The 72,089-nt window shown below is 37.4% G+C and overlaps 1 protein-coding gene and 1 long non-coding RNA gene across 3 annotated transcripts; both read left to right on the forward strand.

The window, feature by feature from the left end:
* The first annotated feature begins 34,299 nt into the window (after window positions 1-34,299).
* Window positions 34,300-41,563, forward strand: LOC109061429 (protocadherin-18-like). 2 transcript variants are annotated; one of them, XM_042716787.1, is made up of 4 exons: window positions 34,300-37,273; window positions 37,521-37,609; window positions 38,463-38,632; window positions 40,272-41,563. In XM_042716787.1, the coding sequence occupies exons 1-4, from the start codon at window positions 34,784-34,786 to the stop codon at window positions 40,925-40,927; spliced, it is 3,405 nt and encodes a 1,134-aa protein (XP_042572721.1). In that variant the 5' UTR covers window positions 34,300-34,783; the 3' UTR covers window positions 40,928-41,563. The 2 variants fall into 2 exon arrangements, with proteins under 2 accessions (XP_042572721.1, XP_042572722.1); XM_042716788.1 differs by having other exon boundaries at window positions 37,554-37,609.
* Window positions 41,564-47,211: 5,648 nt separating this feature from the next.
* LOC109061428 lies at window positions 47,212-52,769 on the forward strand. Its single transcript, XR_006153742.1, has 4 exons — window positions 47,212-47,586; window positions 49,373-49,440; window positions 49,525-49,626; window positions 52,022-52,769. It is a non-coding gene; the product is annotated as an uncharacterized LOC109061428 (long non-coding RNA).
* The last annotated feature ends 19,320 nt before the right edge of the window (window positions 52,770-72,089 follow it).

Genomic DNA, 72,089 nt, shown 5'->3' on the forward strand with positions numbered 1-72,089 from the left:
AGCATATGCTCATCTCTGCCTTTGTGGCATCAGATCTCCTAAAGCCAGCCTGCTTTGTAGTTTCTTATGGTCTTACATAAAGTTGGAAGTGATTCTGGATATTCACCTGCACGCTGAAATCATTTACGATGCTGCATCTTTATCCCATGACCCTGCAGTAAGTTGAGCACACTGATGTGATGTCTAGTGTGCATAAATCTGGCTCAGATCTCAACAAGAGTCATTGCGTCATCTACTGCAGATTTAATGAACATGTTAATATTTAATATTCAGTGTTTTATTGAATATTTCACAGTAAATTAACTTTGTATTCTGTAACAAGTTTGTACCAACACTGTCCTATTAAGATGTGGTATGAAACAATTCCAGTGAAAACAATCTGTCTGTCCACACCAGACACAAATCATCACAATCAGATCAGCCAATCAGATGAGCATGTGGGCGGGCTCTCTCTACATAATCAAATTAATAAATATTGAATGATTATAACATTGTTTCCTTTGAAACTGAAACAGAATGCACTTCAACAACAGAGTTGAGGCAGTTATCGATAATTACATTTATTCAACATTTAAAAGTATTGTGTGCATATACAGTATACCTCATATTTGTGAGAGCTATGTATTTTTGTGCTTGGACTATCAAGCTGTTAGCTTAGCATCATGGTAATTTTAGATTTTTGGAATCAAATCTTAGTATTAGTCAAGTCTTTTGTGTGCAAAATGAGATTAATTTAGTTGTTCTGCAAGAAGAGCATTTCAAATCTGTTTTTTATGAGGTTGCATTTGGGTTAGGATGCTGCTTTAGAAAAGGCCTGCCTATAAATTATCACCCTCATTACACAAGCCACACTTTATCTCTTCTTTGAAGCACAAAAGGTGAACTTTTGAATAATATCCTGGCTGCTCTTTTCAATAATGATCAAGAATGAGTGTTGCCGAGCTTTAAAATAACAAAACAGCACCATGCAAGTAGTATGTAAAGCTTTGTGCTGTATCACAAGGCTTCAGAAGCCATATGATAGCTTTTTGAAAGAAACAGGCAGAAGTATTTTAGTATTTTAAACACAAGAGTTGATTACAGTAAAATATTGATGGCTGTGTGAGTAAGACAGTGATCACCCAAATTGGAAAACAAGTTAGAAAGTGGTTGGGGCAAGATGAAGATATCGTATGGAGTAATGCTTCAGGCCAGTTCCTCTTTTAGTGTTTGTGTGATTGTGTGTGTGTGTGTGTGTGTGTGTGTGTGTGTGTGTGTGTGTGTGTGTGTGTAGTGTGTGTGTGTGTGTGTGTGTGTGTGTGTGTGTGTGTGTGTGTGTGTGTGTGTGTGTGTGTGTGTGTGTGCCTGCATGACAGATGGATTCCTCAGGCTCTCTGCCCCTGTGGTCTGGTACAATCCAATGCCCCAGGTCCTACTTTGAAGCTCTGTTTCGTATAGTTGTCCTTGTGCAATAATACACACACAAACAGCCACACAGATGGAGGAAACATTGTAATCAAGACACACAAAAGCAAAAAAGTGTGATACAGCTCAGAGTTGTTGTTTTTCTGTGTTTGTGTGTGTGTGTGTGTGTGTGTGTGTGTGTGTGTGTGTGTGTGTGTGTGTGTGTGTGTGTGTGTGTGTGTGTGTGTGTGTGTGTGTGTGTGTGGGTATATATCCAATGGAATCTTTGTGAATGATTCCAAAGAATTTTAGAAAATAGATGTGTGACACATAACTATGGAAAAATAAAAAAATAAAAATAAAAATCTTGAAAAAAATAAAAATAACAACAATAAATGGAAAGAGGCAGTATAGTCTGTAGGGTACTAAGGGTTACAGGAATGTCAATTCATGTCTGCTCTTCTCACACTCTGACTTCCTGTCACAGGGGTCTTCATTCTCCATAAGAGGGGAAAATATACATTGGTTGGGAAATGTTATTGGCCTTTGGTTTGTTTGTGTGAGAAAGTGTACTATTACATGCTGTTAAGAGTAAAGCTATTTATAAATTTAGAGGATGAGGGGCTGACCTGTGGAGTGTCACTGGGGACGAAAAGTTCATGGGAATCATGGGAAACCCTGTAAAGTCACTTCTTCCATTTACACATAAACTCTCTACCCCTTCAGATCTATCTCTGTCTGTGTCTTTTACTCCATAAATCTCATTTATTTTGTCTCAACCCCTCCCCCCCCCCCCCTCCTCACAATGTGTTCATCTTAAGTAAACATTTGGTCGAAATTGTGTTCATTTGGAAGTATGTAGGCCATTAGTTGTTTGTCTTTTATTTATTTAGCCTCAAGCCATACTAAGTGCATAAACTGGACCTCACATGTCAGAGAATCTTGTGTGCTTATTAGAAACTGCCTCCAAAAACATTTCAGCTTATCTTGCTGCAATAATCAATCTTTGACAAGAACAAGCTAACGATCAAAGAAACTAATAAATTATTGCACAGGAATTTAAAAATACTTATTATGATCACAATCTAGAAGATTTCTTATCTTTAAATGATCTTAGCAATTTTGTGGACACATTGCTTTGGTAGCAGCTGCATCCAGTATTTTGCTGAAAATGAAGACAATAAGTGATTGTATCTGGTACGAGACAAATATGCAGTTACATTGAATTTTTAACATTTTTCTAAAAGAGACTAAAATCGTATAGCATCAGCTATGTTGTACTTTTAAAATGAGCTAATTCTTGAACATTTTGGTGCAATTTCATTGCGTGCAATCCATTGGTAAAACCAGCACTATCTCACGACCAATTTATATGTATTTTATGAGCTAGCTAATTCATACGACCTCACTCATACGATTTTGTACGAATTAGCCACCTAGTGAAATATGTATGAATTGCCGTGAAATTGGGTTGGTAAAACAGCAAATTTTGTAATCATTTGCTTGGGAATGACATGAATCATTTTTAGTGGCGTGAATGTTGCCGAAACAGGGCTGGAAATACCCATATTTAGGGGACATTTTGCAATTAATTGTTATTTTGAGGAAAGGGGGATACTTGTTACTGTTATTGAGTTATGTTTTGGAGATTTTGCTGAAAAAAATTAGTTTATTCTTGGGTTGAGTTATGTGATACATATTTACCCTGTAAAAAGTATCTTGTTAAATCATGGTCAAAACCCCTTAATCCCATCCCTGCTAAAAACCTCCTTAAAACAAAAGCCTTGAACATTTTAGGAAAGGATCAAAAGCTGGATTCTCTTTAGGAGTGTGGTTCCCAGAAATATATCCAAAATTACTGTGACAATGTTCCGGTAATACTGGATGGCATATTGGTGCCTGTATATTTTACAGTGTATAACCTTATAATTAATTATTAATAATCTTATTAAACCAAAATCTGCTTTTACTTTAAAATGTACTAGTAATTGCCATAAAAATACAGGAGGCACAATAGAAAGTCACATGATGAGTAACAGTTCAATGTAATCGGCCTGTCTGTGAAGCATGGCAAATACACTTTGCACTTTGCATTGCACTAAAATAATGCAACAAATATGAACTTAATAACATAAAATGTAACAAGAACACCTTAATATACACTACTGCAAATGTAATTGAGAAGAAACTGACTATTTAATGGTATTTAAAGGGAAATTACATGTAATTCAATGGGTATGTTTTATTGTATGTAATAACAAATCAACAGGTTTTTATTGCAGTGTTTTTTACTTTTTCTGTAAAAACTACAGTCATTTGTAAACACTTACAAACACTTCCTGTTCATCCGATATGCTGTACAGAACACCGGTTGAGACTAGGCATTCCTAGTAATAGTTATCAACATTGATATCTCTAAGATGTCGTTCCATGTCATTCACATTGGTATTGAATCCAGTTTTATACCACTAAAAAATTGCATTCTGGTGGGAAACTGCAAAAGATTCTGCTGAGTTATTTTGACACATTCAACATGTTTACTCATTTCAGTTGGGTTCCATATTTGAATGGAGTTAACGTTTATCATTTATCTTATCTTATTTGTCATCATTTTAGACGGTAAGAGTCTGATCCACATCTTAACAACACCCCTTACTGTGGTAAAATTACTATTGCACAGCTTCCTGTGGTTTATTGCTTTAATATCAGATAGTTGTGAATGACAAATATTTATTTCTGTAAGCAGCTATTTTTCGCTTAGTTTGAGAAGCACATCATGATGCACTTCTGCTTTATCAAGTATCATTCCGAACAGCCGTTTTGTGTGACAGTTGCTCTAATGCACCAAAATGTTCTTTTACTAAATGACCTCTCTCTTCTCTCTCTCTCTTTCTGTCTCATTTCATGCATGATTACACTTGTGATGGAGCTTTTGTTTAATTATACACGGTCAGCCACATCTCATTGAAAAATTGAAAGTCATTTTGTCTAAAAGCTCCTTAAAAAGCTTGATGCTTCTGTTGGTTCCCTACATAAAAACCCTTAATCCCATCACTGCTAAAAACCTCCTTAAACCCAGTCTTTAACAAGAGCCTTGAACATTTTAAGAAAGGAACAAAAGCTGGATTCTCTTTATAAGTGCGTGTGAGTGTGTGTTTGTGTATGCAAGGCTGAGTTTGAGATTGCCAGCTGTTGCAGTATTTCTCTGATCAAATGCGAGACTGAGGGTTCATTGTGTTAGAAGCCAATGTCTTGCCAGTGGTGCTTTTCCTTTCCCAGCCCTGTGTGTGTGTCTGAAGTCTTCAACATTGCCAGTACAACTGGACCTTTAGTTGTGAGTGCTGCCAGGGGTGGAGATGATAGAGTCAGTCGCATTAAAGTATGGCAAGAGAGCGGTACAGTAATGTTTGCACACATGTTGAACATTTAATGTCACTCTCCAATTCACAATCCCACTCTCTTTCCCTCCGGCAGACTATTTGTGTCGTTTTGCTTTGGTGTGTCTCTTTAAACACTTCTGCACATAATTTGACATTAACATTATTCCTTTTTTCTTTCTTTTTGTTCTGATATTATACTCAAATACCCCCTTTCTTTTTTTTTTAAAAAAAAGTGTTTGCCTTTTGTTTCTCTTTCTCTCACTCCTTTTCTCTTTCTCGCTCTTTCTCAGTGATCATGTATGCGTGACGAGTTAATATGTTGCACTGGCTGCAGCCCAAACTCACAGAATGAACAAACAGCTGTTCATAATTACTAATAAAGCAAAGCGGAGCCCAACTGGTCATTTCTCTTCCTTTCATACACACCCTTCCATTCTGTATCTTAAGAGTTATAGCAGTTTAAATGGACATTTCCCCCAATAATTTACAGACTCTCATGTTGTTCCAAACCTGTAGGACTTTCTTTTTTTTCTTTGAAAAACAAAAGGAGGAATTTTGCTGAATTATACTGGGAGAGTGATGCTTTTAAGCTTATAAAATACGTATGTAAATAAGTAAATAATTGCATAAAAAAAAGGAGTGAGAAAAAAAAAAGAGCACATACAACTAGTCCATGCGACTAAGAAGACCAGAAGTCTATTTTGCCAGTGGGTTCACTCAAAATTTTCCTATTGGTTTTATATTTATTAGTGAAATGAGGTCTGTTGTAAAGATACTTGTTTTGTTATTTGACATAAACTACAAACACTTCCCAATATTAAATAATATTAATAATTACTTCAAAAATTGCACTTTCAGTATAGGTGAGTTTAAATTACATTGTATATATGCAGTATATGTGTATATATATATATATATATATATATATATATATATATATATATATATATATATATATATATATATATATATATATATATATATATGCAGTAGTATATATATATATATATATATATATATATATATATATATATATATATATATATATATTAGATTTAAGCAAGTGTCTTGTAGCTTTAAAATTATAGTTCACCCAGAAATGACAATTATGTCATCATTTACACACCCCAAAGTTATTCCAAACCTGTATGAGTTTCTTTCATCTGTTGAATTCAATAGGGGATTGCATTGCTGATAACCAGTTGACGGCAGCCATTGACTTCCATAGTATATATTTTTTCCCAGAGAAGTCAGTGGGTACCAATGGTTACCAACATTCTTCAAAATATCTTCTTGTATGCTCAACAAAAGAAGGAATCTTGTACATGTTTGAATAACTTTTCATTTTTGGGTGAACTCTTCCTATGTTTGAACTCCTCTAAGAACATTATATATATATATATATATATATATATATATGTTCACACACAAGTTTTCACACACTCCCATGATGATTCCAATCCCTTCTTTGGGGTAAAATAATCCAAACCGATTTCAAACTAATCTGTCATTACCTATGAGTTTTGAAGCATATCCATCTTCCTAGGACCTCCGGGCTTTACCCACAGCGTCAGGCTTGCATGCTCAAATACCAAACTGCTCTACATATGAAACATGAAATATTCATCTGATATTCAAGTAAATAGGCTAGTGTCAGGATGTATAGACACAGATAAAGGAATTCAAATAGTCAGTGAGTGTATGTATGTGAGACAGCTTCAAGATTTCAAAACCCAAGAGAAGTTATGTATCTTTTAAGATCCATACTGAGTTGGAGGGACTGACTCAAACAGAGATGCAGCAGACTACAGAACACACTATTAACATAAGTGTTAAAGGAATAGTTCACCCAAAAAATGAAAATTCTGTTATTATTTACAGTACAAACCTGTAATAACACTGAAAATGTTATAATTTACAGTACTATCAATGTCTTTTTAGACCTGTACACCGCGTGCATAATTATTACGCACGTTGATATTCTGATGATATTTTGATAAAACAATATAATAAGAATATCAACGTGCCTAATAATTATGCACACAGTGTTTGAATTTTTTGTTCTGTGAAACATGAAATGGAGAATGTTATATTTACATGCAATCAAGTTTAACGTAACTGAGCTTCGAAAGTGACTAAAAAGTATCATAAAAGTCATCCCCTACAGCCCTCCTTTGCAGTCCTTGGCACATCCAGGAGAGTTTTTGTTTTGAATTTTCTTCAATAATCCAGTTCACAAAACTGATCTATATGATTTATTCATGAATCATTGCTGCTTCTCTCATGCACTCTCATATAAGCTGTCACAAATGCAAGAGAACTAGGATTGAGGTCAAGACATCCAGAACTCTTGCATACTTATAGTTAGAATACTTATATGCAACTATTCTATTTATAGAATGTAGTGCACACACTTGTATGTCCTTTCTGAAGCCTTACATTACAACTTCTTATTAATTGCAATTTGTTCCATGGAAAAAAAGTAAATCATAAACATTCCATTCACTCCCATTAATCCAGAGGACATGCAGAAAAAAATCAGATGTCAGAAGCAGTTCTTAAAGCAGATTCACATTTTCCCATAGTCAACCTTATTATCTGCCATTTGATTTTAAAAAGATCATTTACAACTATATTGACCTACTCAGTCAACTCAATTGAAGCCACAGTTATGGCAAGCTTGCTGGAGTGTTACTAAAAGCTTTTCCCTTGTAATATTGCACAATCTTTCTGGTACATCATTTACATAGAATGATGGGGAATTGGACTACACAGAAATTCATTTTATTCTCAGTAATTCCATCTCCACATGTGCAGCATGTTGAGAAATGCCAACAACCCTGCATCTCAATGAACAACAATGCAAATTAGACATTGGTTGTTTTGGTTTACAAGTAAAAGTATCAAGTCACACACATTAGCTCAGCTATGCCTCTCACATACATTTAGCCTGTCTGTGAAGACTTCAGCTAAAGTCAAGATATAAGTGTTTTAATCAAATTCCCTTAAACCTGGCCATTAAGCTCAATAGCACATACCTAACCTTTAATTCATTATCATGCTCCACAAAGAGTGCTGTGTCAAGAAGGGCAAAGTATGAAGGTAAATGTGGGAAACCAAGGCTTTGACCCCATATCCCTATTGCTCACTTTATATCTAAACTTTCAAAAGACCATGTTACTATTTCTTTAGCTAATTTATCATTCATATTAACTATTACATATTCATATGGCCATTTACATCATTCATGAATCAAACATGAACTGGAAACACAGGCATTGATTTAATGTACATGGTGAAAGAGAGCGAGGGGAGGGCTGCTGCTGAGTATAAAAGATAAGTCATTTTTGCCCCTGGAGTCGACTAAAGCAATTTAAAGCTTCAATTATATTTAACTTATAGAAATCCATCACGGTATTAATGAGCAACGGCAATGTGCCATTTTCAGCTGCACAGAAGGAATGCAGTTGATATTTTCAAGGCTATTTCCGTACATATCATTTTTCCAATCACAAATTCATCCGGGTTACATTTTTCGCACTTATTTCCTACCTAATCATCCATCTATGAATGTCACTGAATTTCCTTGCAATTGTCTTGACTCATTATTTCCCTTGTTCAGTCATAAACTCCTGTATTGCACTTTCAGTAATTTATTCATGCATTAACAGAATAGGCTCACACATGTTGCTCATATATGGTCTATTTTAAGTACAGCTGAGTATATGTAGACAAATGTTCCCCTGCCATTTGTGGAATGTCCTTAAAGAACACTAACATCCTGTTTGATCCACCATTCCCAGGAAACTCCGATTCTTCCCCCTGTTTTCCCATACATTCAGCACACTGTGGTTTAGATATTAGTAGTGTGGGTTGTGTGGCTTAGTGGTCAGGGCTGTACTGTAGGTTTGAACCCCACTCAGCAAACCAAAGAACACCACTGGTGCAAGACTCTTTTGCAAGTTACTTCAGGGGTATTTAAAGGGAATAAGTATACAAATAAAAGTTTCTAACCCTAAATGACTGTTGTAGAAAGTCTCATGAAAGACATCACCTTGATGGAAGTATATGTCTCCAATAAAGAATTCTAATATATGCCTCCATGTCAATAGTATACCTTTGCACATATGCGAGCCACCCATACTGTTTGCTCTGCTGCACCCCATACCATGACAGACATTTGCTTATGCATCTGTCGCTGATGAAAATCTGGATGGTCCCTTTGGTCTTTTGGGACTGAGAACTTGATGAAAGTTTTCCCAGAAACAACTTGAAATGTGAACTTTTTGACTATCTGAGATGAGCTCTGGCCCAGAGAACCCCAAGGCATCACTGCATAGAACTGATGTATAGCTTTCTCCAAGAGTAACAGAGAATCACGCAGCGACAGACTGTGCTAAGTAACAGTGGTTTTCTGAAGAACTCCTGAGCCCATGTGGCTATATTTAACACCGCAGCATAACGGTTTCTTATGCAATGCCATCTGAGGACTCAAAGGTCATGCATATTCAGCTGAGGTTTCCTGCCTTGCCCTACATGTACTGAAATTTCTCTGGATTCCCTGAATATTTTCTAAATATTATTTATGGTAGTTGGTGAATTATCTTTTTCACTTTTCTTTGCGATTTTGACACTTCTCTCATGAAATTTGAGTACAAAGAAAAAAGTGATCAGCCATGATCCAACTTTGCTTGCAAAGACTAGAATGTTCCTTTTATACCCATACATGATACCTTGATACCATGATACCAATTCAGCTGCTTAGTGTGAACTGTTTAAAACAGATTAATTTGGAAATTCTATAACATTTTCACTTTTATTTAGCCTCTGTCCAAACTTTTTTGGAGTATGTTGCAGCCATTAACATCCAAATTTGTTTATATTTACAAAATACATTTGAGTTGGTCAGTAAAAACTTTGGAAATCCTTCCTTTGTACTTCTTTGTACTCAATTACATAAAAGTTAAAGAGAATTAGCAAATCACAGATTCTTGATATTATTAGTTTTTCAGAATGTCCCAACTTTTCTGCAGCTGGGGTTGTAATTGAATACTACAATATGCAAATCTGGTCATGTAGTAGGGAACTGTGCATGTCTGAGGGAGTGGATTGTGTTCTTGAGTTATGTGTGAGCCATTGAATCATCATTCAACACAGAAGCTAGTTATCCTATGATCCTTTATTAAAATATGCATTGTTAACAGGAAAGAAACAATTAACAAATTAACTAATATTGGCCTTAAAGGGATAGTTCACCCCTAAATTAAAGTTGTATCATTATTTTCTCATCCTTATGTTGTTCCAAATAGAGGGGAAAAACAAACACACATAAAATGAGATATTTTTAGACATATCACAGTGTTTATGTCCATACAATGGAAGTCAGTGGGATCAATTGTTCCTTTAATTCTAATTGGGCGCCCGGGACACACTTAGCCCATCTAAATTTGAAAAGTGGACTACCAACTATCCATTAGAGCTCAATTTACCTCTAACCATAGCAAACCAGGCAAACTACTATCCAAATTCTCATAGCTAGAGACTAACCATAGGCTAAATAAATCAAATTCAGTATACCTTCACACACAAATCTATTACTTTCCCAGTCATCCCCCAATTTACATAACCCCTACCAGTGAGTTACCTTCTCAAGATCCGTCAGCCTTCGCAACAGACATGTAGTTTCTAATGCTATCTGATGGGCAAAGTCAGCCTAGCATAGCACAAATCAAATTAGCATAATGGTTCTGAAGTGCTGAGATGCTATCTGTCCACGTTGGGTTAATGTTCCACTGTGAAGAGTGGCCGTGGGTTCTGGATAACAGTGCTGATGTCCGGGCAGAGTAATAGCCACCAGATGTGAGGGACCATTTTGGAGAAAGAATGAGTGAACTGGGGGATAAATAAACAATGCTAATGCCTCACTTCCTGTCACCTACAAACGCTTTCTGTGAGAAATGGAGGGGGAGAATTTGAAGAACGGCATTTTCTTACCTAATCACTATGTCCGCTTACTGCTGCTGCAGCACATTTCAGGAACAGAAGGAAGCACCTATTGCACATATTTCACTGAAAGTTACTCAAAGCCAATGAAAGATTAACAAGATTTATGGCAGACACACAAATTATTGATTGTTTGCTATGAATAAACCTCAAACATAGGGAAATAAAATAAGTTTTAAAGTCATTGGATCGAATTAAATTAGATGCTGCTAACTCTCGCAGTGGCACTGCAATTTTATCAATGGCTTGCAGATTTGCTTTACTTTGAAAAGAATATAATCCACACAGAAGAATGAACCAGGGGAAATGAACATTGCACTTTCCATACATTCCCTAAGGTTGTTTATCATTCTTTGGTTATTTATTATTTTATTGTATTTTATTGTATTTTATGATGATTATTATTTTTTTTTTACTTTTAAGATTAAACATAAACTCTAAATTTTACTCCTGCCTGCACTGGAAAAGCATAAAGCACACTGAAGAGTTCACATGTCTATCCCACACACTTGCTGTTGCCGTTCAAATGTTTTATGTCCACATTTGACCTGTAAAGGTCTGGCAGAAAGAGACCCTTTGCTTGACTATATTGCTCAGAGGAACATACTGCCTGGGAATAGATGCTATACTTCCTGCAGTATTTTCTTTCTTTTATTCCCTCATTTGATCATATTTTCTTTTGTTCTTTTGTTTATTAATTCACTCTTTTTTTTTCATTTGTTCATTTAGTAGCTCTTGATGCTTGCTTGCACTCATTGGCTTGTTTGTTTGCTAGCTGTTTTTCATTTCTTTTATTCAATTGTTCACATACTCTTTTGTTCTTTTTGGGTTATATATATATATATATATATATATATATATATATATATATATATATATATATATATATATATATATATATATATAAATATATATATATATATATGTATATATATATATATATGTATATATATATATATATATATATATATATATATATATGTATATATATATATATATATTATGTATATATATATATATATATATATATATATATATATTATTTGCTTCTTAGTCTAGTCATTTTCTCTAGTCTAGTAATTTTCTTTCTGCCAAGTTAATCGAAAGAATTTATGTCTGTATCATTTTATAATTTATTTTTCATCCGCTCTGTTATTTCATTAGGTTTTTTCTTTCTTATTCTTTCTTTGTGTGAATACTTATTTTTTACTTGTGAATTGCTTATTTTTTTCTTTTGTTCTTTTTTTACTTTGTATTTTGTTTGTTTGTTTGCTCTTTTCAGTTTGTCCTTCATTGTTTCTTACTTTTTTGTTCTCTTGTTTGCTTCTACCATTTGTCGATTTTTGGTTTGTTTATTTGCTTCTACCATTTGTTCACTTGTTCTTTGTTCCATTCTCTTTCAGTAAATAAAGATGATTTTTGTCTTTATTATTTTTTTTTTTTTTTTTATCTCTGTAAATAAAGTTAGTAAATAGTTAAATTAGTAATATTCAAGAATGTTAAAAGTATGTGTCAAATCATTGATGGAATTTGTATTTCACAACAGTAGTTTAACCACAACCCTAATTCATCATATTGTGTAAAGTGTATTATGAAAATAATTTTTGCTATTCTTTTATAGGGTCCATAGGAGGGTCAAGAGAGTTGGCGATTCAGTGGGGACACAGAAGGTCACTCAGGTTTTGGTGGTGATAGATTGGATTAATCTAGCCTCTGGCACAGAATGATGGAGAGCATGCACACACACACACACACACACACACACACACACACACACACACACACACACTGTAGCCCACACAGTGAAATGCAGGCACAAAGATACACACACACACACACACACACACACACACACACACACACACACACACACACACACACACACACACACGTGATAAACAGCCAAGGAGATGGTGACTTGATGAAAATGGGGAAGTGTCATTTTTAAGAGAGAGGCCATTAATAATAAACATGGGAAATTCTTGGCTGATGCATTCAAACCTCCCTCTCCTGCTCTCACCTCTCTCAGTCCTCCACCGCCTGTCAAACAGATCTATTTCCAAATTTCTATTCATATGTGGGCCATTATAACTGTTTTTGTGTCTTCGTTTAATTTTAGGCTGTTGTCACACTTGATTTGTTTGCATCGTCTAAATCATAGTTACTGTACATTCCATCACCCAAATGAATAAAACAGAACTGATACCATCTTCTCTACTGTTTCTATATTCATCACCAAAACTTAGTGCACTATAGGGCCAGTCAGTCACACAGTATGCATTTTTGCTTTCCACTATATGCCGCATTTCAATAGTTTTTCTATGTAAACATGCACTACACAAATGTGTTTGAACATAAAGCATAACACATAATTTTCAAAACCTATAATTTAAGTTAAAATAGTGTAACTTTAAAAAAAAAAAAAAAAAAAAAAAAACTATTTCACTGTCCTGTGTGCTTTTAAATACAAAAACGCATTCTTTGTGAATGGCCCCTTAGACTGTTATGACATTACAAATGCTATTTGGCAGGTGACCCGAGTGATAAAACACCTATGATTTAATGAACATTCCGTTTATTTTTTAATTTTTTAATTTTTTTTTTTTTTTTTTTTTTTTTTACGACTGATAACATTTTACACTAACAAAAAAAAAAAATACATTTAAAAAATTGCTTTTAAATTACTGTAGTTTAGTATGTTCATGTGCTTCTCAAATGTTTTGTAGTGACTCATAAAAGTTAAAAGAAGTTAAAATTCAGTTGCTTTTTTTCCCCATTCCACTCTACTGTGTCTTGGGGTTTTAAATGCAAAAACATGTTCTTTGCAAACGACCCCTTAGACTATCGCAGATGTCTTGCAAAGATATAAAGATTGTGAGTTGCTTGCCGAAGGTATTTTATTAGAAGAAGCAGGTATGACAAATGCATTTTGCTATATAGTAAGTGTGACCAAGAGCATGGAGAGTTGCTAATTGGGCTTTAATATGAATAGCATTCACACAAGCTGCAAACTGAAAACTGTTTCCACACCAACCAAACAACCCAAACTCCCATGATGAACACACACTGAGGTCTCCAACAAAAGCTTTCAAAATTTAATTTGTTCCTGCTCACAAAAGTATATTGCATCACACCTACAGAGTCAAATGGAGGTTTGAAGAACTTTTGACATGATTTAAAGAAGTCTCGTCTGTTGCATCATGCAGCAAAACATCAATTTGAGTGAAAACCATTGTGAAAAGGCTACCCTTCTTTATATGTAATTGTTTTGAAGCCACACTGGCACACCTCAGTCTGGCAGTGAAGGGTTGCCCAGACAGACAGTCAGGCAGCGAGGAAGAGGATTTCTGCCATCTGTGTGAGACATCAAAGGAAGCGTGTTTGCCGAATTTACAGGAGTCATTGAGCGAGAGGGAGAGGAAGAGAAAGAGGGAAAAAAAATGCCTATGGGGTTAAGGAGGCATCTCGACTGGTTTCTGTCTCTTTTATTTTTCTCTATTTCACTCTTTGTCAGTGTTTGCGTATCTCCTTTTGACAGCGGTGTATTTCCAGTGCAGGTTGTCTTTCGGTTTTCCCCCAAATGAGACAGATGACTATGACAGCTCAGCCTTTCCTCTATCACCGCTAACACCTCTAACATCTTTTACTAGAGGTGTCTTTTTTCCTTTGACTTTTCAATGTACCTGTCGTCCCGTTTTCTCTCATTCGCTCTTTTTCTCAGCTGGACTGTCAGTCGTTCTCTCACTATCACACATTCACAGACAGCTATTTTCTCTGCTCTGTGCTAAAAAATTTGCCTCTCTCTCACTTTTCTATCTCTGTCTCTCTCTGTCTGTTGTTTTGTTTTTTCTCTCTCTTCAAATCCAAACAAATATGTTTGTCTCTATTTTACCTGTTTAGTCGTGCTGAAGCTTGTCTGCCTCATGTTAAACTCAGAGAGGCAGAGGCTCCGTCTACACCGGATATTACTGTAACATCATTGTCAGTGATTTGATCACAAGTTTAGAACGCTAAATACAGGTTTTATCAAGGCAGATGACCATGTTCAGCGGTAGTCACAAAACCTGACCATATTGCATTTGTAGTGTAAATGCTAATGGGTTCTGGTGCACCCCTGGACATTTATATATATATGTCTATATATATATATATATATATATATATATATATATATATAGATATATATATATATATATATATATATATATATATATATATATATACATATATCTTTGCCAATGTCCATCAATGAAGAAAAATGTGTGTTTTAGGTCAAGAAAATGGTACAATTTACATTGTGTGCTTTTAAAAAACCTTACAGTATATAGTGTTTCTAAAATATTGTGTTGTGGTGCTCATGTGTGAAATTGGGGTTCGATTCCAGCCTTCCATTCCCGCAATTGCCATCAGTGGTTAATGTGGCCTTGCTACCCAGGGAAATGCATGACCTCTTCAAATAAGTTTTTTCACAATAATCTCCTTTGTGTATATTTACAACTGCATTGTTTTTTTTGTTTTTTTTGACTTTTTGAACATAGACTATAAGTTGTCCAACTTATTACTGGAGGGAATTATGAAAATACTCCGAAAATGTGTTTATCTTGAACACTGCAGCTTTTCCCTAATGGAACGTGCTTATGTTTTCAGTTTGACAGCAGACATGTATTTGATTTGGCTGAATAACTAATTTATGTTTTATTTTGTTTTGTTAGGTTGCTCACTCTGGCAGATGGCAGATCGTTCTCTCTCTCTCGGGTGGAGATGTTTTTTCAGCTCATGTCCAACGATTACGACTTTGGAGAAATATCACTTCTCTATCAGATTTTGAATGCAAAACAAAAGTTTTGCAGAAATTGTTCTGTCTTTCCTACCTTTAGTCTTCTTTTACTTTGCCCTTTTCTCTGCTCTTCATTTTCGCTAATGATGATGAAGTGTTTCCCTGACTTTTTTTGCTTGCTTTCTTCTAGTCATCTGCTCCATGCAGTGTCTTCACTGGGCGTTCCTCCTTCCAGCAGAATGCATGATGTCAACCTGATATCTCATAAAACTCCCCTCACGTTTCTGGCAAAAGTGGACAACAGCAAATTCAATTAGTTTTACATTACAGAGATGCATTCTCCTTACTAGAGAAATTCAGATATTGCACCAAAATATCAAAACACGCTGAAGATTGATATCACGCTCTAACAACTTTTATTACAGCTGGCATTTATGTCCATAAAATGAATGGCTCCATCATGACCCCATTAAGGCCGAAGCCTTTTTTTTTTTTTTTTTTTCAGAACAAAAAGATATTCTCAAAGAAATATACGCTAAACTTTAAAACAATAAAGTGAAGTAAACTGCTTGAGCCAGCATACTGGGGAATGCTTATTTGGGCTCTGTAATGCACTGCAGGGACCCATACTGGAACTATGCTTTCAAGTTCTCATTGTGATGCATGCCTGCATTCAATAATATCTTTAGGGAATGGAAAGGAAAGCCGAGGTGACACATTTCCCCCCTACTGAGGCTGGACCTGGATCAACATCTGGGATTACACAAAGGTTTCTCCTCAGTAACCCCACTCACACTTGTCTGTGTCAACGATTTAAATCACTATGCGGACGACCTGATGATGACAGCGAGTACATACAACCCAAACAGGTCAACGGTAGAACACATCAGCATAACAGACACATTTCCATTCCTCAGTTTGTGTAAATTGACACACAAAGGTCATGGGACTTCCTGAACAGGATCCATCCCATCACCCACTCAGTTCGCCACGGAAGCGAGAGGGTAAAACAAAACAAAACAAAAAAATTCATGCCCCAAGAACTGGGTGAAAATGCACACGTTTTTTTTTTTTTATTATTATTATTATTCTGATCACAGTCATAGCAGCTAAATTTAGTAAAGCTAGAATTCCCCAGCATTCTTTGGGATGGGGGGAGAAGCGTGAACTAAAAGTAACCACTAAAAGACCATTTGTTGTTAGAGGGCAAAACACTTCCAGTAGTTCAAAATGCTGAATTTGGCAAAAGTTGCTTTTTAATGACTACTTTTGTAAGGGTTTTGCATTTTATCTGTAAATGTCAGGCAGGGCACAAAAAAAGCATTTAACACTGCACTATTGCTATTGCTGAAATAGTTTTGTCTCCAAACCTCTGACAGTTCATTTGCACCCCCAAAAAGAGCAACTTATTTTAGCACGGCAGAGCAGTGAAACATATTGCGCTCTCCATTTTCGAATCTATTTTTGGCCGCTGCCCCAAATTGCACACGCAAATCCAAACCATCATTCATAGACCCGAACAGGCCATCAGAGATGTAAATTATCCCTTGAAAAGTTGGAATGACCCATCAGTGAACCTAATAATAAACCTCCATCTTAGCATTCCGGGCCTCACCATCCAACTGTCCCGTCCAAACAAAAGCGAATGGGAGGGGCGACCGATATTTCTTTCCTGCACTGGTGCTTTCTGCTCCAGCAGATTTAGATTGAGTCCATTGGGAGGGAATTGCTGAGCCATAAGGGTCCCGGAGTGATGGAGTGGAAGTTTAGTGTGAGGGTATTCCATTCAGACAAAGGCCTACAGGCGCCCCATTTGTCCATTGGTCCCTTTTAATGAGACCTCCCTGACAACCCCAACAAAGGCCCAGGCCTCTTCTCACTGCCAGGCATGGTCATTATTTTGATATGCATCCAGAGAAAGGACCTGAAAAGTTTTGACGCTGAGAGGGACTTGAGGGAGTTTAAGTGGGTTTTGGTCTGTGAACTTGAAACACGTAAAAATAAGTACTTTTTTCATCTTCTGAGATAAAGTGTTGTGTCAGCCGTCAGCCAGTATTAGTTTATAATGAAAATGCATGTTAGAGAGAGTTCATTAGTGGTTTTTGTTAGGGTAACATTGCTATTATTAAAGAGTTGTGGTACATTCAGAATGGAATTAAAAATGCTTTTTAACATTTATTTCAACAGTTTATTGATTGTGTAAAACAAAATGTAATATACTGTACAGATTGGCGTGCAAAAGTTTGTAATGTTTTTTAAAACCTCAAAAAGTTTCTCATGCTCACCATATTTATGTGATCAAAGTACACTAATATTTTAAAGTATTATTATTAATATATAATAAACACTCCCCAACACCCACCCCCCCCCCCCCCTCACATCACACAAACAGACTCCTCACCCCTCCACATCACTACATCTGATTTACAAACAAACAAAAAACAGTTCACTTGTTATTACCTGCCCTACTGTCTGTTCATCCAGAATACTGAGTAATCCATTTGCACACTGAAATATTTTCTATGCACTTTTACTGTCCATTGCACTAGTGCAAATGATGTTCATATGTTCATAGTTTCAGCTTGTAGTATGTTCATAGTATACCTATCTGTATATCATGCTGATAGTATTTAAAATCTGTAAATTATGTCCATAATACTGCCTTATTTGTATATTTATTGTACATTTGAAACATATTGTAGACACTGTATATTCTGTACTTACTGCTTATTGCACTTCTGGTTAGATGCTAACTGCATTTCGTTGCCTTGTACCTTACATGTGCAATGACAATAAAATTGAATCTAATCTAGTCTAATCTAATCTAATCTAAACCCTTTTCAGCTTAATATATTTAAAATGTAATTGATTTGTTTGATGTCGAGGCTCATTTTTAGCAGCCATTACCTTCAGTCTAAAATTATCGTTTTGGTGCTCAAGAAACTTTTGTTATTATATATATATATTCTTTTTATATATATATAATAAATTAAAATTGCAATGTTACAGTGTATTATTCATTTGGCCCAACAGTGGTAACTAGGCACTCACCATTTGTGCTAGTGTTTAAATGTTCAATTTTTGTCTGAGAAATAAATTTATACACCTGTGCCAATCTAGACTAGAATATAATAGAGCCTTGTATGTGGGCTCTTTTCACTTGAACAAGTAACACTTAGCAACAATTAGTGACATGTTTCACAATCTATTCAGCAAATATATCACCCATAAGACCCTAACAACAACCCATAACAACCTTTATCTAGTAATATCAATGTAAAAAGTCGGCAAGAAAATTATACACTTTTCAGACATTTAAACGAACCCTAAGAATGCGAGAACTGTGGTCTAGTGGTTATAAGCATGTGAAATGATTGTTGAGTTATGATGCTCGTGAGAAATTTGGATTTCAAATCCTTCAGTAAATACATTATGTGGGAAAAGCTGAAAAGGGCTCCAAGAAAAGGAATTCAGTGCATAGAAAAGTGTAAACTAAATCCATCATTTGAATCTAAAAAGGGTTATAAATTCATTCGGGATGCAAAAGAAAGCTTTACAAGGGGAATGCTGAGAAGAATGTATATGATTTGACAATAGGGTGTGTGCATGTGTTTTCAGAGAGTCCATCTGTAGAGTGAATGCTTGCAGGGGTAATGATGTGTGTATGAATGGGGAGCTCTTTTACCCAAACCCCTCACCAAATGTTCCTCTCCCTCTAGTGCTGTAGCACATTCATACCCAACATCATCATTCGAAAGAGAGTGGGAGGGATACGGCTGAAAGGGTGTTGGCAATGGTGTGTCAGTCAAGTACCATGAAAACAGATGTGTTTTAGAGCTGGACAGAGGAGAAAGGGGAGGGATTCGGCCACTGAATACGATCATTGTTTGGTCTCGCTTTCTCAGAAAAAAGCTGCTTAGCAATCATTGCAAATCCAGACCAGGATGCTTATTGCATGCAAACACACAGTAAATTCCTATCAACATTAGCATGGCTTGCTAGTGGCGACCAACTAGCAACCACCCAGAACATCCTAGCACCATCCTAAATAGATAGATATCAATAAATGTAGGAGCTTTGACCTTAGCAACCATCATGGTTTTGCACAGGCAAGCACCACTCACATTCTCTTCAGTTAATCTAGTTTTGCATTATTGCTGTAAAATCAGAGATTGTTTTAATGACTGCTTAGAAGAAACACGGCATCTCATATCTTATGCAACCTCCTGAAACAAGTCATCACATGCACATGCATACAAAACCTCATCCATCAGAGCGGTGGAGATGTTTGGTTTCTCAGTTGGTGCCAAAAGCATGTGAACCCGGCTGCTCAATCTCAGTTTAGATACGCGCACACGAATACATGCACACCCCCTCCTGTCAGGACGGTGGATAATTAGCTGGTGCTTTCTGGCAGGGGGTGGAGTGCACCGAGGAAAAAGACCTGCTAAACTCTTTTGTCCCTTTTTTGTGATGTCACATGAAGCCCCTCCCCCGCCGCTCCTTTATGACACAGCCACAGGTTTCTTTTCACCCTGCTTGTCCTCATGCATTCATGGGCATCATTCAGCAGGACACCCGCTTTTGTGTTGGGTTGGAACACCCATCAACCACCCTGATCTGCTCGCACTCACCATATGGCTCCACCGAAAGACCCCCACTAAGAGTAAGGAAGAGAGAGAGAAGAATAGAGGGTAGTGAAAAAGATCTAAAGCTTCAGCAGCACATGAAATTGATTTTATTTTGGGCTGCTACAGCTCACAAAATGGGAAGAAGATGGAGTGTGGGTCTCAAAGAAAAAGAGTGACAGGCGGTGAGAGAAATGCAAAGGAAGGAAGAACTGAAGCTTGAATTTTCAGCTTCATCATCACACACTGATCAAACTCCCATTTGAGCTGCTTGGATATTTCAAACAAATCTTTTGAGTTTTGAATGCTCATTTAAAATGCATAATGTAATTAAAATGCAAAAACAACAGGAATATAGTCTTTTTGTCTTTTGAGGTTTCATCTCGGGATGAGTACCCATATTTTCCGTGCACAAGTAGTTTGAATCAGCCTGATTCAGTCATTTAAAGATGTTTCTAAGTTCACAACAAACTTCCTCACTGAATCACAAATAATTTTGCCATTTTTTTATTTTATTTTAAATTCATCATTACTGCTATTGTTTAGCATATTAGATCCAACTCTAAGTTCAAATCATAGAAGAGCCATCTTTTTAACTAATTAAAAAAATACAATTATTACACTAAACGTAAAAATATGGATCCATATAATATAATGTAATATGTGACCCTGGACCACAAAGCCAGTCTTAAGTATTGCGGGTATATTTTATAGCAATAACCAAAAATGCATATATTGGTCAAATTTATAATTTTTTCTATTATTTGTTTGAATCATCTCAGAACTGTCAAATTCAGCTAGTATTGTTGATACTGAACTTTTATTTAAAGTGGGAAAAATATAGTTCTGGAAGTCATTATGCTTTAATTTGGATAATATTGCAGGTGTTTGCAGTTTTCCCCAAGCTAATTCTACATTAGTAACAACATATTTTTGATAATTTACAAGCTAATGATGCAGATCTGTGTTTCCAATTGATTATGTACATTGCCATTGGTCTTTATATAATACAACAGCATCATGTTTATGTTACACGTCTCATATTAGTCCGTATGTATGTTCTATAAGGCAAATTAGTAAGAAACCTATATATCTTAACTACCCTAGGTTGTATTCTCATGATGACATGATAGTGATGTTGCTGTTTCACACAAACATACATGTGCACTTTCTTGCATGGCTGGGCATCTGACTGCATCTGACAGATATTAAGAGTGTGTGCTCACCCTAAGGGTGTGAAACCTGTGCACTGAGCTCCAACAGGTCATTCACACACCGTAGGGCAAAAAAGACACACAGCTCTATATGACTACCCATCCTGACCCATTTCCATCAGCTCTCATCAGATCAAACAGCACCATGCTACAACTCTCCATATATTCCTTCCTCTCTCTATGTCTGTACGATCTCTTATTTCTGGCTCAGCCGTCGGCGGTGAATTGAGAGGTAAGAAAAGATTTAATCACTCAAAGAGTGTTGTGCTCCCCCCACCCCTTCTTTCTCTTGTTATTTTGTGTTTCTCTCCAAAGTGTAAAGTCTGAACACGGTGCTGCAAAACAAAAGCGTGGTTAATGAGGGTGCTAAATGCAACACACATGTAGCTATTGCAGCAGTCTCCTGACAGCACCACAGATGAAAGCAAGAGGAAGTAGCTGTGAGACAGAGCAGAGAGAGAGAAAGAGATGGAAAACAACATTACACTGAGATCAAACCCTGCTGATGAGATCCGTGTGATGTTCAGAAAAAAACATGGCACAATCCATTTAGGTAGAACAACATATTTAGGTAAAACAATGCTTCCGATCACCAGTAGAATTAGTACATGGCTGGCTATTAATGTCTTTGTGTTTTGTTTGTGTGTGTGTGTGTGTGTGTGTGTGTGTGTGTGTGTGTGTGTGTGTGTGTGTGTGTGTGTGTGTGTGTGTGTGTGTGTGTGTGTGTGTGTGTGTGTGTGTGTGTGTGTGTGTTTCCCTTAAATAGTCCTTGTAATGGATGAAATCATCAAGGATTTCTCCTTGAGCTGTAAGCGTATGAATCATTTATACCGTCTAACCATAACAAACGTTTACCTGATCTGCAGGCATATTTGAAAAAGAGTTTTGTTTGGATGTCAAAGAGATGATGCCCAATATTTGCAATGTAGCTCTGAGGTTAATGGACCATGATAAAGCCTGATCTTTAGAAAGAAAGAAACTCAGTAGACAACTCCTGTCAAATGTGTGATCATTTCATTTGACCTCACTATCAGATTTAAGACGTTTTTACTAGTTCAATATAATTTAAAACTTCTTTAAGTCAAAGTTGAAAATGAACATTGATGGATGGGTAGATGGATAGATACTATGGATGCATGGATGGGTGGATGAATACGGTCGATGGATGGATACTGTAGATCATTAGAAGGATGAACAGATACTGTAGATGGATAGGTGGACTGGTGGATTGATAAAAACTATGGATGGATGGATGGATGGATGGATGGATGGGTGGATGAAAAGATATTGTCGATAGATGATACTATGGATGGATATATAGATGTTGTACATGTATTGATCGGTACAATAGATAGATGTAGATGAATGAATGAACGAATGAATGAATACTGTAAATATATGGTTGGATTAATAGATACTGTAGATGAATAGATGGACGATACTATGGATGAATGATAGATATGGATGGGCGGATGGATGGATACTATGGATGGATAGATGGATGATACTATGGATGGATGGATACTGTAGATATGTGGGTGGATGAGTACATACTGTAGACAGATGGGTGGCTGGATGGATGGCTGGATGGCTGGATGGATGGAAGGATGGATGGATGGATGGATTGATGGATGGATGGAAGGAGGAATGGAAGGATGGATGGATGGATGGATGGATGGATGGATGGATGGAAGTCATGGCCTAATGGTTAGAGAGTCGGACTTCCAATCGAAGGGTTGTGAGTTCGAGTCTCGGGCCGGCAGGAATTGTGGGTGGGGGGAGTGCATGTACAGTTCTCTCTCCACCTTCAATACCATGACTTAGGTGCCCTTGAGCAAGGCACTGAACCCCCAACTGCTCCCCGGGCGCCGCAGCATAAAATGGCTGCCCACTGCTCTGGGTGTGTGTTCACAGTGTGTGTGTGTGTTCACTGCTCTGTGTGTGTGCACTTCGGATGGGTTAAATGCAGAGCACGAGTTCTGAGTATGGGTCACCATACTTGGCTGAATGTCACGTCACTTGTCACTTGTCACTTGGATGGATGGATGGATGGATGGATGGATGGATAAATGCATAAATGGATTGTTGGATGTATAGATACTGTAGGCAGATAGTTGGATAGATACAATGGATGGATGGATGGATACTGTAGATGGATGATACTATGGTTGGATATATAGATACTGCTGATGGATGGATCAATACAGTAGATAGATGGGTGGATGAGTGGATACTGTGGACAGATGGATGGATACTGTAGATAGGTGGGTGGATGAACAGATACTGTAGATGGATGATACAATGGATGGATGAATTGATGGATGAGTAGATACTGTTAACACATGGGTGTATGGATATTATGGATTGGTGGATGAATAGATTCCTTAGACAGATATAGGCTTATGTCCAGTAAGATGTCCATTGTCAGTCAATTTTTGCATAACACTGAGTGCACGATCAGCAGTTAATGATGTGAGCTTCATATTTTGTTCTCACAATACAAGACAATGATGTAATTGGGGGGGAAAGAATTAACAGCAACCTGAGATCACTCTGTCACAGCATTAACCCTTCTGCACAGAGAACAGCTTATTTCTGTTCTTAAGGACTAATTTGCAACTTTGATTTTCCACAAGTTGGGTAAAAAAATCACCAGCTTACAGAGCCCTTCTAGATGTGAAAATTGACTGTCAGTTTCACGGCATCTTTTTTTTATCTCTTTCTCCCCCCTCACTCACTTTTCATAGTTAATGGAGTATTCATCGCAGCAGGTTTAATTTCACTCTTTCTTTTCTATTTCGCTTTAATTAACGGCGGGTTCCTCTAATCACTCTCTCTCTCAGCACTCCAACAAGCTAGACCGAAAGATCTTTACCCCCCACAGAGGAGGAGAAAAGAAATGAGAGGAAAAAAGCTGCTATTATCTGTCCCTCTCCTGTCTCCGCTCAGGCCTGTGAAAGGATTTTGTATGTGTGCCGTGATCAAAAGCCTGGAGGTCATCAAACACACTGACACAGAGGAGATGTGATCCTTCCAGCAGACACACCATGTCTAATTACGTTTAATATTTATTCATACGTTTATTTGTTTACTTGTTATTAGAGTTTTTTGTTGTTGTTGTTGTTGTTGTTGTTGTTGTTGTTTTATTTTAAGATTTAATTTGTCTGGAATGAACTGTTGTATCATCTATCTATCTATCCATCCATCCATTCATCTTATCTGTCTGTCTGTCTGTCTGTCTGTCTGCTGGTATACAGTTCATTATCTACTGTCCATTTTAATGTAAAGAATTGCATTATTAAACGATTAGACAGAGTTTAATAGTAACATTAGTCTGAGTGTATGTTTACAGTATAACTTTATATCTTGCAATTGCATGCAGCATTATGACAAACTCTAGTTTTGAGAGAGCTCAAATCAGCATGCCCATGCCAGTGCTAACAGTAGCTCACTTCTGCCCCAATTCATCAGTGGCTGTTAGAAAACAGTGACGCTAATACTCCCAGACTGCTAAAATCTGTTAGCATTTGTGTTTCAGTGAAACTATGATAGAGGCTACAAGCTCTATCATAGCCCAACATCTCCATATGCTATCTCAGTGCAACATCTCAAGGTAGAGAGAGTTCAGCCATGCCTGTGATGGAAGCGCTATCAGCTGCTAGCATCTGGCCATGCTAGCTGCCATTCATCAATCAGTAAGGCGGTGTGGGCAAATAGGGCAGGAGAAAGTGGGGGGAGAGGTGGAGATAACAAAATGGAGTCTTATCACCTGTATCTTATCAGCTCCAGCCCTGTGTGTTCCAAACTGATTGGAAACGTACAGTTGAGAAAGTGTGCCAGTGCAAACGAGAGCTGGGAGAGAGAATATGAGCACTATTAAGGCCTTTAGAAACATAATATTTACCTTTTACAGGTATGGTGAGATAATAGACAAAACAAATGCATCAGACACAAAGCTACATACGATAGGCTACATCAGTGATTTTCAACCCAAAAATGAGTTTCAGGTCTGTTGTGATAAACATTACAAACATATTTTTGGGTGTATGCAGTAAAACTAAATAGTTCACCAAAAAAAAAAAAATTCCCTCATCATTTACTCACTGTAATGACATTCCACACCCATAAGACTTTGATTCATGACAAGTTATGATATTTTTAATAAAACCAGAGGTTTCTATCCCTCCATTAAAAGTCCTGGTAACCAAAACTTTAAAGATCCAAAAAGGTCATAAAGGTGCTATAAAAGGAATCCATGTGAAACAAGCTGTTTAATCCAAGTTTTGTGAAGAGATACGATCGCTTTTTGATGATGAACGCAGTTTATGTAGGCTTTTATTCACATATGAACACCTAATATAGTGTGAATCACACATGGTAAACAAGCTCTGCGTGTCGCACACTAGAACAAACCTCACTGGTTTTCGTGTATCATGCATGTTTGAGCTTTCATATGCGGTGAACTGTGTTGTGCATGTGTTGATTATTGTTTAGATGTAAATAAAAGCCTAAAGTAAATCTGTATCTTTGCCAATTTAGCAAACATCACAAATATATCATAGATGTTTATGAAATATTTGGTTACACTTTAGAATAGCGAACACATATTCTCTATTAATTAAGAGTCTTCCCTCAGTAAACTGCTAATTTGCTGCTTATTAATAGTTAGAAAGGTAGTTGTTAAGTTCAAGTATGGGGTAGGGTTAAGGGATCTAACATACAGTCAGGCAGAATAAGGCATTAATATGTGCTTTATAAGCATTAATAAACAGTCAGTATACAGTACTAGTAATAAGCATGCTAATAAACAGCTAGTTAATAATGACAACTGATCCTTAAAATAAAGAGTTACCAAAAATGTTGCATTTGATAGTTTTGAATAATGGATCACATGATGAAAGAACGTTTAGAAGATGTAAAGAATATGACAAATTCACTGAGAATCAAAAATAATTTTTAATCATCAAACCATGTGCATTTATTTAACATGAAAATTGTATACAATTGTACTTGCTCTACTTATTACTTATAACTCTTACTCTTAACTCTGTAGGCTACTTATAATCTTTTGCACACATTTTTGCCATTTGCTGAAATTCATGTGTTAAACATTTTTCATATAGTGTTGAGTCACCATGTGATGTCTAATGAAATAATCTAATTATACAGTTTTGAAGCAAAATAGTTCTTGTAATTATTTGCGCCAGTTATTTTGCAGTTTTGCTTCAATAGTATCTAACACTAACACTATTCCTTTCTTTTTCCTTTCAGGGTTTTTGGTCCTCAAATATGTGAAAGTCTTGTTTGAGAATTCTTCTTCTTCCTCACCATGTTTTGTTTTCATCCCTTTTGTTATTTGACATCTAGCATGCCAATCTCAATGTAGCAGAAGGGCGCTCTGATCACTGTTCTCTTTTCACCATGGATAACGAGATGAGGAGAGATCCATATACCACCCCAGAAGAAGAGACAAAAAGAGGGAGAGCTTGTTTTAATAGATCAAAGATGCCTGTTTCCCAAAATTGTTGCCTTTGGATCAGGTTTGGCAGTAGGCTCATAGCGATTCAGAATAAAACGTTTAGTTGGACCTGATCTAAGAGCTGCGATTCAAGTGAAGCCCCTTCAGTAGCTGCAGAACATCACATGGGCTGCTCTGGTCTCACATGCATGTTTTCACTGTGCCGTTCTGGCTGCTTAGGATTTGTTTATGTTCCTCTGCCAAGCATTTTGATGTAAATGATGCACATTTCAGTGCTTGCCATTTTTATCCACATCTGCATTGGACATGCTGCAATTTTGTGCAGTATTTCCAAGAGAACTATCACTGAGGCACATATGTTACTAAACATGAAAAATAATCAATGTTTTGATGGATTACACATTCAGTTTCTCCAGTTTCTTTGCTTTTAAGAATTGTTGTAGTTACAGAGTGAAAGATTGTTTGATGTTCTCAAACGTTAATGAGGTCATGGCAGATGCAGGTTGCTCATTATACAACTTTTGTTTATAAGATATTATGTGTTGGGATAATTTTCTGTGGGTCATGGTAATATTATTTTGCAGATGATTTTGTTTTCATGATATATTGAAATTTCATGTACACGGTATTTCAGCAAAGCGTTTTTGACCTGAAGGTTGTGTTTACTGTATGATGCACATTTCAAAAGAGATTCATTATGCAGTTTTGTTTTAATGCCTCAGGTGATTATCTGTGTAGTTAGTTAGTATTGAAAAAAAAAAAAAAAACATCTTGCTAATGAAAAGAAACTGTGCCAAGCATATCTCAACCAATCAACCACTAATGCAAATGATTCAAACTAAGATTTTTACAAATTACACTAAAAAAAAAAAAAAAAAAAAAAAAAAAAAATTGAATGATAATATGCTGTTCTCTGTCTCTTTTTTATTTGTATTTTTTCTGCTTTATTTCTGCTTCTACGTTGTCCATATGTCTACATCTGGAGGAAAGGGTTATAAGAGAGGGAGAATAATTTATTTTAATCAGCATTTTAAAGTACTGTTTCTACAGTTGACTCAAATCCCTTAGAGTCAATATGAAATGATGTTCGCTCATTTTACTTTTGGAATATGTCAGAATTCCTAGTGAAACAGGCTGTATATGTATATGTATAGTACAGTATCTATGATGACATGTTCAAAAGTATCAGTTTTCAAATCTCTTCCACTTTCCCACTTGAGTAAGTGTTATTATGGATTATAGATTTGGATTTGTTTATTACAAATATGAGGCTTTTCAGCCAATCAGTTACAACAGCTTCATTAATATTCATGAGCTAGGCTGTTTGTTTGTTTGTTTGTTTTCTTTGTTTGTTTGTTTGTTTGTTTTTAGCAAACGTGACCTATGACCTTAAGATTTTATAAAATATTGAGCGGACTGTACTTCTATCCCTCACAGTCTCATTTTACTTAATGTAAATTAAATATGCTGTCTCTCACACACACTGCAAAGCCCACACATGGACATGATCTAAAAACAGAAACATGTTAGGTGTGTAGCAGCTGGATGATAAAGTCTCTGTCTCTTGTCCAAGCCACCTAGGGACCTCTAAACCAAATTTACCCGTAGGAGCCTCACTTCTCCACTGCCGAGCTGTTCTCCATTCCTTTACCCACAGCTGTAAATCTGGCCTCTAACAAACTACAGCATACACAGCCCGCCTGATACATGTAACCCAGGAACCTTTGCTCACACTAGAAACACAGAAGAGTACGGCCCCCACTGTTTAACTACCTCTGCTGGAACGCCTTCGGCTAGCATGTGCTGTTGTTTTAAAACTCACGTTTTTGGCCGCTCACATCTCCCCAAAGGAATAAAAGCAGTAATGAAAGACAGACAGTCATCAGACGTTACAAACCTAAGAGAACTGTGGTTCATTTGTTTAAAAGACTGTTAAAAGCAGAACATTTTTCCAATCATGTAACATGACAGTCTTCTGAGACCTAAACCTTTAGAAAGGCCTCCACTGCCATTAACACGCCTGTAAAATTTGTATTACTTTATATATTGACACAGTCCTGAGAAAACATAGCTTTATTTGGAGGTGTTTCTAACTAAGGGATTGTCCACTGAAATTTGTGTCAAGAATGAAACAATTAGGAATACATTTTCTAAATAAAACACAGTTTTTTTTTTTTTTTTTCTACTTAGCTCATCTTCCTGCCAAGCTCTGGCACTGACCCATTTACAACTGCTGCTGCACATGTTGGCACCAATACCATCTGCATTCTGATACCTTCATTAAAACATTACTGCAACAACTCCATCAATGTGTATCCCATATATGGTTGTCTGATTTGTTTCCATGGTGATCGCTGCTCCAAAAATGAGCTGTCAGGCATTAAGAATGGAGTCCAGTCAGGGATTCAGGAACTGCGCATCATGTTCAGCAATAATTGCACTTTTTTATTTTTATTTTTTTATATATACTTGCTAAGGAATTGTCATCCAAAAATGAAAATTTGGGGGAATAAAATGAAAAATATGTTTTGTGTAAAAGAATGGCAGTAACATGGTTTTGGAATCAGAATTTTGATGACTGCCTTTTATGATGCTTTTATAGAATATATATATACATACGTGTATGTGTGTGGATATTCTTTATATATAACAGTAAAACAAAATTAAGCAGAGTAGATAATGGCAGAATTTGCATTTATGAGTGTACCATTCCTTGTTGTCTTAATAACTAAACTATTTCTGTCTATGTTTCATTTCTCTTTCCTTCTCTCTTTCTTATTCTCTCACTCGTCAGAAGGAGCCACCTCAGCAGACATCAGTGTCAGAGTGATTTGTCCTGGGTGACGGTGCTTGAACTTGGGCTGAGAGATTGGTATTACTCATTGCCAGTGTGAGAGTATGTGTGTGGATGGCTTTAGGGAGGTACATGACATTGACTATTAGTTTAAAAAAAACAAAAATCAGGATTAAGAGTAACCTATTTCTCCAAGAACAGAGAAGAAACATACTTTTTTAATGAAGTATGCAACAAAATCTTAAATTAATTCCATTGGAATTTTTATTAGATGCAATATATGGACTCAATCCTAAAAAAAACACTAACAGATTCCAAGATAGCACTCTGTGAGAAATTAGACATCTTCAAATGGTACAGCGGCGGCTTGTCACTGAACAGTACCCTCAAAAGATACACATTTCAACCTCTACCCCTAAAGGGATGTACAGTAGTAGCCTACCTTAAGGGTATACAGTATTAGTCCCCTGAAGGTTTAGTTTTAAGGCATCTGTCCTTGGTGACATAGTGTACCCTACCATTTTGTGTGGCAGTGCACAGTATTAAACAAGAAAAATTAATGTAGAACACATGGTTCTCAGTCGGACTATTAGGATTATTAATGGAATAAAATTACCATTTATTTATATATAGCACTTTAAGGTTGTGCTTTATTGTGTATGTATAAAGCATTCATAATATAATAATAAAGTGTGTTTGTTTGTGGGGGGGGTGGGGGGTGTTTGGATGTGGTCTTAGTTCCGGATATAATATCTTTCAACTGTATAGCAGCAGGAGATTGTTCTAAAACAAGTTCTGATAAGTTCTGATAAAGATTTCACAGTATATAACAAAACAAACAAAACAAAAAAAATCCTGTGGCTATTTCATTTTATACAATAGGGTCTTATTTGAGCATATTAGGATACTTTAAGTTTAATTCCAGGAACAAAGATAGATTGTCAGCGGGGATCCTTATCGCTTTACTTACGGATTTTTGACTTGGGAACTCATTCAAATATCTTCGCAAGGCTTTTCATTCATACAAAATGCAAACTTTGATTTCAGTCAAATATTAATGGACAATATTAAGCTCTCTCTGCAATGTAAGCATAAACTCTCACTGGCAACATTAGCAACACTGTAGCTGAGGGTAGCCCTTGAGTGCAGCTGTCATATCATTTCTACAAATTAGCTAGTACATACACAAACTTGTGGTTTTATAGCAAGGCTGGATTACCATAGTGGGCTACCGTTAAAGAACAGCAATAAATTTGTCCCCCTCACCGCGACATGAAGCTCAATATGGTGTTTTTAAGAATTCGCATTACATGCATCACGCGAACCAACAGACTCTTGAGTCTTGTTATCCCGCTCAACGACTCATAAAGCAGTAAAAGTCCATTCCAACCAGGGGGAGAGGACTAAGTTTGCTCTTTGGCCTGGTATGAATAACAATGTACATTGTCAGAGACCTTTGTGACCGGGTCTATTGAGAAAGCGAGAAGGCGCAGCCCGCCTTGAAGGAGAAAGCACTAATCGAATGAAGGATAATGAGACAGACGAGGCGACAGATGCTCGCGTGCCTTTACAACGGCAGCGCGCGTTCGTTCACGTGCATTCCAGCGACACTAAAAGCAAAGTTTGTGCGTTAGTTTGGAAGCCAACATCATTTGGCTTGCGTTCCACCTGCTCCGGCCATTGTTTGGCTGGGGAAGGATAGGATATCAATGACAAAAGTTGAATCCGTGGCCTAGTTTTATGGCACATGCGAGGGATGGTGGCCCCGTATGGTGTCGTAAAGTTGTACTAGCAGCAAAAATGCAGATGTTCTTTGCTTGTTGACTTGTTCATTATGCCAATTGAGTCATTAATATACATTATTTTTTGAAAGCTAAAAATTGTAAGTGTTGCACCTGTCTCACAAGTTGGTTTTCACTTAAATGTATTAGTTTCATTATCGCATTGTTCGCGAGTTTAAATAGGTTCTGTCATATGAGGCTTTTTTTTCTCTCTCTCGCTTTTTTTAAGCCAAACCGTGTCTAAGTGCATTAGCTTGTGCATCTGTTTTTACTTATCGCACTTCTTTTAGACTGTGTGATTTTTCATGCAACACTGCGGGCATTCCAGAACCCCCGAAATTCAGCAAAGACTTTGACGTCTTTGTTCAGGCAATGTGATTAGAGCAGAGGTAATTGCATTAAGGCTTCGGAGCCAAAGAGAGCGCTCGGCCGTATCAAACCTGGTTAAAGTCGCCCTGCTAAAATTGGCCAGGCGAAACGCAGACGATTCGCAAACACGGTGTCTTATGAAAAGAATAAACTAAACAAAAGAAAGCAACGGGGTCAAACGTGCGCCTTCTGGTAACGCTGAAATTTCCCGGTAATCACTTTCCCAAACAGTCGCTAGAATACCCCAGTGTCTCAGTATGGGCCCTCTTGGTTTGTTAAAGCACAAGGAACTCTAGACTTGGGAAAAGAGGAGCAGCATTTGTGTCAAATCTGTCGCCAAAGGGCTTTTTATTAATCCAAGCCCAACTTCTGTGGGTTTGATACGGTTGGCTACATTTCCACGGGTTAACATATCACCATGGGAATTTGAGTGAGAGTCAGGAAATAGGCCATTTAATGTATTTTATTCATCCGTTTGCCCGTGAGCGTGATAGAGCAATTGAATTGTCCCCGTTTTTACACTTTCAAACTGAACTAATTTCCCTCTCTAGTTTAGACTCGGAGAAAGCTTTCTCTTAAAGAGGAACCGTGACCCATGCACAAATGCAAATGACCTGGTCCAGACGACCCAGTCCAGACTGTGCACATTTTTAAGCGCTTACATGGATGTTAGGTTAATACATTTTGCTGGAACCATACCAAAAGACATGCACACGATGTAAAAACTGCATTATTCACGTGAGCAGGGCTGTTTGTGTGCGTGAGCGAGTTTTTCACTCATTCATCAGAACAAGTGATTCGACACACAGCTTAAGCTTAAATGTATATGGCAGATGAGGAGTCGGTAGCGCGTGAGAATACTCAAACCCCAACAAGGGTACTAAATAGGATTTAAGAAAGGCATTTAAGCAGTTTTTGAAGCATATTCGACACCTGATGCAAAGACTGGTCCAGTCCACCAAAACGAATGACCTACTGTATAACTGATGTTACAGTGTAAGCATCTACTGTAGGAGGGTTTTAACACCAGTTTAACCAATTATGAAAACAGATGTGCACCACTTCCATGAGATTAATGTAGAAGTTGTATGATTCATGTGGGAAAAAATCATTCTGAGTTAAGAAGGTAGAATTTCATGTCTGTCTTGATAATGTTAATGGATGTTAAAGAACTGGTATCTGAATCAGCAGGTCATCCTGTTTAATTTGATATACACAACATCCATACATAGCATTCACGCAAACTTTTCATCTACATAATCAATTAGAAATATTGTATATATGTATTTAGAATTTTGATCTTCTATGTGCTTCCAATTTTTATTTGATTGTGTTTTTATTCATTTATTTAATTGCTTATTTATTTTGGGATGATGGAGAAGCAAATAGCAGGGAGCAAGAGATGGAACAGGACTAAGACATGACTTGAACCCAGGACCCCACAAGCACAACAGCCGTTTATACTGTATGTCAGAGTGGTGAGCGTGATTTTACCAAGTACAACAATCAACCAATCAGAATTGAGATATAACTTTTCAGGAAATATCTGTTTTAAGCTTACAATCAGGGTTAGGTCCTTCTAGACCCTGTTAATCAGCTATCATTTCCCACTGATTTTAGGAATAAATTATGGGTAGGGTTAGGTCTAGGGGTGGGGACTGGGTTAAGTCTATATTTTTTGGACAATAATGTTGATCCAGGATCATCAAAAGATGTTGATCCGGGAACATGTCTTACTTGGCAAAATCACGGCGACCATGTCAGAGCAGCACACTGCCCTCTGTGCATGATATTCAATGGCAATGTTTTCATTTGGTGTTACAATCCACCACACTTTCTGAGGCTCTCTAGGTTACCACACTATCAGAACCCTCTAGAGAACATTTAGGCAACTTTTAAAAGGTATCTCTTACATCACATTAGTATTTTTTGGAATTCTTGCAGGAATCTTGCAAGTTCCTCTCCCTTTAAAGATGCCTATAGGTTCTCCAGGGTAATGATTTTGGGATCCCTAAATGGTACATGTGTCTTAATTTTTACACAGCATCATATTTGATGTTAATTTACACAATTTAGGGATGTGTAAGCTTTCTTATCTATTTCACATGAGAAAAGTATAGGAATGTTATAAATATTGACATTTATTTTATATATTAAGGGTTTACAAAATACTTAGTCACAGATGTTTAAACAGAACGGTTCTTACCCAAAACAGATTCATAATGAGGCCATATTTCGAATACTTCTTTTCAGTAGCTGCACAAATTTGCCAAAAATAAATTCTATGATGCTTAACCTAAAAAAAATAAAAAAATAAATAAAATAGGAAGGTGAATATTAAATGAATAAATTGGATTGACAGTCATCCAGAGGGAAAGTTCAGATCAAGATATTCTTAAATTCTGCTCTCTCATCCTTTGTTGAAGCGCGTTCAGGAGAGGGAGAGAGAGGGGGAGAGAAAGACCCTAAAGGGCGGAGTTATCCACTTCCTTTCTCCCCTTCATTTAATTGGGATCTGTAGTGGCTCTGTGTTGAATGGTCAGTCGCAGAGAGAAGGGGGCAGCCCTTGATTTAGTAGAAGCGTTTTCTCTGAAGCCGTGGCTGTAAAGGAGGCTTTGCTGTTTTGGGTTAGTCAGTCAAATAGTGTCTTCAGACAGCGGGAGACAGATACGCGCGCGCACAGGTTCTCCAGACGGAGGTTGCGCTTCCAGTCTCTTGATACGCGCAACAGATTTCTGCTTAGTGACAGAGGGATTTGCGCTTTGCTTTTAATGACATTGTTTGTTTTTAGCACTTGCCCTCTGTTCATTTTTCAAGACCTGTTTTTGACGTCGGAACCTTTTGAGAAGACGATTTTCTTTCGGATTTGGAGATGTTTTTGAGACCATACCAACGCATGTAAAGGATTGAGACAGCTCAACAAAGGAAGTGACAATCATTTTGAGAGTTTATTTCAGTGCCTGTCGGAACCCAACATGGATACCAGCAAGGGCACTGTGTTCTGTGCCACTTTACTCAAACTTGCTGTGCTCGTTACATTGGCACGGTACGTCTCGGCTAAAACTCTGAAATATCAAGTTTACGAAGAGCAGAAGGTGGGTACAGTAATCGCCAAACTTCGAGAAGATGTCGCTGATGTTTTGTCTAAACTTCCGAGCACGATTCCGTTACGCTTTAGAGCCATGCAGCGCGGCAGCGCGTCTCTTCTCTCCGTGCGCGACCAGGATGGAGAGATCAGCATCAGGACCAAAATTGACCGCGAGAAACTGTGTGAGAAAAATCTCAACTGCACTATCGAATTTGACGTCCTCACCCTCCCCACGGAGCACCTACAGCTGTTCCACATCGAAGTGGAAATTTTGGACATTAACGACAATGCGCCACAGTTCGCGCGCCCCGTTATTCCCATAGAAATTTCCGAAACCGCCGCCGTGGGGACGCGCATTCCCCTTGACAGCGCCACCGATCCAGACGTCGGAGAGAACTCTCTGAACACATACTCTCTGACCCCGTCTGACTTCTTTATGATTGATATTCTAACCAGAACCGATGGCGCCAAGTACGCAGAGCTCGTTGTGTTAAAAGAGCTGGATAGAGAGGTGAGAGCGAGCTATGAACTCCAACTCACCGCCTCAGACAGGGGCGTTCCCCTAAAATTTGGAACAACGCTCCTGAAAATCAGCATAGCTGACTCGAACGACAACAATCCGGTGTTTGAGAAGCCATCTTATGTGATCAACTTGCTTGAAAATTCCCCTTTAGGTGGTTTGCTTATTGATCTGAATGCCACTGACCCAGATGAAGGGACCAATGGTAAAATTGTATATTCTTTTAGCAGTCACGTGTCACCTAAAATTCTAGAGACTTTTAAGATTAATTCTGATAATGGTCATTTGACACTAATGAGGAAAGTTGACTTTGAAAGCACAAATTCGTATGACATAGATGTTCAAGCTCAAGACATGGGCCCTAACTCAATGCCAGCACACTGTAAAGTCATAATAAAAGTGGTGGACGTGAATGACAACAAACCTGACATTAGCATCAATTTGATGTCCACTGGGAATGAGGAGATAGCTTATATATCAGAGACTGCTCCTATAGATACATTTGTGGCTCTGGTGAGGGTAGATGACCTGGACTCTGGGTTGAATGGAGAGGTGGAGTGCCGTCTCCATGGCCAGGGTCATTTCAGGCTGCAAAAAACATATGAAAAGAACTACATGATCCTTACAAATGTCACTCTGGACCGAGAGAAGAGGTCTGAGTACAGCTTGACTGTTATAGCTGAAGACAAAGGCTCTCCAAGTCTATCAACCATCAAACACTTCACTGTGCAGGTCCAGGATGAGAATGACAATGTGCCAAAGTTTGAGAAGAGCAGGTATGAGATTTCCAAGGTGGAGAACAACTCACCAGGAGCGTATCTATCATCTGTGAGGGCTTCAGATCCAGACCTGGGCCCGAATGGTCAAGTGAGTTACTCTATACTTGAAAGTACAGTCCATGGGAGCTCCATCTCCACATATGTAACTATCGACCCCTCTAATGGAGACATTTATGCGCTACGTACTTTTGATCGTGAAGACGTGAGTCAGATCTCATTCTTAGTCCAGGCCCGGGATTCTGGAAGTCTTCCGCTGTGTAGTAATGTGACCGTTGTCTTTACCATCTTGGATGAGAATGACAACAGACCGGTCATCATGATGCCTCAGCTGTGGAACCACACAGCTGATGTTCCAGTATCCAAATATGCAGAGATCGGTGACGTTGTAACTGTAGTCCGTGCGATAGACCGTGATGCTGGCACCAATGGTGACCTGTCATGTTCTGTAGTAGGGGGCAACGAGGCAGGTTACTTCGCCATGGATGCTAAGACATGTGAAATTCGAACCAACGTCAGCATGCAGGATGTCCCACAGGATCACGTGGAGCTGACCGTACTTGTGCAGGACCATGGTGCTCAACCCCTCAGCGCCAGAGCCCTACTGAGACTTTCACTTTATGAAAACATTGAAAACCACATGAATCCCCATCTGACAGGTGGAGGAACCGGAGACGGCCCTCTAGATGTGTCCATGATTATCATCATCTCCCTTGGGGCGATCTGTGCCATTCTGCTCCTCATTATGGTGGCCTTTGCCCTTCGCTGCTCACGCGAAAAGAAGGACACTCGCTCATACAACTGCAGGGTGGCTGAGTCAACTTATCAACAGCACCCTAAAAAACCATCACGTCAGATCCATAAGGGTGACATCACCCTGATGCCCACCGTCAATGGGACTCTTCCAATCCGTGCACACCATCGCTCACCAACCTCCTCGCCCGGACCTGAACGGGCCCACATGGGCAGCCGGCAGAGCCAACACAGCCGCCAATCACTGAACAGCTTGGTCACTATTTCCTCCAATCACATTCCTGAGAACTTCGCCCTGGAAATGACACATGCCACGCCCCCTGTGGAGGTAAAAGCAAAACTTGCATATTCAAACAGTGTAATTGATGCTAATCTTCATAAAGACCTTGTGAATTCTCTGTCCATGTTTATACTCATCTTTTCATTCACCAATGTCAACATAACATTCACGTCATCACGTGTGTTGTTCTCGCACTAACAGTTTTCATTTTTTTCATTCGTGTGTGTGCGTGTGTGAACGAGTGTCGTGTTCCATCAGTATTTATTTTTATTTATGTCATCTGTTTTTGCTATAGCAAGTCTCACAGCTCCTCTCAATACTCCATCAGGGTCAGTATCAGCCGCGGCCCAGCTTCAGAGGGAACAAATACTCTCGCAGCTACAGGTAAACTTACAAACAAACAAATACTACGCTCCCAGCTCCAATTCCATATTTGGGCATGATGTGCTCTAAATAGTATGGTAGAGTAGATGGGTAGTGATACTCAACCTGTTGTGTGCTGCTGGTTCGATCGGATTGGATGATAGGTATTCTAAAATGTTTGTGGTAGAATAGGACAGAACTTCCCTGTTGCCGTGGTCACCCACGTTCGCAGATCCTGATTGGACTGCTCCTCACATGAGGTCATAGCTTGCTTTCTGTGCTTTTTTTTCTTTCTTCTCATCTGCGTTTTGTTCTTGGATCATGTCATTTTACTCCGTGCATATTGTTGAAACCATTGTTCCATACAATGATGCATTTCAGTGTCAATTTGGTGATTTAAAAACATGCTAGTTTTAGATAGTTGCACTTTTTTGTCCTGCATGCCTCTGATGATGTGAATCAAAATATTTAAGAGACATTTTGGGTGTGAGATAAATGCATGGTGCCAAAGAGACATCACTGAATAGATCTGTTTATATGATTGTTAAATAAAGTAGATATAGTCTGTGCAAGTTAAAATGATGGGTGGGGCATATGCTTGCTTGCTTTGCATATGCATGTTCATAGACTGTATACAGTGCATAGAGATGCATTTAGTTTAATGCAATCAAACATATAATGCCACTCTTATTGTGTCATACTGTATGTTTGATTTCTCTGACAAATCAATTTTAAATGGAGGCTTTTTGTAGTTTGGTGGTTGATGTAACTTGAATGTTGTATATCGTTTTTAATAATTAGCCTATATTTTATACTGCATACTCAATAGCATCATGATAAACCTGTAACTGTGTTTATGTGAATGTGTGTGCAGGTACGCCCTCCAGGACATGGATAAGTTCAGTCTAAAAGACAGTGGGCGTGGCGACAGTGATGCGGGCGACAGCGACTGCGAGATGGGCCGTGATTCGCCCATCGACCGGTTGCTAGGCGACGGCTTCGGAGACCTCTTCCACAGCGACGGACACCACCGTCTCCACCCAGGTGAGAAAGGAAGTCTGACTGGTCTCTCATGTGGGTTCTCACCTTTTTATCACCCTGAATTATGACATTCATCAGCTTGATTATATAGACCACACTGCGTTTCTGATGGCATTTAACACCCCGTCTACAGTGACTTACTTTTATTACATTGTGAACAGGTGCGGGTTTAAATTAAATGACCTGCACTATGCTTTTATACTCAATATGTATGTGAAAATTAAGGAAAAAGCGTTTAAAATGATCGGGTTCTTGGTTGAAATCATGTTATTTTTGTAACCACTACCTTTGGCAGTGTCAATCTGGTTTATAGCTTAAGACAGTGTATGTGCATGTGCATGTGTGGATGCGTGGACTGGAGTGTTATTTCCCTGTATTCATTCTCTTCTCTGAGTGACAGCCCTATGCTTTCAAAATCTGAACTGAGGAAAATTCACCGTAATTGCTTTCACAATGCAGTTAAACCCCCCTTTCTGCACGCACACACTCTCTTTTCTCTCCCCAGAGGGCCGCTATTTCAGCCCTGCTCTTCCTCTTTCATAGAGAGAAAGAAGCAACCTGTGTGCATCGATTAGAGTTTCACCCTTTACTCACCAAAGCGGTTTATTGTAATTTTCGCTCAGTTGCTTGTTCCTCCATCCCAATTCCAGTTTGTCCTCTCCATTTTTATTCCCTCGCTGCATTGTCTCTAATATTCAAATTCAGTTATATCTGATTCGTATAAGGCGGCATTGCCAAAGTAATGAATAATAATCCAGCTTAACAAAGGATGTCAGCCTGCACAAGAGAAGCTGGAATGGAAGAATGACAAACTCTCAATCTCCTCAGCTTCTCAAGCTGCCTCCCCAACTCACCCACCCACCTCTGAAATCCTTTCTCTAACTTCCTAACCTTATCAACTCTCTTTGTTTTCCTACTCTCTTTCATCCCTTTGTTTTCCTCACTTTCCTTTCTGCCATTTTTCACATGCCCAGAGAAAATGTAATTGCTTAGAAGTTGCTCTTTCATAGCTCAGGAGATTTATGGTTAATTTAAGTACAGTATCAAATTTGTCTCTGAGGTTTCTCTTAAAATGTCTAGTAATAAAAGTAGATACAATTTAGACAGTGGGTGAGAAGTATAGTAGATAATATGGTCTTGGAAGAAGTAAAGGAGAAATGTTGGATTTAATATGGAAATCTCTTTTGATTAACAGAAAATTGTAACTGAGACATTGTAAAGATCTCTTCAGAAATACTACACTAAAGGTTCTATATTGGCATTCATGAAGAACCTTTAACATTCACAGAGCCCCTTTAATGCACACAAGGCTCTTTATAGTGGAAAAGGGTTCTTCTGATTATGAAAATGATCTTCATATTAAGAAAAAAGTTATGTGAAAAGCCCATATTAGAACCTTTAATCTCACACATGTGAGATCTTTGGAGTGATTTTCTCAGAAAAAAAAAAGAAGACAAAAACATAAGAATTAAGCAAAATTCTCCATTTTTCTTTCCATTTAACTTTTTGTCTATCCATGATAAATATTACAAAACAGTTTAAAATAATAGTTCTGATGTTTACAATTCAAGTTGGATTGATTTCGCTCTTCTTTACTCCTAAAACTCACTAACTCAGTGTCTGTCTGTCTTTCTTTCTGCAGTCATGAAATTGTGTACGGAGGAGTGCCGTGTGTTGGGTCACTCTGACCAGTGCTGGATGCCATCTCAGGCGTCTTCAGATTACCGTGCGAACATGTACATCCCTGGAGAAGAGAGCAGGCCTCAGGTCCTCGAGGAGGACCAACAGTCAGTCGACTCAGCTAAGAAGAGCTTTTCTACCTTCGGAAAGGACAACGAGGAGGAATGCAGCAGTTCGCTGCTGTCAGAAATGAACAACGTCTTCCAACGTCTCCTGCCACCTTCTTACGCTGAGGTCAATGAAATCGAAGGATGCACTGTTCCTCCCACTTCCTCCATCGGCATGGAGATTAGAAAGGGTTTCTTGCCGGGTAAGGCTTCATCTACAGGCCCCGCCTACCCGCAGGGTGTTGCTGTTTGGGCGGCCAATACTCACTTTCAAAATCCCGGTAGTGCCGTGACGAGTGGACACAGCTCGACCAATCACGCAGCATCACAGGCACATTTAAAATGGCTTCCGGCGATGGAGGAGATCCCAGAGAACTATGAAGAGGACGACTTAGAGAGTGTGCTCAGCCAGCGGCAGGGAAAACGCAATGACACGAGACACGAAGTTGTCGACGCTAGCGAACTGGTTGCCGAAATTAACAAATTGCTTCAGGACGTACGCCAGAGCTAAACAACAATCTGTTAAAGAACATTTCCCTGTCTCTTTCTTTTTCGTTCGCTCTATTTTCGTAGAGTGAACTAATCATATAAAGGAGGAGACAGGGAGACAGTTCAGCGCTGTAGCCTTGATTGAGTCGCATGTGGAAGCATTTCGGTTAATATTGTTTACTTGGTATGACTTTTTGGTCTTTTCGTACAAAAGTGAACACAACGTGATTGTAAACACCTTTAATTTTTTTTTTTTACTCCGTATTTATATATGTGTATATATGTGTTTGTACAGAAAGCAATACAAATGTCTATTTTTATACAGTATTTCATTGCATGTCTCTAAAATTAAACCAAGATTTGTTTGTATACTTGAAAATGTTTAATGTGTGTTTGAGCGTGTGTGAGTGTGCGAAAGGATGTTTTAATCGATACAGATTTCACAGTGTATACAAACTATTGTTGATGGTCCAGTTCTCTGTTATCATTATTGTGAACACCAAAATACCCTTACCAGAACGGTTCCCTTTCCCTGGTTTATCCATGACTGGAAAATTTATTGGGACCTTATAAGGATTTTTCTCTTTGTCAGCAGACCTTTCTGTTACAATTTTACAGTAATGTTGCAATAAAAACATACATTTAGAAAAAGCTTTAACACTCTCTGTTTTCATTCATTATTTATTCAGCAAATCTATTGGTCTTAGTTGTAATTATGTTTACCCTTTGGCAAATCCGCATTCATAAGCTTTCATTATGAAAGCATCATCTAACGTTAGCCTTGGAACTTTTTAAAAATGAGGCAGACAGAATCGATCAACTCTCTCCAGAATCTAACCAGTGATTCTTGTAACAAACAGGTATCTGTTTTCATGGACCTCTGCCACTCCTGCTTTCACTCAGAGCTCCCCCGTTTGAGCAGAGCAGGTATTGCAGCCACAGAAAAAAGAAAAAAAAAACATACCTGGCTTGTCCATCAGGAGGAGTGCTAATCAAATCCTTTTTTTCACACAAATCTGATTAATCACTTTATTAAAGAACACGTTTTATTTAGCAATAACTTTCTGATTATATTTTTGATGAATCAAGCCTCATTTTGTTGTCTTTGCAAACCCAGAAAGGGTGTAATTCTGCCCTGGTTACCCAGCCATAACTCCTTGTAATTAGCTATAACCCTGAGTAATTAGCTCGTAGAAAGATTACGGCTTTACATATAAAAAAGCCATGCCCCACAAATGTTGTTATCAGTGGTGTCTGATTACTTCATACACACGTATTAAATGACACAGACCACTGAATCTTTCATACAAAGATCAATATGTAATATCCTAACATATGCATGTGTGTGGGTCTATGTATGCATGCTTATAAATGTGTGTTCTTGTGTTTTGTGTGTATGTGTGGTTAACACCTGTCGATGTGTATAATTTAACAGCAGGCAGCTGTTCAGGATTAGTAATCTGGAGTGCAGCCAGTCGATGTGATGCAGTGTGGAATCATCTATGCTAGCCAGACCACAGCATAGAGCGGCCATTATCCACACACACACTCGCTCAACATTGATTTTACTTTATTATTCTTTGCAGCAAGTGGCGAGCAGGCTCTATTCTCACACAATCACCTCTTTCAGTATGCATGTTAGTGTAATTGTATGGTGTAAACGTTGGGCACTCTGAAGAACTTTGAATACAGAAATCTCATGTGGTGGAAGCTGCTTTGACTGTACGACCTTGATCTGGAGTTCTTCTTCCTAATACTTTTGACCATAAACCACGCTTTAAACGTGATAATTGTAAGTGCAGGGCAGTTAACCTCAACATGCTCCCTACAATTAGTAAATTGCTTTGCATAAAAGTGTCGGCAACACTGACGATAACTAATCATCAGGAAAGAATACTGCAGCCAGTAAGCACCACCCTATTCATTTAGGCTAAGATGGGTTCCTGTGTGCAGCGGGGGTGTTAATTCACCTCAGGGTCAGTTTAATTCGCTTCCTCTCTGCTGAGCATCACCTGTGGTGTGAGGTTCCTGTTTTCCTGCTGAGTAACTCTGTGGTAAAGCTGATGACAGAACTTGACTGGACTGGACTGGATTTCAGAAAGATTATATTACACTGAAGACTGAAGTAGCCTAATGGCTGTTGAAAATTCAGCTTTGCCATTACATGGATAAAATCATATTTAACATGTGAAGTTAAATCTCTTGTTATTTATAAAAAAAAAAAAAAAAATCTTAATGCTTAACATGCATTTCTTATAATATATTACACCCACTACTTAAATAGCATATATTGGGAAATGAAGTGGGCCCAACACTGAGCCATGAAGCTCCCGAAGTCCAGTGGTTTGCTTACTGCTATTCACTGTGTCAAAGGCAATAGCCAGGTCTAGAAATTCTGAAAGTAGAGCAAAAAGAGCATAAACTTGATTTATTATTAATTTCCTACTTTTGCGATTTCTTTGCGGTCGCATCACACAGAAGATTAAATTATTTTGTATTCAGTCAATGTGAGTGATTTTGTCTCTAGAAAGATGTCCAGACAGCTGCCATATACCAGAGCCAATACTTTCACACCAATGCTTAATTAAATCAACAAATAAATTCTGCAGTCATGTCACGTTCTTATTAATTAACACTTCAAGTGTGGGGAATACAAATTTATAGGGTGTGAGTGTGTATTTGTGTTTATGGCTGCGGGTTGTGGGTATCTGTGTTCTGTTAACACGCTTTGGTTTCTCGGATTCACACAATAGAGAAGACATGGGGAAATATTGAAGTGTGTTGCATCTCAGTTGTTCTTCTGAAAAGAACTTTGTGTAATGTTACACAACATTTGTGCAAGAAAGTATTATTTGAGACTTTTATGCAAAATTTTGATATCAGTGCAACACTAGACATGACTGCAGTATCTGTGTTCAAACTGACTGATAATACTATTGCAGATTTAGATTTTATTTATTTTTATTATTTTAAACTAAGATTGAAATAAAAACTGAAAGAATAATGATAAAAAATAATAAAAAATAAACAAAGTGAATTAACTTTTCTTTTTTTTTTTTCTTTTTTTTTACCAAGGGTCAGTCTTTCTGATAACGTTCTCTGGCTTCTAAATGAGGCTATATTGATAACAGTGTTTATTTCAGTGTAATAATGCATGCACTTAGGGTGTATATTTTGTAACCCTGCCTATGACCTTGCACAGTTATTCAAGTCAGACATAAAATGTAGCATTTTCAGTCTATGTTGCCTGTGTAATTGCATTCGTTATTTATCATGAGTCGTGAACTTTTCATTAGGCGACCATATGTTATTTACAGCTATTTTATTTTTTATGCTATTTATAGGTATGCCTATTATTTGGAACTGTTCAAATTATAAAATTGATCAAATTGAAAATATAGAGCTAAATTATAGAATTATAGAACACACCTTTTATAAGTTATGTATCATATCCCAATATACTGTGCAGTATTCTTCAAAGTATCAAGTGAAAAAAAAAACAAAAAAAACAATAACAAACTGTCACCATCCTCTCAGATTTAATGATGTCAAAGATGCTGCATCTCAGTAAATACCACAATCATCTATTAGCACACATTAATGTGGCTCTACAACTACCTTCCACAGGTAGCATATACATTATTCATGCGCATTACTGCAGGTAGAATAGTTGCTAGATAACATTACATTGGTCTATGAGAAACCGTGACCACTCTGCAAGAATCAGTATTCATAACCTGAGACAATTCCACATTTCAGTAAAAAGAGAGAGAGAGAGAGAGAGAGAGAGAGAGATCACATGTTGTGAATCGTGAATTGGTGCTATTAATGTTTGGTAATGTGCTTCATGGGCATGCATAAAAGAGATTAACGCCACATTACCGAATCATATTTACTGAAGCACTATTTGCATAATGGAGTGTATAATGGAATTTTTACGTGCGCTATAATTTCATAAACTTCAGAAATGGTAAGTGTTTGTGCTTTTCTTCTGTTTACAGTCAGATGTCGTTGTACTCATACACTGAGAAAGTGTTCACGATCCAACAGGATGCAAATGGTTTGCTTTGACAACAATTCAGTTCAGATTTGATTTTTCACTAAATGATGTGATGCATCATAAATTCTGGATGCTGGTCAGGATTGATTTCAATTTGATTTGATTATGTAGGTATGATGCATATATATTTTCCAAATAGTGCAGTTCATAAAATTCGTAATATATTTGGTGTTATTCTAGATGTTATAATTTATAAGTGAGGATTATTAGTGGGGCTTTCTAACTGAATGCCTTGGCAGCAACAACTATGGAATATTTATTCCAGTAGGTCTATATATTTATGTATTAGTATATTTTACATCCAAATGGAAGGCTAAAACCCCACAGATATACATTCTTATTCTTACTGTTTTCTACTTTGATAATAATGATAAAAAATAAAAAAAATAATAAAATGTATATTGAGCACTAAATCAGCATAATTAGAATGATTTCTGAAGAGCAGCTGCTGAAAGTTCAGTAACCACAGACGTTTTACATGTGTAGAACATCTCTCTAGACTCCTTCAGTTTAGTCACACACACCTGAGCTTTTAATGAGAATTTCCTTCTCTTTCACTAAAGAGGTATTTGTCATCATATCTGGCTAATGAATTGACTTTATCCTTTTCTTTTCTCTGCCGTGTTTGATGAATTCGCTATGGAAATTACCATGGAGGCCTATGGGGGGCCCCGTGGAGGATAACACGCAGTACATATTAGGGAGGATATATGTCTCCCTGTGCTGACTGGAACTAGGAAAATGAGTTCTCATATCATAACACTCCACACATACATGGCCTCCCTAGAGATGGTGTGAGAACAGAGCCAGACAGAGATAGTGAGAGGATGGAAGCAAAAACAGGGACAGTGAGAGGACAGAGGCCCTGTTTACACCTGGTATTAACATCTGTCTTGGTGTCAGCCAAAACAGATTGCTGTTTACACCAGGATTTAACATGTGTCTCGATGCTTCGATTTGTAATTGGATTTTACTGAAAGAAGGCCAGTTGTCCTTTCCATTTCTTTTCAAGTCAGTAAAAAAGACAAGGTGACAAATCTTTGTAATCAGTATGATATAATTAAATAATGTTCCTAATTAAATAAATGTAATTTATTATTTTTAATAATAAATAAATTCATGAAAAATGTTCCCTCGCATAATTTTTCAGTTCAATTCAATTTAATTCTGTTTATTTCGGTCCTTACAGACAAATTTTCACACACACACACAAAAAAAAAACAAAAAAAAAAAACATAAATAATAAATGAACATAATTTCTGAAAAAGGTGTAGGCAGAAGCCTTGCTTATTAAGCCTACTCTTTATACATATTTAACCGATGTACGCCACTTTTTCACTAGATTCGATAATACAAGATAAACAAGAGTTACATAATACATTTTTCTAAAAATATACATAGGCTACTTAATTACGATCATATATAATTACAGAAATACACATTCCAACTATTACTTCAATATGTTAAATAATACTTAGATAATTCATTGATAATGAGTCATATAATTATTTAACACCATATTTTTATACTTTTTCTTAAATTTGCAAAGTGAATTACATAATTTTAATTACTTATCACAATTATTCCATAGATTTACCCCTTAGATATACACCTATTTTTAGCATCAGTTCTTGCCCTTACTTTTTTAAACATATACATTCCTCTTAGTTTATACTGACTTTCTCTTATTTTGAACAGCATCTGAATACAATTTGGAAGTAAATTATTGTAAACTTTGTACATTACCTGTGCTTTATATAAACCAACTAAAGCAGCAAATTTTAACGCATGTAATTTAATAAACAATTTGTTTGTGGGTTCGTAATAATCAACCTGTTTAACAATTCTTAGAGTTTTTTTTTTTTTTTTTGAGACATATATAATGAATTTGTATTAGTTTTATATGTATGACCCCACACCTCCACACAATAAGTAATGTATGAACTATGCGCACACAATACAATATAAATAATGTATTTTCAATCAAAGTATGTTTTGTTTTATTTAATATTGCAATGGATTTGGAAATTTTTGTTTTAACAAAATTTGTATGTGGTTTCCAACATAATTAATTTATGATCAATTATAACACCCAAAAATGTATTTCCACTCTTTCTATTTCCTCAGTGTTAATCCTTATTTTAACATCATCTGTATTTTTTTGGGGGGGAATTTTTTTTTTTTTTTTACATTTTAACGTAAGGTAGGCTATATAGAATATTTTGTATATCTTGTCTATTATGTAAACGAATATGCTAGCGCGCAAACATGTTTGGCCTCTCCATTTTCCAAGACTGTTATTCTGAGCCAATCAGAATTTAGCATCTATGGCCCCACCCCTATCTCCGCCTATGCTAATAAGCATGGTTGTGTGAGAAGAGCGATATAGATTTTAACAAGCAGTTTATTAACTACCCAACCTAATTCTACAAAACGACAGAGTAACAATAACCAACATTTACCTAGTTAACTCCCACTAGAGTTACTTTCAACTCCCTGGCAGTTCCAGACAAAATTCTGTGCTGAGGCCTTAGCGACGCCCACGTTTTGCTAATTAAAAACGGCGGGCACGCGTTCCCTTATTCAAAATAATCCATATTCATCAAACATTAAAAACGAAGGTAAGGACACATTTATGCACGTATACACACAAGTGAGAACACTTGCAATCGATTATTAGTGAATGAGACCCAGCAAGGGCAAGGGCTGTTTGAATATGGATTCATTCACCTGTCAGCACATTTGGGTCACTCGGGGCAGAGAGATCAAGTTCGCCGATGATCCTGGTCATGTAGCACAGGCTACTACTACAATAGCCTACTAGAAGTGTATCCAGTCAGTTCTATTTTCAAAATCAGTATTATGGCGGGGGGGAAGCAATACAAGTTGCTTGGAGCATTTAAATTTATTACATATGTTAGTGTAATATATTCAGCCGTTGTATTATTTTCACCAATTTTGTATTACCAATCAGTGGCAGTGTCTGTGCTGATGGGAGGTCATGGCTTGTTTGCTGTCACCAGCAGATGGCGCTCTGTCAATGCCACATGGGAGCTGTGACTGCGCTCGTATGCAAAACTGTCTCTCAGCTCCCTCTGGGTTTTTGAGTAGAAGGGTTTGTGTTTTATGTCTGCTTGTACAGAGCTCAAATAGACTGTGTTGCATGGGTTTTCTCTCTCTCTGTATTTTGTATCAATCTGTTATTAAAGTAGACACCTTTCTCTGATCAATTTTTACTCAGCAGAGTCTTTCTTTCTTTCTTTCTTTCTTTCTTTCTTTCTTTCTTTCTTTCTTTCTTTCTTTCTTTCTTTCTTTCTTTCAAAAGAGAACCTGGCTTTTTTTGGAGGTTAATAAAATAACATATATTGAATAAATAGAAATAAAATGTGTGGGTAGACTACTTTAAGTATCATGCTGTCTCAGGCTGCAATATGTATATATATATTTAAAAAAAAAAAAAAAAAAAACGTCTCACAGCAAGTTGCAAATGTTAAACAGTGCAATATACTGTAGGTTGCATTCATGAGGGATTGAGATTAGTGGTCAGTAATTATAGGGTCACAAATCAAAAGTCCAGTGTCCAGTTCCATAAATGCTTATTTTCTCTTACAGGTTTTCATGTGTCAGGTTGAGGAAACAAATACATGTTAGGCAATATGCTGCTGAAAAAACATTAATTAGTCTCTAATCTATTAGAATGTATACATTTAGAGTTGGCAAATATCTAGTGTGTAATATTTATAAATAAATAAAAATGTAGAAATTAAGAGGTTTGGACATTGTTGCATTTATTTATTTATTTATTTATCTTTTGTTCACTGAATAAATGTTTTTGTTAGTACCGAAAAAGGTACTGTTGGGTACTGGTACCGAATTTCAGGTACCAGTTAAAAAGTGAATGGTACCCAACCCTAGTTGGCATGAAATCAAAACTGACCCTATATTTATTTGCTTAATACATCTTACTGGCCTTATTCTGAATGATTAATATATGTGTATATGAATGATAGTGTGTCTGTGTATAGATAGATAGATAGACATTCTACATTTATCTGAGGCAGCTATATGATTATGAGCTGTTATACATGCAGCTAAATGTGAATAAAACCACCTTTAAGATCATGAACCCATCAGGAATCTCAAACGCTGTATTTCCAGTTGTAGGAACCATTGAAGTGTTCTCATCCAGGTATCTGATCCGTGAAGCAGTGCATTATTTGTCTGATTGATGAGTAACCTGGCCATGCTGCTGTCAGCTCTGACATTTGTTTGTCTGTGCTATAACAGACATGTGTGTGATTGATAACCGAGTGTGCGTGCTCTCAAGCAGACCTATGAGTGTTTGGTAGCTCTGTAGTGTGTGTTTGTGTGCACATACTTGATTGTGTGTGTTTTCTCAATCTGCAGTCCTTGTTCACCCTGCAGCCTTGTGTCTGCTATCCAGATGGACTCATTACAACGATTCCTCCACAGCTGTAAGGAGCTTGCTCTACTTTTGTGTACAACAAAGACAATTGAGCATAAACAGAAATGGTAACCTTTTGCTTTTTTTGTGTCAGGCCAGGTGTGTGCAGATGACAGGAAGGGGCTGATGGAGAATTCCCATATGACCAATCAATACTGAGATGACAGTAGCAGGATGGCATGTGTGTTGCTGTCAGGTAAGACGCGTTCAATTGTGTGGAGTTGAGTTTAAATTTAGTTCTGAAAGTAACTTTTGGACTTGAGCAGCGTAAGTGTTGGAACAGGTTCAGTAGGTCTTCAGAGATGAGAAACTTGGACAATATTCAGCTTTTCCTAAGAACTCAAAATATAATGAGCAGCCAATAGAAGGACTGGTGAAAAATGTGTGGCCCCTATCCTAGTTGGTGAATGTCACAAATAGAGGAAATAAACTGATAATATCAGTACTTGATAAAAGAATAATTATTCATCCATGATGCCCTTTTGGTGTGTTTATAGTGTGTGTGTGTGTGTGTGTTTGTCTTCTGCAGGTCACTTTCATATCAGATAATGTGTTTATGATATATGACTTCAGATCTGCAGGTTTTTCTTCGCATTTTTTTATGCTAAGGCAAGCACCACTGCTTACAGTCTTTGGGTTTTGTTGTAGGATGTGTTACTACTTTTTGAAGCGGTCTGTGATTTTTGCAAAAGTGTCATAGACTTGCATTGAACAAGGTACATGAAGCCCCTGGGCAGTAAGCCCAACTAGTAAACTACTGTAAAGATGTCCTAGCAACTGCATAGCAACACACAAACAACCACAGAGAATATGTTAGCATAATTTTAAGAATTATTAACTAAAACTACTCTGGTGACACTGTGGCGGTACAGCAGGGGTCCACTAATTTTTTTTATCTCAAATCTTTTATTTGAAAATGAAAATATGCTCTTAGCAAAAATACAGTATTAGTTAACTTACATCAAAGCTGCAGTTAGGAAGCTACATTTATGCTAAATATTTAATTGTCCCTCCCAGGTTGAGAGATTATTACATCAGTGTTGAAAAGTTATTAAAATAATCATTGTAAGCATCATATGTAATGTATATACCTTGTACATACCTGTACATATTATAGGCCAGGATAAAATCCAGCACACAGCTTGTAACAGAGTCCTTGCATCTCTATCCTCCAAATGTTCTTGGCCTTGAAGACCTCTTTTCTAGCTGATGCATCAATTTTGAAGCCCAAAATGCCCTTTATAGTCATTTAAGAAAAAAATAGAGGTGACCTTGTTTGACTTTTCACCTCAGTTTTGACCTATTCCATATCCTTGTGTTAATATGCCGGTGCCTAGCATTAACGATCCTTCATTCTGGATGATTTGTCTTGCTTTCACCAAACAAACTCTTGTCTCACTCCCTCTTGTCTCCCATATCCCTTTCCTCTCTCGCTTTCCTGGCTGCATTCCTACAGTGGGTCTCATCTGTCTGTTCTTCCAAAAATCAATGTCTGTCAAAGGTGCAGCTCCTGTTCAGAGTAGGGAAAAACAAGGGGAAGGAAAAAATGTCAGACAATAAAAACAAAAGAAAGCAAAACATTATATTAGCTTTTGTGTCTGTGAGTCTCCATTTTCCTCTCTTCTCTAGCTTTCTTGTATCCTGAGGGAATGTACTGCCAAGAACTGAACGATGAGGACAATTCTGTTTGCATTCTCTTTCTCTGCCTTTTTCTTTCTCTATCTATCAGGTCTTTTTCATCCTCTCCATTCATTCCATTGTCTTTCCAGTACCCTCTCAGCCCGATTTATGACTATTCTGTCCTTTCAGAGGAATAGTTGTCCCAAAATTGAATATTCTGTCATATTTTACTCACCCTCATGCCCTTCCAAACCTGTGACGACTTCTGTGCAACACAAAAGAAGAAAGTTTTTTAAAAAATGCACTGATCGCTCCATGCAATTACAAAAGGGACGGCACTTTCAAGGTTAAAAACAGATGCAAAAGAACATTAAAATTATAATAAAAGTAGTCCATATACAATAGCCATCTGTTAAAACAGGCTGAAACTGTCTTCATTTATACACTAGAATTCCTTTTGATTAGAGAAATAGAGATGTCTGATTGAGAAATAGTTATTTTATGCTGGATCCTTGCAGTCAATCAGCTGATCTGGTTCACTAAACCACTCTGAATGATTTGTTCATGAATCAGACTGATCAGTTTGTCTGGTTAATGACCCAGTTATCCGGTTGTAGCAATTAAGTTTACTGGAGTGAAAGATTATGCATTAAAAATATCACTCCCACAAAGCTTTTGAATGGCTTCCGATCACTGGGAATGTAGTGCAACAGTTCTTAAATAATTTACTTCTATGAAATACAGCTTTTCTTTCTGCCCTTTTGAACCCTTCTGACCTTCTGAATGCTAAGCTCACCATTCATTGTAAGAAAAGAAGCAACAAGTAATTTTGATTGCTTCTACAAAAAGCTTATACTTTAAACATTGTGTTTTTCTTATCTTTTTTTTTTTCACTCACCCTTTCTGTTGTCCTTGCTATCCCTCCCTCATTCGTCTCAGTATAGCAGTTATCTTCTCTCGTTTTTCATCAGGTTCTCCTGGGGAGAGTTCTAGTGATGTTGAGTGTTGTGTGTCTGCATCTGCAGCGTGTGTGTAATGAGAGGGATATCCTCTTGGAGACTCCTGTCTGGCAAGAGCTGGAAACAGATCATCACCTTGTGGACCTGATACCAACAGAGAGAGAGTGAAAGACAAGGAAAGAGAGATGGGAAGGAGGAGAATGGGATTAGGGAAGCTACTGTGAACTTTTATTTATTTATTTTATTTTTATTTTGTTTCTTGGTAGCTGTGGTCACAAAACTTTACCATAAAAATACAGTGACAGTTTCAGACATTATGGGGCTTTACAGGTAATTTTAGTGACTGTATAATGCTTAACAGGTTTATGCCGTGGGTTTTTTATTTTCTTCTCCCATTAACATTACTGACATTTTATACACTCTACTGCCTATAATCTACTAGATTTATTTTTCTCTAGATGGTGATTTTAAGTCTGTTTAAGGGTTACATGCTTTTTATAGCATTAGAACAGGAAGTTATAATTGCCACCACAAGCTATAACCAATGCAACCCAGTGCACAAGCTGGAAAATATAGCAATTTCATTAACGAGGAGAGCCTGCCCAATGCAGAAGAGAAGATACTAGTTTCATTGTGAATTTCATTCACTAAGCACTGCCTTAACTGAAAACTTTTCCTTGCCTTAGCAACTAGTCACCAAGTTGTCTGACATGCTAATCAATCATATGTTTAAATGGATTACCTGTGTGTTTGCATAGTTTAAAAAACCCCAAAAACAAATCCAAAAACAAGCAAAAAATAAACCATCCCAAATGAATGCAATTATAACAATAAAGACAGCTACATTTACTCCTGTCACACCCAAGGACTTTTCTGTGTGTTTTTATCTAGTTTTTTGATCAACTCAATGGTAAATGTATGTATACAGCACTTTTAATTTAATTATGTTGTTTTTAATTAGGCTAATTTTTTTTCTAGCTTCCAAGTTGATGTGCATTTGAGTCTTACGTTTTGATTAGTGGCCACACAATAATTGCCACTTTTTTTTTAATGGCTAATATTTATTATTATTATTAGTAGTAGTAGTAGTAGTAGTAGTAGTATTTACCAGTTAATATGCTAATTTTACAGAATTTTTTTTTTTTTAAAAATCAGTCCTGTGGGATGTTCTTTCAAACCTAGCAACAGTAACCAAGGGGCTTGAGGCTATTGTTTTGTAGAACCCCTTAAAATATGAGAGGAAAGTTTTAAGTTGATCTGCGAGTTGAAAACACAAGGTCAAGTAAGGATTTAGACGTGATCAGACATGTCGTGTTGAGCTGTGTGTATTCCTGTCTTTTTCCTCCATGAGTCGTGGTCATTAGTTGGATCCTGGAGCTTATTGTCCAGGTATACACAAGGAATGACAGTAGACTGTGAGAGAGACAGATAATAACCTTCTTTTTGACATCTGTGAGTGTACTTATCATAGACAACATAGCAGGACTGAAGTGTGTGTGTGTGTGTGTGTGTGTGTGTGTGTGTGTGTGTGTGTGTTCATGCCACTGTCATAGGCTGTATGATTAGTCCGTCAGGGTCTGTGTCTAGGTGACAACTGGCAATCATTTGGACTCACTTCATCAATCTCCATCAGTCTTTTTTCAATCTCTCTCTCTCTCTCTCTCTCTCTCTCTATGCCTGCAGCTCTCCTCGCAGCACTTCACCAGTGAGTGAAGATTCCGCATTCAGCTATTATTATATTAATGGTTTACTGGCATGAATGCTCAAGTGACATTGTTGCCAACCCCACAAAACAATAATTATGTTTAGCAGAGTCTAAATAATGAATCACAGAAATGCTCAAATCTTTTAACTACGAGATATTACAGTAAAGAGAAATGAAATGTTTATTTATTATTTAACATAATAATCAGCATCATAATTACGATCATAACAATACTCTAATTTGTTTTATTATAAACAGTACTATTAGTGATAATATTGATGTTAATATTAATTAATAACAACAAAACTATTATTATTGTAATTTTTAAAGTCCACATTAAATTGTGTCTACCAATTTGAATGATGGCAGAAAACATGAAATGAAATGAAATGTTTTGGATAACTAATATAATAATGTGCTTGTGTTTTTTTTCAGTTCTGTTATTATTTACACGTCATTAAAGGGTTAGTTGACCCCTAAATGAATTCATAGTTTAATCACTCTGGTATTGTTCTAATGCCATTTTTTGGAGAATTTGCAGAAGTTTAACTAAATGGTAATAATGAAGGACTATGTGTTTATAAGACATTTATTTTAAAATCTCGATGCTGAAATTATGACTGGATTTTCATTTTTAGGTGAACTATCTCTTCAAGCTTAAATGTAAAAGGATGTTAAACAAGGTACATGTTAGTCCCCAAACCACCTACATCCCTTTGGAATAACATGCAAATATGAATTCTTCACAACAAGACCAGCATACAAGTGTGGACAGGAAATCGGTATGGGAATGAGACACTATAACAGAGGGGAAGTGGGATCGAAACAAATTGCAGGTCAGACTACTGCGTCATGGCTCCGACATTGTTATTACCATCTAAACCATCCCCTCTTTCCTTTCTCTTCAGGGTCTGACTTCTTATTCCTTTCTCTCCTCATCTTTCCTGCTTTCTCCCTTCATTTCTCTCTCCTATGTCCCATTATCAGTATATGCTAACTGTCTGAGTCGTTCACAGAGACTGATTCCAGTTAATAACCATATTGGTGACATTCTGTTTTATCCTTCTCTTCCGTTGTCGTTTAATACAGAGCCATAGACTGGGCCCTGACTGAATTTAATCTGTCTCCTGTGCTCAGGCCTGAATTTATCACAGCCATTCAGGCTGGCTATAACCTGTCCCACGTGTGCCTCCTGAGCCACTGTAATAAAAGCAGACAGGTCTTAATAACAGTCCTCTCTCTGCCGTTCACAATCAGCAATACTTCTTCTAAATATACTATAAACAGAGAGAGCGAGAAGGGTTCTGCCACACAGCTTAAGGAAAAATGGTGACTTGTTTCAAAAGAGCACACCAATGCAACTTCCTGTTTTAGTTTAATTTGCTTTATTGGAGGGATAAATAATAGTGCACTTAAACTGGCAAAGCATAGTGTATCTGTTTAAAAAGGAAATAATGTACACCAAAGAACATACAAGAAAATAATAGAAGACTAAATATATAGAAAATAATTGGGGAAAAGTTAACAGTAAATAATATAAATAAGGTTAAGGAGAGTGTTTTGTATGTTGATATAAGGTGAAATAATCGTTAATGCATTGTTGAAAAGTCAAAGCTTTAAGCCCCGTTCACACCAAGAATGATAAATATAAAGATAACTATAAAGATATTAGCGTCCACAACAGCAGTCTGTTTTCTAAGCGCACACTCGTCTGTCGCTTTTAATTCTCGAGCTCATTATAGCAGGGTGCATTCTGATTGGCTGTCAAAGTTTGTATTGTTCATCAACTGGGAAAAAATCATTCTGAGAGTGATCCCAACGATATTGTTTCTCGGTGCCTTTATCGTTATAGCTGTGGTGCACACTCTGCTATTCTTTAATATCGAGAACGATTTTTAGAACTATATCTTTATCGTTATCTTAGTTATCGCCCTTGATATCAACGGCGCTTTAATGATTTGTTCAGAATGGTATACAACCACACTACTCTTACCAGTAAATATAATATAACTATAAGTTAGTAATATTGTGCATGGTATGTACATTTTCTTTATGCTTGGTAGGCTTGTTGTTAACTAAAACTGTAAATAAATAAATCATTTTCATTACTCGAAACAAAATGTTAACTGTAAAATAAATAAATAAATACATATCTTAAGTTTATTTTTCACTACATTATTAGTGACATTTCTAATTTTCATTTAGTTTAAAGTACTACATAACTAAAACTAAATTAACTGTAATAGATGGAAATAAAATACACAAAAACAAAATTACTAAAATTTTAAATAGAATTAAAATGAAAAACAGACTAGTATAAAAATAAAATCTATTGCAATATATTAACAAAAACTGTGATGTGGTTCTAAAATAACAGTGATGCGTTGAATACCACACTTACCTACAAAATTTTTGAAAGTATTCATGCATAATGCATGCGTTCAACTTCACCTTGTATGATTCATTCGTAATTTTTTTTTCTTTTATTTATTTATTTATTTATTTTTATTTATTTATATTTTGTCATTTTCCCCAGACCAGCCACCATTTTTTTTCCACCGAAGTAATGCCGTTGAGCACTTGCTTCAGACAGCAAGGTACCTGTGAAATGCTGCTTCTCTTTTTTTTTCCTTTTACATGCTTGTTTTAATGTGTTCAATTGCTGTGGTGATTTTTAACATGTAAAGTGTTTAAACCGTAAGATGTTGGACTGGATACCTGCAATCTCCCAGTGATTTCAAGAGTGTGAAATGTTTGGATCTCCATTTCTCTTCCTTATTCTCTTCCGTGACTTATTTATTTATTTATTTATTTATTATACACCCAAAATATCTCCCTGATGATGTTTTAAAGCTGTTTGTCTTTTAGATCGTAGGAGTTCTGATCTGTAGTCATCGGACACCATTTGTTCTCTCTCCAGTCGATGTCTAATATGAATGTGGGTGGTCTGCACACCTAAGACATAAAACCCTCATTAGCAAATCCACATTTGAGTTCCGACTTCATGTTCTCTGTATGTTCGGTCTGTAGAGACGACGCCTGCTCGTGTAGTCCCTCAGCACCTGTGGAGATGTGCTAGTTTGTGTGCGCCGTTACAATGATTCAATCCATCCCCACACGGATAATTTAGACAGGGTGTCAGTTTAATTAGGACATCCGCTGTCTCCCCGCTGAACCTGACGCCTTAGAGTTTAGCTTCATTTTGTGTCATGAGATTCAATTCAATAAACCCACTTGGCTTATTGTCTCTCTGTAGTGTGGGCTGTTGTGCCCTACTAATTGTCCACCAGACAGAGGGCTCACAGAGCCATTTAGGGCTGAAAGAGCTTATTTAAGACACTTCCCTCCCTATAATAGGATCAAAATGGAATTAAAGACAATAGGGTGCTATTTAGATAGACTACCCACTGAAAGCCGAAGAGATAGCTCCCCGAGAGAGAGACAAAGATCGAGGACTGTTTTGTTGTTAAGAGTGTGAGGAGAGCTGTGGTTATCTTGGGTTGTGTGTGTGTGTGTGTGTGTACTTATTTCGTGGAGATAATTTCTAGCCATGTTTGAAGCTCGGGTGCTGATTTACCCGAAGACATAATGGACGTCCTCTGATCGATATGCACTGCTAACGGAGATAATGCGTTTCTGATTGGCCAAAATAAATTTTAATGGATACACCGGCCTATTCAGTGATGTTGTCATTAAAATGTCACACGTGATTCCTACCAGAGCTTATAGGATTGATCTGAAAACTTTGTTTGTGCTCTGAGGGCATTATAAATGTTGTAAATTTGACCATTAAACCATTCATAAGCAGCACTGGTATATTTGTAGCAATAGCCAACAATACATTGTATAGGTAAGAATTATTGATTTTTCTTTTATGCCAAAAATCATTAGGATCTTTGTAACTGTATGTTCCATGAATATATTTTTCAAATTTCCTATCATACATATATCAAAAATTGATTTTGGATTAATTATATGCATTGCTAATCACTTAATTTTGACAACTTTAAAGGCGATTTTCTCAATATTTAGATTTTTTTGCACCCTCAGATTTCAGATTTTCAAATAGTTGTATCGCGGCCAAATATTGTCCTATCCTAACAAATCATATATCAAGGCAAAGCTTATTTATTTAGCTTTCAGATGACGGTTAAATCTCGATTTCAAAAAAATTGACCCTTATGACTGGTTTTGTGGTCCAGGGTCACATATGATATTTATTCTGATGGAATAGCGTCGGCCCCCAACATATTTCGTGTTTTCGATGCTTGTGTCCCTCTATAACTTCTTAAATAGCTTATCTAGAGTGTCCTGGGTGAACCAGCTTCATAAGAAGGACCATGCTGGATGATCAACTGTAACACCACCAACCACAGTAGACCTTCCTTAAAGGTTTGTGCTTGTTTAAGCTGATCTTTTCAACCAGGCAGTCATGTCACCTGTTTTGTTAATTGGGTGCTAGTCATAGGGCCTGTCCCAATACCCACTTTGTGGCCAAGTGCTTGTATGCGACAGGGCATTTCGAAATTAACTTTCAAGTGCAACGTATCAAATGTGTAACTAAAGCTCGGTTAAAAATGTCCTTTGTGTGTCTTCTTGGGTATTCAGAATCTCTAAACTTAGTCTTATAGTAGATTAAAATTTAACAATTACTGTACTTCTCAAAATTAGGTGACTAGTTTAGACATTTCAGTTTCAGTTTCATTTCAGCTTGATCTTTAAAAAGTCTTGTCTAAAAAGTGTAGTTAGGTTACTTAGTTGACATCTTAGTCAGAATAAGTTTGAAATCAATTTCTATAGCTAACTTCTAAAAACAACCCTAGTCAATAATCTTCCAGTTTTACAGAAGAAAAATCGTATGTGCTTAATGACCTTTCAGGCAACGTTTCAGCTGCCGCTCATCAGAGGTCATGAAGCTCATGAATACAACATGCCGCAGGATTGCATATGTCTCGTCTAATTGTACATTTCTTATTCAGTGCTTTAGTTTATTAACCACAATAGTCATAATTGTGGCTTCAGGCAGCAGTGTGATGATGGACAGCACTGGGCAGATGGACCTGGGGAGTCTGAATGAGGGAAAGCACCACTCACAGTATGCTAATAATCATTATGTGTTTACGTTGCTGGCTCACAACCGACGTGGCTACTTAGGATGTCAAAAAGAGAAAAAATGTCAAATTGAACAAACAGTCAAATAATGACATAGCCATTTAGATTTAGACTGGAAGCTCATTTGCAAGTAAAATAAGGGCAGAAACTAATGAATGTAGCTTTCAGAATGCATTTAGTACAAATGGTTTTGTTTTTTGAGAAATGCCAGGGGCTTGTCATTTCTTTTTGTACTGAAATGATTTTCCAAGTGTGGATTGTTATCTGAGATTGTTACTTCCAAAAACAGCCTGAAACAAAAACCCAACTGTAAAAGCTTGTAAACGAATGCATGCTGATTTTGGCAGCTCTGTAGTGTGCACCTTTGCTGAAGTTCTACAACATGAAGTGATATCCACCGTGTCATGTGCAGTCTTGTTTGTCTATAGTAAATATCTGTGACAGTTATAAGTCTCGTCCAGATATTTGACATAATGTTGCATAAACTGTTAGATACCAGTCCACACTTATGCAGTGAGTATCCATCTGAAGTCTTGTATGCTTCATATACAGTGAAGAAATCCACTTCAAGTGAGTCCTGTGTGACTCAAGTGTCCGTGGTCCCATTCTGAATGGTGCACGGCTCTGTTTTGAGCATATCTAGCCATATCTATCAGCTTTGAAGTTTTGCATACCTACTGTATTAGTATGATAAATAAATTGATCAAAAAAATACAACAAATAAATCACTCTTAGCAAATTCAGTTTTTATTGTCCTTAAAAAAAGGACAAACAATTATTGATTCTTTCTTCCCTTCACAGATATTTGTCCAATCTGATGCTCTTTAGAGCTAGATTGCTCCTCCACTTACCACTGATTCAAAAATATCATATTTCAATTGGAAATATTGTAAAATATTAATATGAATGCAATTTCATGTGTTTCTGCTTTGAATTGGATTCCTTTGTTCATTTAACCATATTCTTCAGATGTTGAAGAACTTTGGAATATAAACACATTGGCTGGTATGACCTAAATGGACCCTTCACCTTCAGTGTTAAGCCCCGTTCACACCAAGAACGATAACGATAAGCGTCCACACCAGCGAACGATATCGTCTGTTTATTCTAAGCACACGTGTGTCTGCTGCTTTAAATTCTCGAGCTCGTTATAGCAGGATGGATTCTGATTGGCTGTCAATGTTTGTATCATTTATCAACTGGAAAAAAACGTTCTGAAAATGATTCCAATTATATCGTTTCTCTGAGCCTTTATCGTTATAGTTGACGTGTAGACTCAGCTTTTCTTAATTATTGAGAAAGATTTTTAGAACTATATCTTTATCATTATCTTTATAGTTATTGTGCTTGGTGTGAACAGGCCTTTAGAATGTGACCATTCACGTGAGATGCAGTGTTCTTGTGGGGACTATTGAGTGATATGTCCAAAGTCCCATTACCTTGTGACATATGAAGGTCTGATGTATATGATTGTGGGTTTTGTGTGGCGTAGTTTTAAAAGATCTGGACTGAAACCAAAGGCTGGATGTTCAAACAATGATCTACCACCAAGTCAATACCTGGTTGCTCCAGGGTTTTTCCCCCCTGCAATAAAAGCACTAGGGGTTATTTTTGATATAAGCACCATCTAAGTGACTCATACATTTAGTCATCCTCAACCTGTTCAGAATGTCACATTTTCTTTACTTCTTATTCAGTTTCAGTTAGGTACGTTAGCTTCTCATCTGGCCTGCTTCCATGTGGGTTACACTCTGTGCCGACTGTAGGCTATATCTACAGTGTACTAGTGTAATTATAGATGTGCTCAAAGCTTCAGTACCACATGTTCCTGCTTTCAGAAATATAAAATCACTGGCTTTATGTGTCTCTGTGGTGTCATCCTGCGTGACATAATAACTCTTTGCATTTGTCATCTGTTGCTGATTTAATTCATTTTTATAAATTGGATCACCGCTTTTAGCGCTGTGCATGAAAACGGCACATTTGTCCTTTATTCTCTGGCTACTTAATTCTTAACCACAAGGTCTCCTTGCTTTCTTGTTCTTAGTTCCGCTCCTTGGCAGTAGGTGGCAGTAATGTCCTACATTTGAGCTCAGATGAGCGACATTAGTATGGACTATACTACATGACCATCAGAGACCCTGCTGTGAAATACATTCAGCACAAGTAGCGCCGTCCGACCTCTCCCTCTCTAACTCTACTGCTCTCTTCCTCTCTGAAAGGATTAATTGTGAATGCACAGACAGTTTCTTAAAGCTAATGATTAAAAAGAAACTCAGAGCTCTTCCAATTATGACCCTGCCAAGCATCCATGAGATACTACAGCCCTAATTGGTCAGATCATTAAATCGGGAAGGGAAAAAAGGAGAGAAAAGGAGGAGAAATGAGGGAGAGGGTCTACGCACTGAGTCTTCATGATACCGTGGTAAGAAAAGTAGAGAGAGAGTATCAAAAGGGTAAAGGTATGTGCTGTGAGATTGTTCCCATGGAGACAGCAGATTCTGGGATGCTTTGGGGAGGAAAAAAAAGTTTCATTTTTGTTGATTGCAATGAAATTGCACTAGGGTAGCTGCAAATGTAGTGTGCTATAATCCAAAGTGTAATTACTGTACACCTGCCGGAAATCATAAGGATAGTGATGTTTTCAAATAATCTTTCTCTCAGATTTAGGACAATTTGCAGGAAACGTTGCTGATTAAAGCAGAAAATTTGAAATTAGATGAACCGGTTAGATTATTCAAAACAATCTGGAAGGACGATTGATTCACAACTCATTTTACTTCTGTAATGTGACACATTTCCAAGTCAAATAAGAAAAAGTGTAGTGAGACCTGATGTAATCCATTGGGAATTGATATGAAATAGGAATGCAATAGTAATGGCTCATATAGTATGATGTAGAGCTCATACTCCGGGGGAAAAATTGCTTATCAGATGAGGTAAATAATTACAGAATTTTCATTTTTTAGCAAATTTAACCATGTTTTGTTCTTGTTTTCCAGTAGCCTGTACAGCCTCACTGATATCAAAAGATAAAGTTGAACTGTATATTGACTAAGTCTAGACATTCACAATAGTAATATTTAACACAGTGCAAAAAACAATGCCGTAAAACAAAAAGTGACATTCACGCTTGCATTAAGCAACAACAGAGTTGTATGCCTCGTAATAGCCACTCTGCAAATTGTTAGCGATGCTGTCATCTAACAGTCCGTTTGTCACGGATGTACACTCACAGATAGAAGCTTTTGAAGCTCTCACTGTCTCTGAGAGCAAACGCTCTATCAAATTCATTCGCTCTGTTAGACAGACGCCCAGAGTGAAATGCTGTCGTTGCGGAGCTGCCTGTTTTGTCTGGCTATTCCTCAGAGGGTTGCTTTGTGACTGCGTGTGTTTGTCCTGATCCACTGTTTCGGTCTGACCTCATGAATCCATTAGCACACTTGTTCTGTTCTCCCATCCCCTTCTTTTCTCTAAAGACTTTCCGCTCAACGGGAAAACAACCTCATGTGAGTGGGAGGGAGGGGAAACCCTTGTAAAGAAATCCGACCAGATGGGCTATAAGACACACACGAAGACACACACTACACGTTAAGTGCCGTGGATCTCTCGGTGTGCTGTGAGATATGAGGTTGCTCTCTGGCTTGTCGTTTGTAGCAGTACCGTTATCAGGAAGTGCGATATGTGCCGTGTGTTGTAATTTTAGTTTGTGTGTGGATTATGGTGTGTGTTTTGGGTTATTAATAGGTTATGTGCATTACGCTTACAGACGATGGGGTTCTCGATTTCCCTGTGCCCCTCAGCGCTATTGATAAAGCTATTTGGCTGTTTTAGTTTCCCTCCTACACACACGCTGTTTGTGCCATGTGTGTAAAGCTCATCCTGTTGCACTTCACGGCCTGAATTCAAGAGGGAAAAATCAAGTATTTGCTCTGGAGTACTACCTGATCAGTGCCTGATACGACACATCAGTGCCACACAAAATATTTTCTTAGAGAATTGTTTCACGTTTGGTTGTTAATTTTGTTAATAATAAAAAAAATTATATATATATATATATATATATATATATATATATATATATATATATATATATATATATATATATATATATATATATATATATATATATATATATATATATATACACAGTGCCCTCCGTAAGTATTGGAACAGTAAAGATAAAATTGTTCTGTTTGCTGTGGAGTCAAGAAATCTGTAAATATGATTAAAATATGAGACAAAACTACAGAATGTCAGATTTTATTATTGGGTGATTCAACACAAAGTTTTATCTCCCTATCTGATGTGAGCATAAGTATTGCCTCACGGGTCTTTCTAAGTGTTCAGCTGTGTCCTGTTGCATTAATTCTTTAGATATTAAAAGCAGGGAATGTGTCTTATCAGTTATATCCATTGCTTCTGCATTCTAAGTCTTGCATTCGATGATGACACACACAAACCAGGATGAAGACGAGGAAGCCAACAGCAATTTGGATGCTAAAAGAAACAAGGAAGTCAATTAGACCTATAGGAAAAAGGGCATGGAGAAAAAAACAAGAGTTTGGAAACTACCGGCAACATCAGCAACCGACGATGACCTGATCGGCTGAGAAAAACAACAGCAGTTGATGACAGACAAATCATAAAAGCTGTGAAAATTAACCCTAAAATACATGTCTGTAAAATCACCAACAACCTCCAGAAAGCTGGGGTGATGCTCTGTTAATCTACAGTCCGCAAGAGACTTTGACACAGAATTAAAGAAGCTACACAGCAAGATGCTAACCTCTGATCAGTACCAAAAACAGAAAGGCAAGATTCTTCACAAATGTGAGCCAGTAGAGTTTTGGAACTGAGTTTATGGACCGATGAGACAAAGATTAACCTTTATCTAAGTGATTGGAAAGCAAACGTTAAAAAACAGAACTGCAAATGATCCTAAGCATACAACCTCATCTGTAAAGCTTGGTGGAGGTGGTGTCATGGCATGGGCATGCATGGCTGTCTCTAGAACAGGAGGACCTCTTAATTTTAATGATGACTTAATTTATGATGGCAGTAGCAGAATTAATTTGGAATGGTACAAAATCATCTTGGCCAGTGGCGGCTCGTGGGTTTTAAAATAGAGGAGGACCACTAATTGTATTGGTCTGGGATCCCTGCCGATTATTATTAGTATTTGCTTAACTGCTTTAAATTGCTTTTTGGTTGCTTTTAGTCAGAAAACGTAAAGAAAGCGACACACATACAACAAGATAATATAATATCACTTACCTGTTCTATCACCTGAAGCAAACATCCATTCCTTCTTAAAAGCCTGTGTTAAAGGAGAGCTGTCTGTTGTGCCATTTAATTAAGCCGACTGCTGTAGCCTATACCCAGCTTAGACGTGTTTTCCCTTTTTTAATTTGTATATATACTGTTTGAATGACAGCTTGGTAAATCTGTTGGCGATCAAATATTCAATATCGCTACTCATCATAAGTACTTGGATCATTATCAGCGCAGTGCGAGACGTCCAAACTAATATCACGTAATTTACGTCTGTATGATGATTGGTTGATATCAGAAGGGAGGCTAGCCTCCTCTACGAGGTTTCTTTTCTCCACACTCAACAGTGCTGAAAGTGAACATTCGCTGCTGATTGGCTAATTTTTTTTTTACCAACGGAGGCACGAGAGCTCAGCTCTGCCCCGGCCTCCCTCTCCCCTTCTCTATCACCTAGCGGTTGTAATTACATCAGCAGATTCGGCACATTTGCGATAGAAATGCAGCGCTTTCCAACTTCATTAACATTTTATGGTATTACAACTGTGAAATTACAAACAAAAAATACACATTCTGAGATATGAACTGAAATAAGTTGTGAATTTTATGAACCATTTTCACCTCAAAATTTTGGGGAGGCTGTGCCTCCCCTGACAAGCCACCACTGATCTTGGCTACCAGTATTCAAGAAAATGCCACCAAACTCATTAGAAAGCACTTCATATTAGATCAGGACAATGACCCAAAAACACCCTGCCAGTTCAGTCAAGGGCTTTATCAGGGCAAAGAAATGTAAAGTCTTAGATTGCCCAAATCAATCTCCAGATTTAAATCTGATTGAACATTAATTTCACCAGCTGAAGAGGAGACTAAAGACAGAAACTCCCCAAAGCATAAGACCAATAGTCTGGTGATGTCTATGGGTTGCAGACTCACTGCTCTGATTGCATGCAAGGGATCTGCAACTAAATATTAGCTTTTTATCTTTTACATCTGCCTTAAATCTGTTCCAATACTTATGCTCACATCAAATAGTGGGATGAAGTCTGAAAGTGCTGTCCTTTTTATTTGGTTAAACAAGTATGTGTCGAAAGACCTAATAATGAAATGTGACATTCTGTAGTTTTGTCGCATGACTCCACAGCAGAGAAAGCAATTTTGTCTTTACTGTTCAAATACTTATGGAGGGCACTGTATATATATATTGTGATATAATGGGGGGGATATGTGGGGAAGTCGTGGCCTAGTGGTTAGAGCGATTGACTTCTAACCCTAAGGTTGTGGGTTCGAGTCTCGGGCCGGCAATACCACGACTAAGGTGCCCTTGAGCAAGGCACCAAACCCCCAACTGCTCCCCAGGTGCCTCAGCATAAAATGGCTGCCCACTGCTCCAGGTGTGTGTTCACGGTGTGTGTGTGTTCACTGCTGTGTGTGTGCACTTTGGATGGGTTAAATGCAGAGCACGAATTCTTGGTTGTATGTCACATCACTTTAATGTCACTTTAATTTTTTATAAGATTTTGGTCATATCGCCCACCCCAAACATGTACTGCAGTAAAGGTATACGTGTATTGCAACCTCAGGCTCAGACACCAAATGTTCAGCAGTGGGAAAAATACATTATTCCTACTTAATTTTCTGTCTTTCTTTCTTCCTTTCTTTTGAAAAGATGAGGACTGGGTGAAGGGCATAATTAGTGACCGAGGTGGTGGTGAAGTTGCCTTGAGTCAGATGCTGTAGTATTGATGAAAAATTGTTGTGTCCTTTCAGTGGTGTGTGTGTGTGTTGTCTCCACAGAGCTGTTGTTGGTGCCAGGCTCTATTGATCAGTCCTAACAGTTATCCCAGCCCTTTAAACTCAACCCAGGACTACTGCAGCACAGAATTAAATGAAAGAAATCCCTCAGAGACAACAGAATGGTGAGTGTGGGGCAGGGAGAGGAAAGGATTGAGCGAACGAGTGAATGAAAGTCTGTTTGATAAAGAGTGTTCAGGGCTGAGGGCTAAGATTTCAACATGTTGAAGATCTCAGAGCTTCACTGACCGAATGTCTTCCTCTCAGCCACACACACTGACCATCAAAATCACACAATACTCCACACCTATGGATCAGGCTTCCAGGAACCTGAAGAGTTACTATACATGCATGTTACCATATGATGAAAATATGACATGGAAACTGCTATTCAGAAGTTACTATTCAAAATCTTTTTGAAAGAAGTCTGTTTTGCTCATCAAGGCTGGATGTATTTGATGAAAAAAGAGTAAAAACAGTAATATTGTGAAATAGTATTTGTTTAAAATAACTATTTTCAATTTTAATATAAGTATATAAATATATAAATGTGATTTATTTCTGTGACAGCGTAGCTGATTTTTCATCACCCCAGACTTAAGTTGTTCTGCAGATCAAAAAAACAACCCCAATCGAAGGGTTGTGAGTTCGAGTCTCGGGCCGGCAGGAATTGTGGGTGGGGGGAGTGCATGTACAGTTCTCTCTCCACCTTCAATACCATGACTTAGGTGCCCTTGAGCAAGGCATCGAACCCCCAACTGCTCCCCGGGCGCGCAGCATAAAAATGGCTGCCCATTGCTCCGGGTGTGTGTTCACAGTGTGTGTGTGTCTTCACTGCTCTGTGTGTGTGCACTTCGGATGGGTTAAATGCAGAGCACGAATTCTGAGTATGGGTCACCATACTTGGCTGAATGTCACATCACTTTCACTTTCACATTTTTGTCATTTGCTGCCAGTCGAATCACCAACAGTTGCTGTATCTCATGCAGCCTCACATCGCCAACTCTCATCAAAGAATGCATAACTTCCAACTGCTTTGACATTATAAGATGCTGTCAGTGTGTATATTTTGACATAAATCATCTAATTCAGCATTTTTATGCCACTACAAACTGACTTTGATGCATCTGGGAGAAATTGTTTAATATATGGCAAATAAAAATCAAAGCAGTCAGTTCACACATGATTTATATAAAAAATCATTTTAGATGGGCAGGGAAAATAAAGTGGCTGAGTAACTTTGCAGTGCGACAAAAATAGAATGTATGTCAACTGAATATCACATCACTTCCAGTGTTCAGTCCTTTGCTGACGTATAATAGGAGCAATGTAATTTAGTTTTGTCAGTCAGAGTTTTGTGGTGATCATCTGGACAGCAGGTTTATAGAGCTGGTGCTGAGCCATTTTTGACCTAGAACCACATGTTCTTCAGTAGAAACAAAAAGAATTGGACCAGATTGGGCACTGGCACAGGCACCCACGCTTGTCCAGTATAGAATTGTTCAGGCATCGGATGGATAAAACAGTTTTGGCATTCATGATTTAAGCAAGGGTCAGACTCTCTGATTGGCTCCTGTGATCTTATGGCCGCTTTGTAATTTGCAGAGGTAAACTTATGGGCACACTGGCGTGACACTAATATGTCTTGTGGCTGTTGACATTCCTGTCCGAATTTACTGCTGTCATCAAGGTCACACTCCCTCTCTTTCTCTCTCTCTGTGTCTCTGTATAAGCCTTAGTCCACAAGAGTGATGGCCACAAGTCAGGCTCAGAGAGCAGGGCAAATTCTCTGTCTGTCAAAGCCCTAAAGCATTTTATAGTGAGCCTTACACAAAACACACACAATGCATGCTTTTGTTGTCTTTCTCCAATATACAGAGGCCTGCAATGAATAAAAATAGGATTGTTCTGTCCACAGAAATTGAAATCTGAAATTTATTGACATGATTTTTTTTTGGAAGGTGTGTATTTTGTGAGCGGTGAGCAGTCCGTTGTAGCAGCATTACCTCTAACCAATGACTTGAGTTTGTTTTAAATGGGGTGGCTGTATTTAATACTGTAAAAACACTGGTATTGTGGAATATTATTACAGTTTAAAGGGGTTATGAACTGAAAAATCAAAATTCCCTTTATTTTTTGATATATAAGGTCATTGTGCTATAAAAACATTCAAGTTTCAAAACTCAACACTTTCTCATTAGTTTAAAAACAGCTTACTGTATATTGAAGCCAGTCTGCCAAAAAGACAGATTTTGGAATGTGCCACTTTATGACGTAATAGTGCAGCTAAACTGCGCCTCCGCAGAAGATGATTAATGCCTGCTCCTACAGCACTACTGGTTTAGCCCCGCCCCACCAATTATACAGCACTATCTGTTTAGCCCCCCCCCCCAATGATTTGCGCCTCTAGTAGGTAAATGATAATAGCAGAAAACGCAGGTCTACGCAGAAACCAAACGACAAAGTTTGATGAACTTTATTTTTAATGAAGTGCCAGACTGCGTTGGTCCTTTGTTCACTTTATTTTTTATCACGGATTCCTTTACAAACAAGGCATAATTCGACACAGGATTTTCAAAAAGATTGAAACTAAAACATGATGCTATGCCGACAAAATTGGATCACTACTGCTTTGTCTGTTATTACAGATCGTTTGATATATACTGTAGTATTTCTGCTTTTTTAATGTAAATCACAGCATCATCCATCTGTGAAGACTAGGCTATCAAACATTCACAATTGTTAGCCAGTCATAGTAGTGAAATATTCATACAGATCGAAAGGGAAACTCCTTCAAGTCCATATTCAATAAGGTGAGTCGCAAAAATAACTGTCCACGCCTTTTCCCACTGCGTGTCTTTAGTAAGTACTGACAGTAGTTTTTTAATGCCAAATGAGGGTTTGCGCTGGCACAAGCTGATAGTAAAACTGGCCCTTAGGAAGGTTTTTTTTTTTTTTTTTTTTTACATCTCTTCATGGTGGTGGCAGATTTTATCTCATTAAAATCAGGCCAGATTAGATTAACAGCAATCAGTGACCTCAATGAATTAAAAAAATCCATACTGTATGAGAGAGAGGGGGAGAAATATGAGGAGGGTGTTGAAGCATAATGACGTCACTGGAACATAGCCCCATCGATCTTCAATCCGGCTCTGAGCTGTCAGTTTACTGCTCACATGTGACGATTTTACGGGGCATGCACGTGCACTTATGCACGTGTGCTCAGGGAAAGAGAGGATATGAAAATGAAGTGATGCAAATCAAATCCTCTCTTCCTTGAATATGGAAGAGTCATGTTCTTTCTCAGAACTCTGAACTGGATTAGCACCATCTCACCAGAGGACAGACAATCTCCTTGTGGAAGAATATTGTGTGATATTGGACATGAAAGCAGACTGTAAAGTTTTCTAGTCTCTTGTTATAAATGGGCTGGATTCAGCCACTTGATCTATCATTAGTTAGTTTATCGTGTTATATATTTTCTATTTCATAGTAATTTGATAGATATGCATCTAGAAAAAGAAAGTCAGAGTTGCTAATAAATATCAAATGTCTTCCATTTAGGTATTCCACTAACTGCTGGATGATGCTATTTAAATATGATCCCTGCATCGGCGTGTCTCTGTTGTGAATGAATGGCACAGGCACGCGTTTGTTTTTTTGTTTTGTTTTTTTTAACTAGGCCAAATAAAAGTATTAACTTCTATCCAAAAAGCAAAAAAAAAAACCTTTCTGACTATGAACATTTGAGTGAGTGTAAATAATCAACTTAGCCATCTAATAAAGAAAACAACAGATAATCTATTGAAATGATCTCACAAACCTCCAAAACAGACAAACTCCTTGCAACTTTTAAGAAATGTCTGAAGACACATCTGTTCCATGAGCTCTTGAACAGGCTCAATCATGTTAATGCGCTCTCTTTAATGCACTTTCTTTGCAGTCTGTACCTCTTTTAAAAAAAAAAAATTCTATATTTCAGTACTTATTTTGTATTTCTCATTTGTAAGTCGCTTTATACAGTGTTGTGGATGTAAAAATAAAAGCAAAATGAGACCGGGGCTGTCAAGCTCAAAGTATCAGAAGTATCAGGAAAGAAATCCATACTCATGCGCTATATTCCAAGTCTTCTAAAGTGAAGGGGTTTCCATTTTTGGATGAAGTATTCCATTAAGGAAAGAAGCAGCTATGTTTCAGTAGACAGAAAGAGTGTGTTAAAGCATGTGTGACGTGTGACGCTCTGTCTGTCTGTGTTTTGGTGTGTGTGCTCCAGTCAGTTCTGTGGACTCCAAGGGACTATTTCTTCTGTCTGGTGAACAGTCTCTGATCAAAAACCCTCTCTCTCTTCCTCCAACATCCCAACAGAGCACCACAAGCGTTTTTCAATTATTATCAGCTTAACGGGTGATCCTGAATCCAATCAATATGGGTTGAAGAAAACTTTTCACAGTAAATAATAGTTTCCTTTTACTCTCCCCCTCTCTCTTCTTTAGCAACTAGAGGTGTTTCTTTTTCTGATCCTTTCCATTCATAATGTTTTCTATTTTGATGTTCTTCTGTAGCTGTAGATATCGCCGCTTAGAGGCTTCATCTATTACAGCTATCCTGACTCAGCTAGCCTGTATTTAACCACCTCATAATTCACTCCGCCTAATTCTGCACACGTGAGAGACATGTAACGCCTCTGCTGTTAATAAACTGAGATTTAATGGCATTTAATGAGATTAAGAGCTTGATAAATCAATTAAATTCCAATTAAATACTAATGGCTTTCCGCATTCATGCTGTTTAATATATCCTTATTGTTAAAGGGTAGGTGATTGATATAATCCAGCCTAAATCTACAATTTTATCCCTGCTTATATTTAATCAAATACAGTATAATAATAATAGTATGAATGCCCTATTATATTATTAATAAAGACTAGGTGAAGGTAATGTCATAGCATATCAAACAGGATATCAAACAAGAAAAAGCATATGAGCTGTGGCCTATAATGGTATTGTCAGCACACGCTCATTGACACTCATCACTTACATTTAAATTTGCATATTTCATTGTGTGTATTGACTGTGTGTTTTTCATCATGTATTGACTGGGGTCATGTCATGAAGAAGCCTTTTTTGACAGTTAAACATGTTCAAAAGATTGTTCTGAAGAAATTGATTCTGCAAGAAAAGTCAGCTTTAGTCATCGGTCATTAAAAAATAATAATAATAATAATAAAAATGTATCTCCATATAGAGAACAGATCGATTTCACGGTACTAACAGTAACAGTTTGAAGTCGATCTTTTAGTCACATGCTTGATTCACTATGGCATAAACGGCTGTAAACCACTTTGCAACACAACGATCACAGGTCATGATGGTCATGAAATGGGGTGTTTCAGAGTCAGATTGTGACATCACGATTATCCTGATTTCAAATCTTGCAAAATGTTTTTATATTTTAAACTGGGGAATTAGTTTTGAGTTCTGAAATTTGCTGTATATTTTTATTGTAGAGGAGCCTCTCATATGTATAAATATCAAGAACATTTTGATTTTCCATTTCATGACCACTTTAACTTTTTATCTGTTATCTATGTTAATACAGATGTATTGCTTGGTATGCACAGACTAGTAGGACTATTGTTTAGGTATATTGTTTATATATTTAAACAAGATCCATGTATTGTTTGTGTAACAGTGATTTTGTAAAAAGTGCCATACAGACCAAGTACTACTTCTACGTAGTGCTTCAGTACAACTTAACATTTCAGTATAACTTTTAGAGTTTATCTGCCACCTTTCTGCATGAATCTTTGGTGAACCAGTCATGATGTAATGCATGCTTTGCTGAGAGGCAATTTGAAATATTGGCACTGACAAGAAACTTGCAGACCGTGTATGAGCGAAGCTAACATTAGGTTTTCGGGGAAAACAAATCCTATATGTATAAATCACATAATCTGTTTAAATCCAGTAGAAATGTTTTTAACTCAAACTCACTGTTTTTCTAGCAACCATTTATACATTGTTCTCGTTTTCTAATATCCATTTAACCTCAGGACAACCGCAAAGCTGCAGTGTATTAAACCTCCTCCGCACAAGTAAATGAGGAAGGCCGAGAGGAAGAGAAGGAGGTGGAGGAACAGACAGACTGAAGATGGAAGGAAGGGGAGGGTGGGAGATATAAATTTAATATTCTGTTGT

The sequence above is a fragment of the Cyprinus carpio genome, chromosome B1 (genome assembly GCF_018340385.1).
Source record: "Cyprinus carpio isolate SPL01 chromosome B1, ASM1834038v1, whole genome shotgun sequence".
Taxonomy (NCBI): domain Eukaryota; kingdom Metazoa; phylum Chordata; class Actinopteri; order Cypriniformes; family Cyprinidae; genus Cyprinus; species Cyprinus carpio.

Excerpts from the sequence above, each read along its gene's own strand:
- LOC109061429 (XM_042716787.1), top strand. The coding sequence starts at position 34,784 with ATGGATACCAGCAAGGGCACTGTGTTCTGTGCCACTTTACTCAAACTT. Across the intron at positions 37,274-37,520 it reads ATGCCACGCCCCCTGTGGAG|CAAGTCTCACAGCTCCTCTC; the intron begins GTAAAAGCAAAA and ends TTTTTGCTATAG. Across the intron at positions 37,610-38,462 it reads AAATACTCTCGCAGCTACAG|GTACGCCCTCCAGGACATGG; the intron begins GTAAACTTACAA and ends ATGTGTGTGCAG.